At 42.3% G+C, this 65,488-nt stretch overlaps 4 protein-coding genes and 1 pseudogene across 7 annotated transcripts; 3 read left to right on the forward strand and 2 right to left on the reverse strand.

Moving 5' to 3' along the window:
* Window positions 1-845: 845 nt before the first annotated feature.
* Window positions 846-3,528, forward strand: tlx1 (T cell leukemia homeobox 1; the record flags this gene model as incomplete). Its single annotated transcript, XM_084153279.1, has 3 exons — window positions 846-1,290; window positions 1,850-2,087; window positions 3,318-3,528. 3 exons carry the CDS (start codon window positions 846-848, stop codon window positions 3,526-3,528), a joined length of 894 nt encoding a protein of 297 aa, XP_084009405.1.
* An 8,683-nt stretch (window positions 3,529-12,211) lies between these two features.
* Window positions 12,212-16,777, forward strand: sdhaf4 (succinate dehydrogenase complex assembly factor 4). The gene is made up of 3 exons (XM_084153432.1): window positions 12,212-12,365; window positions 16,118-16,231; window positions 16,322-16,777. The coding sequence occupies exons 1-3, from the start codon at window positions 12,287-12,289 to the stop codon at window positions 16,429-16,431; spliced, it is 303 nt and encodes a 100-aa protein (XP_084009558.1). The 5' UTR covers window positions 12,212-12,286; the 3' UTR covers window positions 16,432-16,777.
* Window positions 16,778-21,652: 4,875 nt separating this feature from the next.
* Window positions 21,653-31,904, forward strand: LOC311111034 (centrosomal protein of 68 kDa-like). 2 transcript variants are annotated; one of them, XM_084153730.1, is made up of 8 exons: window positions 21,715-21,805; window positions 26,200-26,585; window positions 26,799-28,173; window positions 28,273-28,487; window positions 28,773-28,895; window positions 29,168-29,264; window positions 30,073-30,277; window positions 30,387-31,904. In XM_084153730.1, the coding sequence occupies exons 2-7, from the start codon at window positions 26,247-26,249 to the stop codon at window positions 30,252-30,254; spliced, it is 2,331 nt and encodes a 776-aa protein (XP_084009856.1). In that variant the 5' UTR covers window positions 21,715-21,805; window positions 26,200-26,246; the 3' UTR covers window positions 30,255-30,277; window positions 30,387-31,904. The 2 variants fall into 2 exon arrangements, with proteins under 2 accessions (XP_084009855.1, XP_084009856.1); XM_084153729.1 differs by having other exon boundaries at window positions 21,653-21,805; window positions 30,073-31,904.
* A 732-nt stretch (window positions 31,905-32,636) lies between these two features.
* On the reverse strand, window positions 32,637-48,079 carry LOC311110825 (ras-related protein ORAB-1-like). 2 transcript variants are annotated; one of them, XM_084153405.1, is made up of 7 exons: window positions 47,986-48,079; window positions 47,651-47,718; window positions 38,450-38,522; window positions 37,965-38,060; window positions 34,055-34,150; window positions 33,747-33,878; window positions 32,637-33,476 (listed from the first exon to the last, which is right to left on the reverse strand). In XM_084153405.1, the coding sequence occupies exons 2-7, from the start codon at window positions 47,662-47,664 to the stop codon at window positions 33,279-33,281; spliced, it is 609 nt and encodes a 202-aa protein (XP_084009531.1). In that variant the 5' UTR covers window positions 47,665-47,718; window positions 47,986-48,079; the 3' UTR covers window positions 32,637-33,278. The 2 variants fall into 2 exon arrangements, with proteins under 2 accessions (XP_084009531.1, XP_084009530.1); XM_084153404.1 differs by having other exon boundaries at window positions 47,894-48,076.
* An 8,259-nt stretch (window positions 48,080-56,338) lies between these two features.
* LOC311110545 (N(4)-(Beta-N-acetylglucosaminyl)-L-asparaginase-like) lies at window positions 56,339-60,683 on the reverse strand (annotated as a pseudogene). Its single transcript has 4 exons — window positions 60,575-60,683; window positions 56,692-56,873; window positions 56,490-56,614; window positions 56,339-56,395 (listed from the first exon to the last, which is right to left on the reverse strand). The product of its transcript is annotated as a N(4)-(Beta-N-acetylglucosaminyl)-L-asparaginase-like (transcript).
* Between the last annotated feature and the right edge of the window lie 4,805 nt (window positions 60,684-65,488).

The following is a 65,488-nucleotide window of genomic DNA, read 5'->3' on the forward strand; positions in this document are numbered from 1 at the left end:
ACCAAAAATGACAATGAAATCCATTTTAATCCCACCTTGTAACACAACAAATATGAAAAAAGTCAAGGGGTATGAATACTTTCTGAAGGCACTGTAAATCCACTTTGATAAAGATAATTTGCTTGAGCATGGATGTAGATTTTTCTCCAGTTCCAAGAAGCACTGTCAAATGGAGACATTTAATTAGGCCTACCTGAAATAAGCTGAACACAGAGGCCTATGATGAATGGAATGAACGGAGCTCTAGAAGAAGACACTCTCCTCCAAATTTGTTTGGCCATTTTAAAACACTTCCACTGCTTCCACGGAGCTGACCACGCACCTATTGACGTTAGGTTATTGTGTGTTATGTAAAACAGTTTTTGTAATTGATGTTCTAAAAATGTGCCATGGGGTGAAATTAATAGGATACAGAATATAAACATTGCCTACTTTCACAAGACTCCGCCTGGTGTTTATGATGTTTGCCACGAGTCCGGAGGATCAGGCGGTCCTGCGCTTAGCTTCCACTGAATGAACTCGCGGTAGTGTCTTCAGTCAATTGAGTCTCGAGGCCTAAAAATGGGGCTTAATCTCGTGCTGCCTATTTGGCACTTTGATTGATGCTGCACTCCAGTCCGCAAGGCTGCCTGAGCCAAAAGGGAAGAAGAAAAAAACAGACAATCGCTTTTGGTATAGACTCACTCTCACACACTTACACTCTCACAAACACACACACGCACACACACCCACACACACACACATATTAGATAACGACTGGAGCGAGAGCTGAAGACCTTTTTAAAGGTCCACGATAAGGCGCGGCGTGGAGCACCTCTGTACCTCGCGGGGGGCTCGCAGGGGCCATGGATCATATTGGAGCGCATCTCCAGCACATTCACGCGGAGCCCATCAGCTTTGGGATCGACCAAATCCTCAACAATGTGGACCAGAGCTGCATGCTCGGCGGTCGGATGCCCGAGCCGGACTATGGCCTCGGCTGCGTCTTCAGCACTGCCTACAACACCATGACCGGTACCTTCACCGGCAACAACTCTGGATATAACGGCAACGAATGTGGGGTCGCCAATCTGAGCGGCACCTATAACACGAACATGGGAATGAACGTCAGTGGGAATAACGTTAACGCAGCTGGAGTCATCCGTGTGCCAGCGCACCGGCCTCTGAACAGTGGACACTCGTCCATCCCCGGCGGCATGTCAACTATGCCAGGCTCGATTAACAACCTGACGGGATTTACATTCCCCTGGATGGAGAGTAACAGAAGATACACCAAAGACAGGTTCACAGGTAAACCACCTCTATAATGCACATAAAATGTGTGTGTGTGTGTGTGTGTGTGTTGAGAATGAAAAGAGCAATATGCATGGTTATGCCATGCTTGTCATGAGAAAATCACGATCATGCAATTTGTTTCTGATGGAAAGGGCCATTGAATGCACTTAGGCCTAGTTCTTGTTTTCTGATGCACTCAGCTCTGAAAATAATCGATAATAAATCAGTCTACTGCTGTCTACTACGGCTTCTGCTTAACACGCTGTGTAATTTCATTATACAATTTTACTTGATAAACACCAATGGCTTTTACTTATTTTACTAGTCTATATATCTCACAAGAATCACCTACAATAAACATTGAGTTATAGATAATCAAAATATAGCCTAACACATCTGCATGTTATCGAAATAGTCTAAATGTAGCCCCCCCCACCTGTAATTTTCCCTGCGAGCTATAGCCTATCTCCCCTCTCTGTCTGACGTTGCTTGAACTTGCTTCGCTGCTCTGTTGCTGCTATTTAGCTGATTTTGCTGCTTGCTTTCGCCCCTATCTATCCGTCTCCCAATCCAGTGGCGCTCTCACCCCTCACTGTAACACGCCGTGTAGGTCACCCGTACCAGAACCGGACGCCCCCCAAGAAGAAAAAGCCCCGGACGTCTTTTACTCGCCTGCAGATCTGCGAGCTGGAGAAACGCTTTCACCGACAGAAGTACCTGGCTTCCGCAGAGAGAGCGGCTTTGGCCAAGGCCCTCAAGATGACTGACGCGCAAGTCAAAACATGGTTCCAGAACAGAAGAACAAAATGGAGGTGAGATTACTGATGATAATGTGTAGCCTACATTTCAGGTATAAGGTGTCCTCTCCAGCGCGGAATGTCATGATTTGTTTGTGTGTGTGTTTTAGCTAAGTTGATGCTTTTATGTATAGCATGGGCTATTTATTTACGCTCCAAGAAGGCTATGTAAACCCACCAAAAATAGCAATACAGGTTAGAGTGATATTTTACAAATATTAACTATATCTAGGCCTATTATATGCCACAAATTCATTTGGACATACTCGGTCTTGAATAGGGGATAAAATAATGGTGTGCATTTGATAAAACTATATAAAAAAATCCAATCGCCCCGTTTCTATGAACATTTTACAGGTCGTCAATTTTATTTTTTTATTGAAGTTTTCGATTGCAAACCTTTGCAATTCATGAATGAATATTGTCTTGCAACAGTCAAGGAAATTACAGTGATTCTTATAATGAGTGGTTTAAAATTAAAGTAAAATTCTGTGGCAACTTACTATATCCTATCCCACAAAAGGAGGATAATGTTTTCCCTTATATGTCCACTCTTGTTAAAGTAAAAATGTGTTTTAATCTTTGGAAATAATGTCATTTCAGACAAAAATAGTGTTTAAAAAGGTCTTTAAAGCTATTTTCAGATGAAACATACCGTGCATAAAAGTGGAAGGCCTATTTGGCCACATCTTTTACGCATTGAGATATAAGTTATTTTCCTTGGCCTATCTACTGAAGCAGTTAAATACATCTCTGGAGATTGGATTTTAGAAAATAAAAAAACAACAAAACAATCAACGAATATAAATATTATGTATATAGGCCTAAGTGTAAGTATGAAGTCAATGTGAGAACATAACAGAACAATCTAAGGAAACATTTCTGCCACATCAGAGGAAGACAAATTAATTGGCAAAACTTTATTTATTTTCACATAGGCTATTGTTGGCTGTGAAAAATGTCATACTATTTGTGGGAAATTTGCATTTGGATATCAGCTTTTCGCCTATTGGTTAATGATGTTTAGGTAAGCAATTTAGCCTACATTAGGCAAAAATTGTCTAGCAATTTGTTATAATCTATAATCATACTTGATTAAACGTGTTTAAATTAATCCAGAAGACATTCACTTTGTGTCAAAATTTGATGTACATAGGCCTGTTATGATCTATAATGACGCAGACTGTTATGGATAGAATTTCCCACTGATGCCTCGGTGTCTCTCTTGTGTCTCGGGTGTTCCAGGCGGCAGACAGCTGAAGAGAGAGAAGCAGAGCGACAGCAGGCCAACCGGATCCTCATGCAACTCCAACAGGAGGCTTTTCAGAAAACAATAAACCAACCGGCAAACCCGGACCCGCTCTGCTTGCATAACAGCTCCCTGTTCGCGCTTCAGAACCTCCAGCCATGGACTGAGAACACCGCCAAAATCAGCAGCGTGTCCGCCTGCGAATAACAAACTCTGACCACTTTTCTTTTCTCTTCTTTTTGAAAGTGATTGGAGTCATAGCGAACAACTTTTTAAGATCATGAACTTGAAAAATATGACTCAAGTGGACCTGGATTAATCTGACTGCCTCAAAAACGGTTTAGGTTGAAAGCATGAGTGAACAAGGCAGGACACGAGCTCATAGCCACCGGAAATAGGGGTGCTGAGGGTGCTGCAGCACCCCCTGATAAATCAGAATTTAAAAAACACATACATAAACATACATACATATATATGTATATATATAAAATCACCAAATCACCAATATATATAAAATCACCAAATTAGTACACTGGTCCTTAATGACTCCTGTAGAGTGGAGAAGAATAGTCATTAGTGCGGGGATAATAAAAAGCTCTCAGCACCCCCACACCGAAACATCTTCCTGCAGCCATGCACTAGTCCATTAGCAACATGCTTTTTGAGGACTGTGCAATATTGCATTTTATCTGCCTGTTTGAGGTAGCTTAGTGGTTAAGAGCGTTCTGCCAGTAACCGAAAGGTCGCTGGTTCTAATCCCCGATCCAACTAGGTGAAAAATCAGTCGATGTGCCCTTGAGCAAGGCACTTAACCCTAGTCGCTCTGGATAAGAGCGTCTGGTAAATGTTTTTAGGTGATAACATTTTTTGCAGTTTTTTTATTTTCATTTTTTAATAAAACATAATCCAGTTCTAATTATGAACTAATACTATAGCTAGATTGATTCAAATAAGTGAGCGCTTCTTTTAGCACTTTTCTCCTACAGGAAAACGTTTACATATTCATTCATACCTGGTCATTTGAGGAATAGGCCTAATTCAATAAAACTGTATCGGTTTCAAAAATATAAATTTAGTGGTATAGATTCACTAGCCTACCTGTGTCTCATAACAGTGATGTTATCAATAACTGTTTACATTGATAGCGATGGTTATAAATTGCTTTTAGCAGTTAGGCAACCCCTTTATTTCTGTGCAGGGAAGAATCAGTGACAATAGGTGAAAATGTACCACCTCATCAAGTTTCTCTGTTATATATTAATAATGATATTTTACCTCTTACCACCTTACACAAGCACTTACTAATTTGGATTATGCTTTATTGCACTCTGCTATTTACCTGGTATTTGCAGAAATAAGGTTATACTGTTGCTTGATAATTATCCAATATTATTTGTTGTCTTTGTCTTTCAAACAAGCACAATGGTAGCAATATTAATATTGCCTTGAATTTGTTAAAGTGTAAATGTATTGTTTTTTCGTTAAGTAGCCTATCCATTGTTACTACATAATATAATTTCTAAATAAATACCAGGTAAACAGCTGAATTATGACTGTAAAATAAGGTGTTATTTGTTCAATTTTCTTGTACTTTATAATCCTCTAATCATTTCAGTTATGTCGATCCATTTATACGTATACAGGCTAGAATTATAAGGCCATATGAAATATTTTTTAAAGAATTAATACAGCAGTGTTGTACTTTGTGTATTTGTCATATCTTGTTTTAAACCAATGATCATCCATCATGGAGTGCATGGAGTGAACTACATTGCTGTGTATGGGACAACTGATGGCCAGAGCCCTCTTTGACTATATGAACCATCCCTGATATACCTGCCCTCCATTAGTCTATACCAGACCTTTATAATGGGTTTCCAGCAAGTGATTGATACTGGTTGCATGATCATGATGAATGTGAGTCTACATTTTCGAGTATGCAGCTGTGTATTTTGTGTGTTAGTGTAACACTTATTGCAACTATAAAGTGTGTGTGTGTGTGTGTGTGCTGATCGTATCCAGCTGTAGGACAGTGTGTGTGTGAGTTAGTCCAGGGCCTCTCCCCATGGTCAAAAGGGAATGTAGGGTAGAATTTCATCATCTACTTGGAAATATCAGCACTGCAGCGTCACTTAAGTGGCTTTCCCTAAACTCCTGAAATTCCTAAACCGAGCAGGCATGATGGCTTTCAGTTTTTTCAAAGCCCTAAAGGGAAAAAGGTGGTAAAAATGGCTGGAAAATGGTGCAGTGAGCGGCAGATTAGATTGAGGGCTTGACATGTAAGCAAGCAAAACACCTTCCATTTCTTTCGTTGTCCTCAGTCTTTTCAGTTTTAGTTTGATCAGTATTCTTTATTTATTGTTTAATTAAATTACAATTATTTAGGCTTGTTTTATGTCATCAAATACAGTTCCTGCATGCATTTCATTACTGAAGTAATTTATTATTGCATTTCTACCAAGTGAGAGTTTACTGTTTGTTTTGTCTGCCACAATTCACTTGCAACTCCACAATCTAACAACATTCGTATATCTTGACACAGCCACATATATTGTTCAGTTCTTGTGTTACTGCTAATATTCCACACCCTCTTTTGTACCGTATAAGATATGGACATTTCCACAAACATGTCCTACGTTTGATCTCACTGCGCTTTGCTTCCTTATGATCTGTAATGTTGCAATGCATTCATCACTACACAAACTCCCAATGAGCATTAACCCGGACTTACAGCTTAGTATCCTGTTTATAGCACAGTAATGTATAACTCTGCCACAGTGAGTCACAGAAGCCCATGTATTTTTCATTCACCACCAGGGAAATAAAGCAGTATATTCTTAACATCATCAATAAGAAGTTGAAACATAATTATCAATAAACCGATATGTGTCATGTCCTTCATTGCTACAATTAATTTGCAATGAATCCTATTGATCTATGAATATGATTGTATGAGTCAAATTAGCTACAGTATAATTTCTTCTTGGCTTTAGACACAGATGAATCACTGTACCATTCAAAGCCATAAAGCCATTAAGCATTGTGAAGCCTATGTCTCTGAATTTGAAATGAATTAATGGAGCAAGGTTCTTTTTCATTTCGAACAGCATGCTAAATAAATTTTCTATTGCAGACTTTATCCTGCAATCATTGTTTAATCATTTTCTTGAACAGAATATGGCAACTTGTATGTTACAAATTCGTATTAAATGATTCATGATTTTGTATTTGATAAATATTTGGCTCTTCTAACCCATTAGTTCCCTTGTTTAACATATAGGATGAGACAACATAATGTCAATAAAAGGATACCAAAGCTGCTGTATCCCAATTTTTAACAAGGCTCTATTTTCTCATCTCCTCCTATAGGAACACTAATCGTGGATTGATTAGGTTATACCATACTTCTTTCACACTTCACCGTTTGTTTGTGATAAATGATCCAAGGAAAGGAGACTGAGATGAACCCACGATAAATATATTTTTGGACAATTTGTTTTGTTCTTTCAACCTGTGCATGTCACAAATGGTCATGCTAATCAAAATACACTTTTTCACACATGCATACACTTTTTGAGAAGAAGGATACATTGACATTTTAGTCGTTTAGCAGACGCTCTTATCCAGAGCGACTTACAGGAGTAATTAGGGTTAAGTGCCTCGCTCAAGGGCACATCGACAGACTTTTCACCTAGTCGGCTCGGGGATTAGAACCAGCGACCTTTCGGTTACAGGCACAACGCTCTTAAACACTAAGCTACCTGCCGCCCGGATAGACCCATGAACTTTCCCACAGACATTCATAACCATCCCTCCATGATGATGTTATCTCACGTTCTGCATGGGTCATTCTACAGATTCGGTGACATTTCAGTATTGTCAGTGTCCCAAGATGTACTAGTGTTATAACTTGTCAGAACATTTATCAAACTACACTTAAATTACAACATTTCAAAGTTTTACATGTTTTTAATATGGAGTAGAGAATATGATTTTAAACAGAGATGAATTTCAATACTTATATGTTTGCTTTTCTTAGGAGTATTAAGAATTTCGCCTGTCCCTATTGACCATCATGCAAATGGCGTGACTCATTTTGAGTACACAGTGTTAAATAATAATGCTTTTTTTTGTTAAATTAATTGTATATGCCCCCTTATTATGCATAATCCATTTTCTCAGCATAAGACATTTTATTTTCTGAGAAATTCAGGCTTTTACCCCTGTCCTTGTATTTCTTTCAACCCCGTAACGCAACAATACCCCCACTCACAATTAAATAATGGTTTGATCCTGTGGACATCATTTATGAGGAAGTGACATCATACAAGTCTTCAGAGAAGCCTGGTGTGACAAGTGGTAAGCTGCTCTCTCACTTTTTATAAATATTTCATGTTTTTCAAGCACATATGGGCTTTGTCAATCTCAGGTATTCAACTCTGTTGGGGGGGGGGGAATTCATAGTTAAGATTTTACCAATAATTGTTTTTATAGCTATGAAGTATAACAATGTCTTTGTTGAATAAGGCCATGTGGCACACTGCTAGCTGCTAGCATCCCGAATTAGCAACAGATTAGCACAAAATCTTCAACCCTGTCACATTCAACCCCATCACATTTTTCAATGTTACGGGGTTGAATGGCTGTTACAGGGTTGAATAGCTGTTAAATCTTAGCAATATTTAATGTATATTGCTTAATACCAATCATATTTTCTTGTTGAATGTTTGTTGTTTACGGTTTTACAGTATCAACTAAAAGTACGAGGAATTTTTGAAAATAATAACTTAAAAAAAGTGACAATTAATTTGTTCTCTCTCCTATATACATTGACATATTTAGGAGTATTATCTGCAAGTTCATGTTCATTTTACTACATAGTGATTAAAAGGATACAGTAATTAGTTTTGGAGAGTAAACTGGTCATTGACTTGACCTTGACCTACAATTTCAGATTCAACAATGGCAAAAACAGCAGCAGAAAGGCAAAGAGAGTACAGGGCAAGAAGAAATGCTGATCCAGAATGAAGGGAAAAGTACCTCAGAAGTGAACGCATGAGATGGACAAAATATGTTTTAGCAGGAAAGAAGAAAGGAATAGGAGATCTAGATAAGAGAGGTCAAAAGATGAGGAGAAAGGGATGGAGAAAAGCGAAGGAGCGGCAAAAGCAAAGGGAAATGGCTGTTAATACTATTGCCACCCCTCCACAAAGTCCTGATAGAGACGTGGTGATGTCACATGAGCCCACAAGGTTAGGAAAAAGATTGTGTGTGTGTGAGAGAGAGAGAGAGAGAGAGAGATAGAGAGAGAGAGAGAGAGAGAGAGAGAATAGGAGTGCAAAGGAGTGCATACAAATATGATTTCTGGTAACTTTGTACACTATTTCTTCAAAACTGCTTAGACATATTCACATTGTAATAGTATCCTTAACATTTATTTATACTGCTTATGAACTTACCTTGTTATGATTTGATACAATAAATAAAATTGAATTGAATTGTCTATTTGTTTGTTTTAGACAATCTGTGAAGGGGAAGAAAAAATCAAGAAAGACAAAAGACAAATTGAGAAAGCAGGTAGCTGATTTACAGAAATGTCTTGATGAAGAAAGGAGGGCCAAAGAAAAGTACAAAAAAAGGCTCCAGCGTTTAGAAAAGAAGACTTCGTCAAAATCCACAGCTGTACCAAGTGATGTCAGAAGATCTGCACTGCATCACACAGCACTCGTTGCTCAAATAAAGGAGCATTATAAAAATGCAAAAACTGAACGAGAGAAGCAAATTATATCCAGAGTAGTGGCAGGTAACATTATTAAGAAGTATAGACTGCAATCATTTTCAGAGTCTGCTTTGGGTTTTTCAAAGAAACGCTGGAAGCTCACAGGCAGTGTATCTACATTTCAAAGAAAGAAAATCTCAAACTTTGTGGACATCAAGAAGAGGGTGAGGGATTTCTTCACACGTGATGATATCAGTAGAATGACCACTGGCAAAAAGCAAACTAAAACAAAGAACAAACAGAAGATGCAGAAGAGGTTCCTCCTTGACACGTTGAAAAATCTGCATAGGAAGTTTCTTGCAGAGAACACAGAAGAAATTTCATACTCCATGTTCAGCCGCCTCCGGCCTTTCTGGGTGGTTTACCCTTCCCTTGCTGATCGGGACACTTGTATGTGTAAGCTTCACGAAAACCTGACCTTTGTCGCAGAGAAGCTCAAACAAATTAAGCTTATTGAATCGTCAGTGCTTGAAGATTTAGTTGAAAGTGTGTGTTGTAGTTCCTTGAATAAGCAGTGCATGTACGGTGAATGTGAACAATGCAAGAACCAAACAGTTCCAATGTCAAGCTTGTATGCTGCTGATGAAAATGTTGTCTTTCTCCAGTGGATGGTCAAAGAAAAGCAAAGAAAAAATGAGGAAGGTCAAACAGTAAAAGTCACTGTGAAGGATGAGGTAAACATGACGCAGGAACAACTAGTACAGTTGTTTCATACGCTCCTCTTCAGGTTTCGGAAACATCTTTTCAACATTAAACAGCAGTATGCTTACTGTCGCGAACTCAAGAAAAACATGTCTGCAGATGAGTGCCTTATCCATATTGATTTTTCAGAAAACTTCACCTGCAGATATGGGACAGAGATACAGTCTGTTCACTTTGGTTCATCTCATGAACAGGCCGTCCTCCACACAGGTGTCCTCTACGTTGGACAGAATCAGCAACCAACTTGCTTCACCACCATTTCTCCATCAAGGAATAAGGCTCCTCCTGCTATCTGGGCACACCTCAGTCCTGTGCTTGATGACCTGCAACATACCCACCCCAACATATCAACAGTACACTTCTTCAGCGATGGCCCTTGTACCCAGTACAGGCAAAAAGGCAATTTCTTTCTGTTCAGCACAGAACTGGCCAAGAGGGGCTTGAGGGCAGGGTCTTGGAATTTCTTTGAAGCAGGGCATGGGAAGGGAGCACCAGATGGTGTTGGTGCAACCCTAAAAAGAACCGCAGACAGGCTGATAAGTCAAGGATGTGACATCCCAAATGCTCATACTCTGTACAGGGTCTTAGAGGAGAACAACACTGCCATCAAGCTTTACTTCATTGAAGACGAGGCCATCGAGAAAGCCGTCCAAGGTATGCCAGCCAATTTGCCAGTAGTTCCATCCACAATGCGGATCCACCAAGTTGTTTGTGTGGCTGCAAGGCAAATTGCCTACCGTGATGTAAGCTGTATGTGCACAGTCCACAACAAGAAACTGGAATGCCAGTGTTTCAATACACAACATTTCACATTTACCCCTAAAGTTACATCAGTCGTGTCACAGAGGGAGGTTGATTGGGCAAATCCAGACATATGCGGGAAATGGTGCGTGGCCAAATATGATGACGATTTCTATCCCGGAATAATTCTAGCCACAGATGAATCCCATGTGCAGGTCAAATGCATGTGCTGTGCTGGACCAAATAGGTACTTCTGGCCACTTCTATCCTGTGGTATCCATTTGAGGACATCTTGGAACACATTGATCCCCCTAAACCGGTGACTTCTAGGCACATGGAAATACAGAAGGAAGTGTGGGCTAGGCTCTCTCAGTAAAAATGGTGAACAAACTGTAGGCTTACCTATAGGTTATTAATGTTAAGATGTTTGCTTAATGTTCAAACATTCAAACAACACAGACATTCCTGCCATTACTCTGGATATTTCTATGAAATCAATGAAATGTTGTAACTGTTGTTAGTTTATTAATGTGTTTTAATCTGTCTAGATTTCATCTTGATTGTTTAAACTTTAAAAGCTATGTTGACAGTAGTTTAAAATGTAAAAAAATGGCAACATGTGACCTATATAGGTTATCAATGTTAAGATGTTGGCTCAATGTTCAAACAGACTCCTGCCATTATCAGATGGATATTTTTATGAAATCAATGAAATGTTGTTACTGTTATTAGTTCATTAATGTGTTTTACTCTGTCTAGCTTTCATCTAGATTCTTTAGATTTTAAAAGCTATGTTGACAGTAGGTTTAAAAATGTTAAAAATGTTTAAAAAATGGCAACATGTTAGTGATCTCAAAAGATAAAACATATGACACGTGATGCTTTTCACTCAACCCTGTTACATGATTTTCAACCCTGTTGCGGTGCATTCATCCCTGTTACGAGATTATTTTTTTACATTTTTGTATTAAATACACAAAATATAACATCAATAGTGTTTTTATTGTGTGTATTAAATCAGGGTAAATAAGGCTATTTCAATTTTGTCAGGAATTACGCAGCATTCTTGCACATTTCTTGCGAAAATGTGGAGTTAGATTAGAAATTTCTTCATCGTAAACTGGAAAGGATGGTGCTGGTCAGTTTTTCTTGATTTTCTCTTTAATTACAATATGCCATTATTTACAAGGGACATCTAAACTGTGAGATTATGCCAGAAGCTGATCTCAAGCTTATTGGAAAAATGAATAGTTGAATAACAAAATGACTGTGACGGGGTTGAATTAAATTGGGACTTGTTTGAGAAAATAATACAGAATAATAACTTAATACTCTACATTGAGATGGGAAAAGGTATTTTCTATCAAGTACACACATTACTTTGTCACATCAAATAAAAAAAAGCTTAAGATTTTAATGTTCATTGTTTCATCCTCCTCAATCACAAAAGGCACCGAATCTGTAGAATGACCCGCATCCAGAAGACATGATGATGAAGGCATTTACACAGGGACATACCGGTGGTGGTAGTTTGTGTTGTGTAGGCTACTAGGCTGCATCTGATTGACCCACACCTTGTACTTTGGCTCGCCCTGGTGACCATACGTAGTTACTACAAGGTACATTTTGTCGCAAGATGATGACGTTCATACGTCATTAAAGCTTGCCAAAACACCAGAACGTTTTGTAAGTTACTGTTTGACCATCTTTCTAAACCAGCCAGTGTATCTAACGGCAATCAACATGTCTCTACTAAGCGTCTGTGCTTCTGCATCGAAACGTCTTGTAACCCATGCGTTATTCGTGGAATCTGCTTTTACAGGTGCGTGTCTTAACTCGAAGAAGAGTGTTGCTTCTCAAGGCTTAGCGTGCGCATGCTGGCTAGTTACCGTTAGCAAGGTAAACAACATCAAATCAACGTTTATTTGTCACGTGCACACAATACAGCAGGTGTAAACAGTACAGGGAAATGCTTACTTGCAAGCTGTTCCTCAACATTGCAGTGAATACACACGAGAAATAAGAAAAGTACACATGAGAATGAAAGAAATACGCACAAGGTCAATACCAATATCACTCAGGGATACTTGTGGTGACAGTTGAGGTAAAGCTATGTAAATGTACTCAAGGATGAGCGGGAGGTAGGCTAATGTGCCTAACCCTAAATAATGTAAGCAAATTCATTCCGTTGCATTTTCAGGTGGGAAATTAGGGCATTAGCTAGTCCAATAATGGACTAACGGAGCCTGACGTTACTCCCTTATAGTCTAAGGACCTTACGTTTACTGTTTAGAGGCGAATTGGCTCTGACAGCCAAATACTCCATCTAAACGTGAATCGATTCTCAATTGCGGAACTGTTCTCGAAACATAAAGCCCTCTACTTTCATATCACAAACATAATTTCACAAATGCTAAATATACACATACAAAACACTGTTTTAACACAGTTGCAGCCTACAGTATTTTTCAGTGACAAGTTCAACGTGTGTGTGGTGTCCATCTTCTGTTTACACACAGGTGTTAAGAGACGCAGATAGCTAATTAACATAGGGACACATCTATCTTCCGTAAACAAGCGCTGTAACATGGAAATATAGCAGTGTGGGCACCCTAACCCAATAAAGGTGTGTAGTAACTGAACCTTATATTTGAAAAATAATCATTTCTAGCTGATATGAAAGATGTGTTCCATATGTTTCCAAAACCGTACCGCAAGCGATGCGTTTTAAAGTACAGAATGAGCGTCGCGTCGGCCAGAATATACTATCGTCAATGGGCGCTAACCTAGCGTCTATGAATAGGTTAGGCAATCGCTAGCTACTGCAGTGGCATAACTTAAAGATGCACTCCGGGATCTTTAAGTTCAACAAATTCGTAACATATAGCACAAATTAGATTTGCAACACATCAATCAAATTGCAAAATGTGTTTAAAAAAACTGGCTGAAATTATACAATAGTTTGAGAGTGCATCTTTTAAAAAATTAACATTTTGAATATTGCCAAACCTAAACACTGATAGAGATAAACTCAACACATACTTTCTGAACAAATTAGACCACACTGTAAACATTCAGTATGATCCTCAAATGGTTCTCAAACCTACACACCTTCAGGCAACGCTCCCACCTGAACAGGTCTAAGGGGTACTTTTATACACTTTACATGTTCCCCACTAATTAGGGTCCCCTGGGAGTGGGACATTCTGAGAGGATTTGAACATGATAATGTCGGATGTACTACTGTTCAGCTTCCTACGAGCACATTAATCCCCCAATTATGCCTTGTTAAATCAAACTGTGTCTGGTAGTATATATATATTTTTTTGTATTTCTCTTTAACTGGTGTTTTATTATTTTATTTTATGATGTACCCTGGATTATCCCTGTGTTGAAATGTGTTGTTGTGTTATTATTGCTAATAAATACATAAATAAAAAAGGGTACCCTGGGAAACATGGACCAAAACTATGGTTCCTACACTGTCACATATACATAATTTGTTTACAAAGTCTACACCAACATATTGATACCCTTCTGTTACCTGTTAAACAATAATTTCTTGTTGATATGTCAAAATATCAACACAAATGAATCTTAATAGTCTTTCAATGTAATTTCAGCAAGCAATGACACCCACCAACTCAGATTGTTCTGAGATTGTTTCTGCAAATAGAAACAGATACGATTGGCATTCCTGAAACATTATTTTGTTGAACTTTAATTTAATCTTGGAGAAATTAAGCTAATTGATTGCACCCAAATTGGCCATTTGAATTTTATAGGATTCAGATCATATTCAATAAATATAGTACCCAACATCTTATTTGGACCAAACTTCTTCCTACTAATGAGTAAGACATGAGGAATCCAAAATTGTCAAAAGCAACCCACTGACCCCACCACATCCCATACCAATCCCACCCCAACAACTAGTATATAGTATCAGTACTTTAAGGTAAATAATGCAAGTGACATCAATGAATAATTTCTCTAAACAGGGGGAAAAAAACATCACCAGATTCACTGGGAATACATTCATAGTATGGAGAAGCAATACTCAAACCACAGCTTCATACTATACTGAACAAAAATATGAACACAACATGCAACAATTTCCAAGATCTTACTGAGTTACAGTTCATATAAGGAAATCAGTCAATTAAAATAAATTCATTAGGCCCTAATCTATGGATTTCACAGGACTGGGAATACAGATATGCATCCATTCAACCCCAGACACCTTTTAAAAAAGGTAGGGGCGTGGATCAGAAAACCAGTCAGTATCTGGTGTGACCACCATTTGCCACATGCAGCGTGACACATCTCTTTCGCATAGAGTTGATTGTGGCTGTTGATTGTGGCCTGTGGAATGTTGTCCCACTCCTGTTCAATGGCTGTGTGAAGTTGCTGGATATTGGTGGAAACTGGAACACGCTGTCGATCCAGAGCATCCCAAACATGCTCAATGGGTGACATGTCTGGTGAGTATGCAGGACATGGAAGAATTGGGACATTTTCAGCTTCCAGGAATTGTGTACAGATCCTTGCGACATGGGGCCGTGCATTATCATGCTGAAACATGAGATGATGGCGGCGGATGAATGGCACGACAATGGGCCTCAGGATCTCGTCACGGTATCTCTGTGCACTGAAATTGCCATTGGTAAAATCCAATTGTGCTCTTTGGCCGTAGTTTATGCTTGCCCATACCATAACCCCACCGCCACCATGGGGCACTCTGTTCACATCAGCAAACCGCTCGTCCACATGACGTCATACACGTACGTGGTCTGCAGTTGTGAGGCCGGTTGGACGTACTGCAAAATTCTCTAAAACAATGTTGGAGGTGGCTTATGGTAGAGAAATGAACATTCAATTCTCTGTCAGCAACAGCTCTGGTGGACATTCCTGCAGTCAGCATGTTAATTGCACGCTCCCTCAACTTGAGACATCTGTGGCATTGTGTTGTGACAAAACTGCACATTTTAGAGTAGCCATTTATTGTCCCCAGCACAAGGTGCACCTGTGTAATGATCATGCTGTGTAATCAGCTTCTTGATATGCCACACCTGTCAGGTGGATGGATTATCTTGGCAAAGGAGAAATGCTCATTAACAAGTATGTAAACACATTTGTGCACAACATTTGAGCGATAAGCTTTTTATGCATCTGGAAAATTTACATGTTGGGTTTATATTTTTGTCAAACATAGAACTGATACTGTATACTGGTTGTTGGTGTGGGAGGTCCGTGGTTGGCTTTTGACAATTTATTTGGGATTCCTCATGTCCTACTCATTGTTTGGAAGAAGTTTGGTGCAAATCGGATATTGGGTACTATATTTATTGAACATCTGAATCGTATACATTAAAATAGGCAATTTGAGTGTAATCAATTAGTTTAATTTCTCAGAGATCAAGTTATGTCATCAAAATAATGTTTTAGGAATCCTAATCGTATCTGTTACTAACTACATAAACGATTTCAGAACAATCCTGAGATGGTGGGTGTCAATCCTTTTTGAGGTGGAAAGACCTAATGCATCAGATGTGATGTCTCTCTTGTGTAAAGGATACTTGCGGACAGCCAGTGGAGCAGTGAAAGACAAGGAGCCACTGCGCAAGGCCAAAACCCCCCAGGGCCGCTTCGACATGAATGATGAGAAGACTAAGGATCCCCTTGAAAGTAGGACAAACTATAAGCTAAATGTTGCAGATACCTTCTAGGATGCTCCATTGCCTTTCACACTGTAATTATTCCCCATTGATTTTCCAGAGTTCCCTGATGATGTGAACCCAGCCACAAAGGAGCAGGGGGGTCCCCGGGGCCCAGAGCCCACGCGCTACGGGGACTGGGAGAGAAAGGGCCGCTGTGTCGACTTCTAGTTTCCATATCTGGTATATTACACATGCGATGTGGACATACCTTAGCTATAACTTATGTATCTATATCTAAGGACTGTTGTGTAAGAAATCAGGAATGGTCCACCATACTGAATCAGGCTGGACTATTTCCCCATGAACGACACAATCTGATAATGATTGTTTTTGAAATTCATACACATGGAGTCTCTTACTTGTTATGGTGCAATACTCACTTTTCACACTGATATTGTGTTCCTTTGTTGAAATGGATGATGATGACGTAGTGAATGATTGTCATGCAAGGTTATTGCTTCCTGTACAGAGATTTGAATGTTGTGAGTAAATAAAATAAAACGTTTCTGGAGAATACTGTGGCATGTTTTTACTTTTTGGTGCACGCTCACGATATTGAGGAGAGTCATCTACAATGCCTGATGCCTCTCTGATCGTCAGTATTCCTACATTAGCCCATATCACGTCACTCCACTCCCTTTGTCATACCTGGCTCTCGGTTGTTTATCGATTTGATTCTATGCGTACTGTACAGAACCACTCCTGCTCACCAATACTCAACAGGCAGAAACCTGACATCCTGACCTAACCGGTTCTTCTACGTCTTGTCTGGGACATCCTGTAACATACACTGAACAAAAATATAAACGCAACATGTAAAGAGTTGGTTTCATGAGCTGAAATAAAAAATCCCAGAAATTGTCCATATGAACAAAAAGCTTATTTCTCTAAAATGTTGTGCTCTAATTTGTTTACATCCCTGTTAGTGAGCATTTCTCCTTTGCCAAGATAATCCATCCACCTAACAGGTGTGGCATATCAAGAAGCTGATTAAACAGCATGATCATCACATAGGTGCACCTTGTGCTGGGGACAATAAAAGACTACTCTAAAATGTGCAGTTTTGTCACACAACACAATGCCACAGATGTCTCAAGTTTTGAGGGAGCGTGCAATTGCGGACTGCAGGAATGTCCACCAGAGCTGTTGCCAGATAATTGAATGTTCATTTCTCTACCATAAGCTGCCTTCAACGTCGTTTTAGAGAATTTGGCAGTACGTCCAAACGGCCTCAAACCACAGACCACGTTTATGGCGTTGTGTGGGCGACCGGTTTGCTGATATCAACGTTGTGAACAAAGTGTCCCATGATGGCGGTGGGGTTATGGTATGGGCAGGCATAAGCTACGGCCAACGAACACAATTGCATTTTATTAATAGCAATTTGAATGCACAGTGATGCCGTGATGAGATCCTGAGGCACATTGTTGTGCCATTCATCTGCTGCCATCACCTCACGTTTCAGCATGGTAATGCATGGAACCATGTCGCAAGGATAATTCCTGGAAGCTGAAGATGGCCTGCATACTCACCAGACATGTCACCCATTGAGCATGTTTGAGATGCTCTGGATCGACGGGTACACAGCGTGTTCCAGTTCCCAATATCCAGCAACTTCGCACAGCCATTGAAGAGGAGTGGGACAACATTCCACAGGCCACAATCAACAGCCTGATCAACTCTATGCGAAGGAGATGTGTTGCGCTGCATGAGGCAAATGGTGGTCACACCAGATACTGACTGGTTTTCTGATCCAAGCCCCTACCTTTTTTAAAAGGTATCTGTGACCAACAGGTGCATATCTGTATTCCCAGTTAGGGCCTAATGAATTTATTGAAATGTTGGGTATTTTATTAGGATCCCCATTAGCTGTTGCAAAAGCAGCAGCTACTCTTCCTGGGGTCCACACAAAACATGAAACATGACATAATACAGAACATTAATAGACAAGAACAGCTCAAGGACAGAACTACATCAATTTAAAAAAGGCACATGTAGCAGACATATCAATACATACACACAAACTATCTAGGTCAAATAGGGGAGAGGCGTTATGCCGTGAGGTGTTGCTTTATCTGTTTTTTGAAACCAGGTTTGCTGTTCATATGAGCAATATGAGATGGAACAGAGTTCCATGCAATAATGGCTCTATATAATACTGTACGCTTTCTTGAATTTGTTCTGGATTTGGGGACTTTGAAAAGACCCCTGGTGGCATGTCTGGTGGGGTAAGTGTGTGTGTCAGAGCTGTGTGTAAGGTGACTATGCAAACAATTTGGGATTTTCAACACATTCATGTTTCTTATAAGAAGAAGAAATGATGCAGTCTCTCCTCAACTCTTAGCGAAGAGAGAGTGGCATGCATAGTATTTATATTAGCCCTCTGATTACAATGAAGAGCAATACGTGCCGCTCTGTTCTGTTCCAGCTGCAGCTTAACTAGGTATTTCCTTACAGCACTCGACCACACGACTGGACAATAATCCTGCAGGACTTGCTTTTTTGTGTGTGGTGTCAAAAAACAGACCTCTTCACATCTTTACAACCATTGAATCTATATGTTTTGACCATGACAGTTTACAATCTAAGGTAACACCAAGTAATTTAGTCTCCTCAACTTGTTCAACAGCTACACCATTCATTACCAGATTCAGCTGAGCTCTTAGGCAATGATTTGTACCAAATACAATGCTCTTAGTTTTAGAGATTTTCAGGACCAGTTTATTACTGGCCACCCATTCCAAAACTGACTGTAACTCCTTGTTAAGGTTTTCAGTGACTTCATTAGCTGTGGTTGCTGATGCGTATATGTTTGAATCATCAGCATACAGGGACACGCATGCTTTGTTTAATGCCAGTGTCAGGTCATTGGTAAAAATAGAAAAGAGTAGAGAGCTGCCCTGCGGTACACCACACTTTACATGTTTGACATTAGAGAAGCTTCCATTAAAGAAAACCCTTTTAGTTCTATTAGATAGAGAGCTCTGAATCCACGATATGGCAGAGGTTGAAAAGCCATAACACATACGTTTTTTCAACATCAGGTTATGGTCAATAATTTCAAAGGCTGCACTGAAATCTAACAGTATAGCTCCCACAATCGTCTTATCAATTTCTTTCAACAATCATCAGTCATGTGTGTCAGTGCAGTACATATTGAGTGCCCTTCTCTTTAAGCATGCTGAAAGTCTGTTAATTTGTTAACAGAGAAATAGTATTGTATTTGGTCAAACACAATTTTTTCCAACAGTTTGCTAAGAACTGGCAGCAAGCTGATAGGTCTGCTGATAGAAACCAGTAAAGGCCGCTTTACCACTATTGGGTGGCGGAATTACTTTGGCTTCCCTCCAGGCCTGAGGACAAAGACTTTCCTCTAGGCTCAGATTAAAGATATGACAGATAGGAGTGGCTATAGTCAGCTACCATCCTCAGTAGCTAAGTTGTCAATGCCAGGAGGTTTGTCATTATTGATCAATAACAATAATTTCCACCTCTCCCACACTAACTTTGCAAAATTCTAACTTGCAATGCTTTTCTTTCATTATTTGTTTTTTTTTATGCATGAATACGATGGCTCACTGTTGTTGGCATTTCCTGCCTAAGTTTGCCCACTTTGCCAAGGAAGTAATCATTAAAATAATTGGCAACATCAAATGGTTTTGTGATGAATAAGCCATGTGATTTGATGAAAGATGGAGTTGAATTTGTCTTTCTGCCTATAATTTCATTGAAAGTACTGACGTTTTTTCCCATCATTCTTTATATCATTGATCTTGGCTTCATAATACCGTTTATTCTTCTTTTTGTTGAGTTTAGTCACATAATTTCTCAATTTGCAGTAAGTCAGCCAGTCAGATGTGCAGCCAGACTTATTAGCCACTCCTTTTGCCCCATCTCTTTCAACCAGGCAGTTTTTCAATTCCTCATCAATCCATGGAGCCTAAACAGTTCTAACAGTCAGTTTCTTAACAGGTGCATGTTTATCAATAATTGGAAGAAGCAATTTTATCACATCAGACCAACAAATATGTTTAACATTATCCACATAAGAGTCACAGCAAAATATTTTGTATGATCTCTTATACACTATTTTAGGCCCAGCTTTTGGAACTTTGGCTTTCCCGGATATAGCCACTATATTGTGATCACTGCATCCAATGGGTACGGATACAGCTTTAGAACAAAGTTCTACAGTATTAGTAAAAATGTGATCGATACATGTGGATGATCTTGTTCCTGTAGTGTTTTTAAACACCCTGGTAGGTTGATTAATAACCTGAACCAGATTACAGGCACTGGTTACAGTGAGAAGCTTCCTCTTGAGTGGACAGCTTGATGAAAACCAGTCAATATTCAGGTCCCCAAGAAAGTAGACCTCTCTGTTTACATGACATACACTATCAAGCATTTCACACATATTATTTAGATACTGACTGTTAGCACTTGGTGGCCTATAGCAACACCCCAAAAGATGTGCCAAGTGAACCTGCAACCACAACACTTCAATACCACTTGACATAAGATCTTCTCTAAGCATTAAAGGGATATGGATATGAATATATACAGCAACACCTCACCCATAAGCATCTATAGATGTTATATCTTCTATAGATTTTATATCCTTGTATTTCTACTGCTGTATCATCAAATGAATGATCTAAGTGAGTCTCAGAAATGGCTAATATGTGAATGTTATCTGATGTTAGCAAGTTATTGATTTAATGAACCTTATTTCTAAGGCTACATATATTAATATGGGCTATTTTCAGCCCTTTCCTGGGTAGCTTATCAGAGATAGACATAACATGGAAAAGCGCAAACAAAGCAAGATTAAAAAATATATACATTCAGCAGTCCATTATTCAATTGGTGTGTGTAAGTGTGAGTGTGTGTGCTGCAGGATTGAAGCTAGGAACAAAAGGCTTGGCTCTCTCATCCCTTCCAGGCTTCGATGAGCCTGTCATAGCGGATATAAGCAATGTCCTGACTGATTTCCTTATACGAACTGTAACTCAGTCAAATCTTTGAAATTGTTGCATGTTGCGTTTATATTTTTGTTCAGTATAGATGCAGTGGAGCCATCTGTAGCCGATGGTCTGATGCGTTGTGGCTGTATTAACGATTTTTTTAAAAAACAAACTGAGATAACATGAGTGTTCTAATACCAGCACACCAATATGACCTTCTTGACCAGTATTGAGTCCAGTTGTGATATTAAATTATGAAATATTGTGAACAATGTGAAAATAAAAACTAATGCGTAGAATAATTAAAATTAAGGAACTACAGTAATTGTTACAGATGTGGCCCCACTAGGGGGTAGTGTTAGCTACGGCCTGTGACTGGGAACTGTTTGCTAGATTAGCAGCAGCAGCCTCTTCCGTTTGCCACGCCTGTTTACAATTGAACTATTTCCTTTGCCGATGTATCTTTGTCACAAGAAGGGATGTGGTGAAACAAATGTTGCCGTAAGAATGAGTCCATTGCAACAAGTTTAGTTGGCATACATTCATCCAACAGACGCGCACGCTAAAGAAAGAAGGTATGTTCTGTTTGAGCCTCTCGTGGAGTGAAGACGTGTTAATATATGGCTAGGGCTGCTAATGTCATTTTAGGACTGGTTGAGGATAGCAATAGGCTATTTGAAGAAGGAAAAACAAGTAGCCTCGTTACACACTGTAGAGTAAAGCTATAGCTTACATTGAGAATTATTTTGAATGTGTTGTCACGGGTTTCTCTAGAGGTATATAGCTAGTGTAGCCTAACCAGCCGCTAGTGGGCGCTAGATCGCACTAGCGGCTGCCTAGGATAAACTAGGGCCTTTGTCTTACAGAATTTTGCCTGTGTGGATAGTTCATTTCAAATTTTCAACGTAGACGTCTAGTCAGTGGCCTAGACTCCTAGAGTGATAGTTTTCTAAGCATTATACTTGCCTGACGACGCAAACTGAATTCTTACGCAGTTTTATGTTCGCTACATACTTCAGTCAGAGACTGCCATCATTGAAGTCGTTTGTGTTGATGTCAAAAGGGGGGGGGTGTTGTACAAAACAAAGTCATCAGCAATGGGATCGTCTCTAACTAATCAGCATATCAAAGGCAATGACGAATTTTCAAAACGCTGCTTTGTACCCATCCGTTTCTGGAACCAATCAAAACGGCTAGAATGTGTTTGCCTTCTAGAAAATGTTGAGGTGGGACTCAAATTCAGACTCATTGCGGAGAATAAATGTTTGTGGGCATGGCGTTTGACCAGAGTGATGAGTTTCGGTAGCCAGCCAAGCATTCAACCCACAAGGACTCATTATCTTGGGCTGGACAAGGCGTACATGTTACTGTATGTTCAAGGGAAGGCCAGGACAGCTTGGCTCTAAATTGATGTTTGAAGTTTATGTATAAATACCCTGACTGATGGAAAATCATTGAGCAACACATTCAAACACACAGCTGCAGAGAGCTGCCCTAGGCTTTACGAATTCACAGAGCTAAAGTGTCCAAGATTATCCAGTAAAATAAATAAAATTATATCACCAAAGACATCTAGTCTTACCAGGCAAGAACTATATGGCTGAGTCTATAATAAGAAATGTATACAAGAAAACTAGTCTTGTTCCCAGAAAAGTATGGCAAGCAAGCTACAAGAAGACTCATTGGCTCTTGAACAACATTGTCAGTAATTCAATGAGCATACCTATGCCATCTGTGAGTAAAGGCAAACATGTTGTTGCTAGGGCAGTATCCACAACTGTTCTTCCTCAAATGAGAGTAACAAAGAAGTACAGCGGGCTAAAATAATTCGATCAGTGGCAGCTTCAAGAGAGAGGTAAGAAATTAACTTTGCTTACATTGATAAGTGTATTTTTCGTTGTATTCAGACAACACAGTAGGAGCTTTTTTCTGCACTGATATCATATCTTGTAGTATAGGCATAAAGGTAACAAAGAAGGTAATGGGGCAGACTGTGTGTTCTATGTCAGTCTTTGTTCTGTAGTTAAGCTTTGATTGACACTACCCTCATGATCAGTGTTCTAGAGAGACACTCTATAGTCGTTTGCCATAGGTCATTTCCATGAGCACCAACAGGTGAAGTTCACAGGAGCATATCAAATTGGGTGTCAAATGAAAGCTAAGTCTATATTTTTTGGAAATGAAGGTATAAATACATTTCCCAACCATTTTCCATCTTAAAATGTGGCTTTGATTTCTGGTCAAACAGATGGAAAAGGTGTCTTAGGAAACATCTAACATAAAAAGTCTTAAGTATTAGAAATACATCAAAACACAATGTTGAAGTAAAGACCCCTGCCAACTAATATCAACACTTTTATATTTAGTTTTGGAGAAATTATTTGCCTTCAGTAAGTTTAAGAAACATTGCCTTGTGCCTTGTAATTCCATTACCAAAAACCCACATCTTTAAGATATTATCTAGGATATTAAGATATTACCTAATTTCTCACCCTTTTGAGAGAGGATAATGAAGGTTCACAGAAGTAACAAGTAAAGGTAGACCTACCAATTAGTTAGTGTTTTTACTGATTAACATTTTTGTATATGAATTATTAAGTGATTAAAACTCGTAATTCTGTTACCAAATCGGTAACAGAATTGCAAAGAAATCCATTACGGAATTACTGCATTTGAATTGGCTACAATGCGAAATCATAGTAGTCACAAACCGCAGTTGGTTCACCTACTACTGTCCTCCCTTCCACTGGCATACTGTTATGTTCAGCTCATGCTTGTTTTCTTTCTTGTTCTGTCTTCTGGGTGGTCAAAGCAAGAATGTGAACAGTCTGGACAACACCTCCCTCTCTCGCTGCCTCTCTCCCTCTCTCTTCTCTCTGGCCTTTTCTCATTTGGGCAAAAGTCTGTCCTCTCTCCTCCGTGACCTGGAAACCGATAAGTGGTTGCGGAGTGTGTCAGTTCGTTAGTAGGCAAACGGAAGACGGTCCTCCCATCCTTGATAGCCTCCTTTTGACGAGGAAGAACAAGTGTATCCTACCACGGAAGAGTTTTATATCTGCCACACCCCCTTTGAATCAGATGTTGTATTGCTGGAGGAAAAAAGAATGCACACATTTAAAAACAATATTGTACTTATCCTTTTTATCTATACAATTCTTGCACAAATCACTTTACACATTTATTTTGGGATCCACCCCTGGAAATGTCATTTGCCTGATGGTACACGAGAAGGTGCTTCTCATTTCATAAAAGTCTACGTTCACTTTCCTCGCCGCCTCTCCTTGATTACCTTTGACCTTTTTTAAAAGGAGGTGAGAGAGGACGGAGGAGAGAGGACGCGGGAGTTTAGCAAATCTAATTGAGAAAAGGCCTCTCTCAGTTAATGTTACCTCTTCCGGCTCTTAATGACATCCATGAGCCATGAAAAATGTATGCACTCACTAACTGTAAGTCGCTCTGGATAAGAGCGTCTGCTAAATGACTAAAATGTAAAATGTAATGAGCCCCCTCTCTTTCCATTTACTGTAACCAGCATCCGCACCCACTGAGCACCGACTGTCACCGGACACCCATGGACATTGAAATATGTTCAGTCTGCCCTGGCCTTGATTTCAACGTCCATGGACGTTGATTTGGCCCAAACATAAACGTCCATGATTGGTGACTGGACCAAATCTGAACCAATCGTAGATGTCTATGTTTCACAAGTTTGGACAACACAGTAGAGTGAAGAAAAGTAGAGGATATTTCAGTACAGTAGAGCCCAGTAGAGTACGGTATATTGTACTGTACTCTACTGTCCTGTACTCTACTGGGCTGTACTGTGATGTCCAAACTTGTGAAATATAGATGTCTATGATTGGTTTAGATTAGGTCCGGACCAACCAAATTTGGTTTGGGGGCGGGGCTCATTAGAATAATAGCCAGTGTGTAGAATAATACCCATATATGCAAAGGATGAGATTGCCTATTTCTACCTTTGTGTACCTATTCAGGGTACATCACCATGAAGAAAGTGACATTCATATCCATAATTATGCATTTCTGTGTGGTACAGATCAGGGACCCATGATGTAATTCCGTTACCGTAATTTTGTTACCGGGTGTAAATCCACTTCACTTACTGTAGTTCAATAACCAAAATATATTTTTTTTAACTCAAGATGTCATGTCATAGCTGACACCCCATTCTTTCTGCAGACACCTTTGAATCTTAATTCGGAGCAGACATTTAAGAGTTTTTGGAAAACGTGGTCGCATAAAAACGGAGGGAGATTTTACCGTCATTCTGTTACCGTACTTTGCATCTGCAAAGTTCTTCCAATAAATGTGTTTTTGTTAAATTGTCTGTGTAAATTGTTCAAAGTAGCCCTTGTGCATAGAGTCGTATGGTTTGTTAAACTTGGTTTTGAAAACAATGGTTTTGGTTTGGTATACATTTTTTAAGGGAAAATTCTGAGTCAGCGTAATTTCGTTATCGTGAAATTGTCAACAAGACATACTCAAACCGGCAGGGAGGATGCTAGAGGGAGCGCAACACCCCAGACACACAAAGAGCATTGGCTGTCTGTTTGAAATTGTATTTACAATAATTTTGGTTCACAATGAGTCCAGGATGGAATCTCACTATCATTTAAATATAATCGAGCTTATGAGAGCTATTCAACTTCGTGACGAATACAGATAATATTATGGTTTACATATGTTATTTCAGCATTACTTGACTGACGGCTCTAGCTGGATGGATGCTAAATGTTTGTTTATATGGCTGGTCTGTTTGGTTGTAGCTATGCTAATATAAGGTATACTGCAGAAGTGGACAAAGGGCAGTGTTCTTCCTCCTCTTATCTGTGCTACCAACCCTGACCACACAACAGATAGTGGTACCAGTAGTAAAGCACAAGTGTCTTTGGTTTACATCTCAACAACTGTTTACAGACTGAAATGTATATTTTGCTGTCAATTTCAGCAGCCGCCTTGGACACATGATGCATCTCTGGGCCTCTCCCCGTAACCATGGCACTGGGAGTTGACAGGGCCTTCCCAGCATCCATCTGTTCGATGGAGTCCAAGGGCTGCAGTGGGCAATGGAAGACCCGGATTCCAGAGTCTATCAGGATTGGGACGGGGACAACCACAACGCAGCATTCCAAAGACAAAGACAAAGACAAAGACAGGGAGAGGGGGACAGGGGACAGGGACCGGGGTGGTCCCAGGAAGAGTGTTACCATGGCACCCACCTCCAGGTATATGAGTGACAGGAGGCAGTACTCTATGAGGAAACCGCTGGTCACCACTACAGAGCAGCAGACCTCCATCCTAAAGAAATCATACCTACAGGAGCACCCAGAAAAGGTGAGATGGGAGTGCGTAAGCTTTCTAACAAATGCATTGACTGCTACTATTGTATGACTTATGACAAGTATTACAACAACGTTAGATTTAGATTACCTTTGACTGCACATTTTAAACTAATTCTACTACTACTGTACAAATAACAGCAATGAACACCACATTGTATGTTAGCTCTACCTAATGTCCTATTCCTTCCCTATTCTTTCACCATAGGAGCGACAGTGGGAAGGTAGCAGTAATGAAGCACACCATCATAGCGAGTTCCAGACCAGATGGGCTGAACAGAAGTTCCCAGACAACCGCAACCCCTCTCAGGCCAACATCACACCCTGCTCAGCCTCCAGAGAGGACCTCAGCACCTCCCTGGGGGTGTCAGACCTCAGGACCTGGCTGTCACATGAAGAACCCACCTTCAGCTCATCGTACCTGGGCAGCAGGCCCGGCCGACGCAGCCTCTCCAGCCCACCCCTGGAGGGCCATACCATCTCTACTCCACTCAGCCCCAAGTGGACCTCCACTCTGCTATCCCCCCTCTCGCCCTCCTACATCCCCCCTTCGCGCCCGTCCAGACAGAGACGGACAGAGCTGAGAGTGGATGCAGGTGAAGTTTGTCAATCACGTGGAGGAGGAAGGGAAACGTATCTAAACGTAGGCCCTTCAGTGGGCTACTCCAAGGGACGCTCCAACCCTGCGCTCCACACCATGTCCCCCCACCAGGCCAACTACTGGGCCTGCGCCATTCCCAGCTCCCTACCCCCCTCCCCAGACCGACGCTCTTCGAGCTGGGACCCTGATAAGGAGTACCAAGCCCTCCTGGACTACACCTACCCCCTGAGGCCAGGTAGGGTGGTGGGTGGGTGGGATACATCAGATGCAGGGGGTGGGCCTCTCATCCAGACAGAACCAGGCCTCCAGGACTCGGGAATAGAACTGGACCGCCTCTGCAGCTCCACCAGCCTGTCAGCTTTGGACTTTTCCCTGAGGGGCACGGCGGGGACGGGTAGGGCCAGGGAGAGGGAGAGGGGGATGCTGGGTATAGGTCAGAGGTCATCTGAGTTGCATGGGCTCTCACACCCCAAGTCCTCTGATGGTCGACTCTCCAGTAGCCCCTTCTCCTCTGCGGACCCTCTTGGTCTATCCGTGGAGAGTCTGGACTGTAGTGGAGGTGGTGGTCTAAATCCTTTGCATCGTAGCTGGGAAGGTCGCTACCGCCAACACGGCATCTCCTCCTCCTCTTCCACCACGTTCATCCGCACCACCAGTATCCTTCCCCAGCCAGGGTGCCTCGGAGGGGGGGCTTGGGATGAGGAGTTCTGGCCTCTCCCGGAGCAGTTGGAGGAGCTCCAGGGTTTGTCCCGGCAGGTCAGGGAGGTAACGGCCCAACTCAACCAGCCTGTCACAGCCAGCTGGGAGTCCCTGGAGAGGGGGACCACCTCCGTCCAGTCCTCCATGACCCTGGCTGAGAAACAGGAGGCAGAGGAGGAGAGAAAAGAGCAGGAGCAGAATGAGGAGGAAGAAAGGGAGGATGATGAGGAGGAGAAGCAGAAAGAGGTGTCCATTTCTGAAGCACTTCAATACTTTAATAAAGGTATGTGTTGGTGGCAGCATTTCATTAGGCTTTTTAAAAATTGTATTGTATTTGTAATATTTCTCAACTTAGCATGTGTTTGACTTTAAACACTTTTAGTCTCTAAAGTGGTCCATAGTGGGGAGTCCTCCCAGGCAGCCAGAAGCTCTGGTTCTAGGATGGAGGCTGGGGTAGCAGGCAGGGGAGTGAGCAGGGCCAGTCTGAGAGAGGTGGAGGCCATGGTGGACCAGTTGAGTGGACTAACCCTGCCTGAGTTCCAGAGGGGGAGCCAGGGGGACCAGGAGCACAGGGAGTCCCTCATGCAGCACATCCAGGTAAGGACAGAGAGCTAAAGGTATTGCTTTATTATGTGCAATATAATGACGAGGGTGTGCCACTGCTACCAGTACAATGCAATATGATACAGTACCTCACAACACAATGAAATACAATACACATTACACAATCAATGCAATGTGTTGATAATGGTATATTGCATAATACATGCACAGTACATAGGTCTCATCTCTATTAAATATTATTACATCCAAATCCAGTAACAAACGGTTGTGGTGCAGTTTGATATTAATTCTGCGACTGGCAACCTGTTTACCCATCAGACCTTCTGTTCTAACCTGGAGGATCTCATCCAATGGCTGTACACTGTGGTGGAGAGGATGGAGGTGCTGGCTCCACCCACTGTGGACATCAAGAGTGTCAAGTCGTCACTGGCGGATTATAAGGTCAGTAGTGTACGCACAGAGATCCTATAAATCAATTCTAAATGTAAGTCTATGGTTGTACAATACACGTCCTTGTTCAAAGGTGATAACTCTTGGCATTGTATCTTGGGAGAATGGGAAGTGCCTTATAATTAATCACCCCCCTCTGCCCCTTTCTCTCTTTTGCTGTCTTTCTTTCTCTATTTGCCTCTTTCTCCCCACTCCCTCTGTTTTTCCCTTTGTCTCCTTCACCCCAATCCCTCTCTCTCGTTCCCCTGCCTCTCCCTCCACAGAGGTTTCAGAGAGAAGTAAACGCCCACCAGCCTCTGACCACCTCTGTTCTGCAGACTGGAGAGCTTCTCCTGGGTTGTATGACCTCCACTTCTCCCGGTGAGCTTTCCATCACTGACTAGTTTCTCTTTGCCTGCAGCTATTTCATTGGTACCTACTGTATGTCAGGTGTCACCCACCCTGATTATTAGGTCAGACAAATGAGGCTTCCTTCACACAGGAATGACCCCTCAAGCAGATCAGCCTGTCAGACCAGACTTCTTCATAGTAAAGGGTGTGGAAGTGTTTTACTGAAAGAAGACGATGAGGCCAACACCCCCCTGTACTCTATTTCCCTTTGTGAATACTGAAATATGCTTGTGCTCCTTTACTAAAGGAAGAGTAAAATTAATTGCGTGACACAGCAACATCTGAGATTCTTGATGTGGGCGTTGCCTGTGTTTTTAAAGGGCTCCAAATTCAAATTACATTACATGATTAGCTTACATGTTTGTGTGAATGCTACCTTGATCAAAGGGTAACATTTATTGTCTGCTAACAGTGGCGAGCTTGTCTATTTGTTTCAGGTCATACGGGTCAGTTCAACAGCTAACACTTGCATACTGTAGAGGTCTGGCAGTCAGGGGTAATTCTATACCAACAGTCCTCTCCTCTGACCGAAAGAGGAAACGCTGTGTGAGGAGAATGCGGCCATGCATCCATGACTAGAGAGAGCTGTGTTGGGGCTCTGTTTTTTTCCTCTCTCATTCCAAACTGTCACAGGCAAACAGGAAGGAATCTTAGTGGGTTGATTGTACAAATGTACCACTAAAGTTTCCCATTTCTCTTTTATTTCCTCTTCCTCTTTTTATTTATATCTCTATACTACTCTCCCCCCTCTCTCTCTTCCGCTTCTTATGTCACCCAGTTCTGAAAGAGACGCTTGGTCTTATTGAGAGGCAGTCAAGGGCGTTGGAGACCCACTCAGAGCACCTCTTCTCCTCTATCCTCTCGGCCATGGACAGCCTGACCCAGCCCAGGGAGCCCAGCGGGGCAGAGGAGACCGGAGCTGGGGACCCCGATAGGGTGGTCCAGGGGACAGCTCAGTGAATGCTCCATGCAAGATATGGATAGTATGTTTCTGTGGTTACGTAGAGATAGGGCTATGATTACTCTATAGCACCGTCTAGTTTCGGGCTATCAGTTTTATTATTTATCATAAGTAATTATTATCCTTTTCAGTGATGAAGAATGAGAGCGGATTGGTGGAGCAGGCATGAGGGGGAGGAGCTTCTTCACTGTAACATTCCTTAAAGGAAATGACCTGGTTGTGTTGAAAAGATAACCACTTGACTGTTGTCATGCTTTTGTTTCAATCTTTTTTTAAGTGCTTTTTAAATGTATGCATAATGTGTGCTGAAGAAGCTAAGTATTATTTGCCTTGTGATATATGCTCAGGCAGATGTCTAATTATTTCTTTGAGTTACAGTTATAACGACCCAGTGCACTCTTCTTGCAACTCACTCTGTTACATGCTACACACGTAACATTATTGTTAACCTATTTTGATATCACTCTGTATCATTTTAGTGTCTTCACTAAACGTGCTGTGGATTTAGTACACTGGGTAGAGCACTGCAATATTTTCTAGCAAGTCTTTTCAGGGAGAATTCATCAGCCAGTTGATCATGGTCTCAGGTTGTGTCATCACCTGTCTCTGGTACATAATGTTGAGTATTTTTCCTTGAGTGAAGGTCCAGAAGGGAAGGTCTGCACTTGTTGATGCTGTATATGTAGACTGGTAATATAGGATGATGAACCATTCAGTGCCATTAGAGTTGTATTTGAAAACATAGGCCTACATCTAAATTCCTTGATCAGATGGCAGCTATGTGCAAGATATGGTCACTGATAATCACCAGCCTGAGACAACAGCACAGTTTGGAGGTCCCATGTTTTTATGAGTTTGGTACTTTTTGTATGCATGGAAAACCTGGATGAAAAGTGCCTAAATTCAATCAGATCAAGCATTAACCGGCAATAGTCGACACCCGCATACCTGATGTTTTGGCGGTGTAACTGTGTTGAAGCTGTCAAATTGGTGAGCAGCTGCTCTTGATATAATAATATAATATGCCATTTAGCAGACGCTTTTATCCAAAGCGACTTAGTCATGCGTGCATACATTTTTGTGTATGGGTGGTCCCGGGGACCGAACCCACTACCCTGGCGTTACAAGCGCCGTGCTCTACCAGCTGAGCTACAGAGGACCACTGATCATTGTCACAAAGCCACACCCCTCCCACTCACGTTAGAAGTTCAGAATGAGAAAGTGTAGGCTATATAGAAATAATTATGCTCAAATTGAAAATCATTAAACTAAATAATGAGGATTTCTATCAGCCGAATCGGGTTGTAGATTGGATCTCAAATTCCAGTGTTCTAAAATGTAAACAAGGCTGCATGGGATTTCTCTTAATGAGACTCGGTGCAGCCAATGGCAATGTCCGCTTTAGGTATAATGCCGGGAGCCGCTTGTGGATTGGACAGCTCTAACGCAGTTCCACCTCCACTGCTGTCGGCTAAAGCGGATCTGATTGAATAGAGTGCTCAGACATAACTACAGCGTTTTTAATGTGCAACATGTTTTTAACTAGCGTCTTTGTTACTGTAGTAATCAATTGGGAATGTTAACTTTTAAACACCATGGAAAACTTTTTCAGACTTATCCTCATTCACAGAATAAACCTGGTGAAACTACACATTGCTCCTTCTGATTAAACAAACCTATTATATGGCTACTTCATTTTATGTATAATCAGTTGCAGTGTAGAGCTCAAGGATAATAATGAGTTTTTGCTCTAAAAGCAGAGTCATCTGAAATAGGCTGTCTACAGGCCCCAGATTCATGGGACAGTATTTCCTCAACTATAAAATTCTGCTGAGTTGGGTCTACTGGAAATCAGGTCACACTTCAGCTGCTTATGGAGCAGCTCAATGGAGGCCAGGTCAGTGAAAATACTGTAGTTACAAACCTTAAATGTGGCCTGGCATATTGTAAGAGCTAAGATCCAAGGAACTGTAAATCTCTGACCTTTTCCTTAGAAAGTGTCTGAAATGAGCAGTTGGTGTACTGGGGGTGGGGATGTGTGGGGGGGTCTCATGAGAATGTGATACATAGGCATTCTGTTCTGACCTTATACTATAAAACAAATCTACACACTTATCCATATAGCAAACACACCAAACTAGGTAAACAGTGCTAGAGAAATGGGAACAGAGTTCTTTTAAAACTGTATTCAGTTGCCTTTATTATGAAAAAAGAACCTAGTGTTTTATATATGCAATTCTGAACGGAAATATTCCACAGGTAATGGCCAATTTGCAAACCAATATTAAATTACTGGTGCAATATATTTGCCATAAATGTAGAACAAATAAAACAAATTTTCTACATATTCCACCAAGAATCACAGACAGATCTTTGTATCATACAGTCTGGAAGTACAATATTTATTATTTTTGTTTAAATCGGACATGTTGAGCAGCCACAAATTTAATTCAGAGATTAAGTAATGAAGTCTAAAGAACTAGCAAATCAGATCATACATACACATTTTTCAGTACTTTTTCGTGAGACAGTGAGACTTGTGCAGTTGGCTGACACGCATATTGGCGAATAAACACCTTAAAGAGAGACATGCTGATACAAACAGCAAAACAACCAACAGGAAACAAAAGCGAAGAAAAAAAAAAAGAGGGGGACAGAAGAACAAAAAATAGAATTGAATTTGACCACAGACCAACCCTGAAGTAGGAATGCAGTGAGATACACAGACACATTATTCTCATAAACCTGCACACAACGGGGGGGCGTTAACTGCGGGGGCAAACGAAATCAGTTGTCTCTGAGGAGGTCCGGGGAAGGGTGTGGGGTAAAGCCTCTCCAGGAGGGGGCCAGTGAGGGGCTGTCCATCTGACACACAATCTCTATCGGACTCTCCCTCTCTCGGTTACTGTTAGGCTAGGTAGGTGGGGCATGGTGAAGAATGGGGCCAGGTGGAGGGGGCTGACAGGCCAGAGTGGGGTGCTTGAGGTGGGGGTAGAGGTGTTGGTGGGTGGTGGGGTTCTCGCTCAGCAGCAGGACCCCGAGTCAGGTTTGACAGGCGTACTCTGGATCTTGACATTGGACTTCTCGTTGCCTCCGTTCGTGGCCCCGGGGCCCATCCTCTTCTTGATCTCAGCAGCCATGGTCATGAAGGCCTGCTCCACATTGGTGGCGCTCTTGGCACTCGTTTCTAAGAACGGGATGCCCAGGGAGTCTGCAAACTCCTGCAGAGAAAGGAATGGCGAGAGAGGGTTAGGGGAGCTGCTGCTGCATTCATGACAGGACTGTAAACTATTACTACTACTATTTTACTACTGGGTTGCAGAGACCCGATTGTGTCCAAAACCATTTTGAATGTTTGGGGGCCTCAACAAAATCTCAATTTGAAAGTTTGGTAACCACAGCTCTACACCATTTTTTCAAAGAGTTAATTGGAAAAAATGCATTACTCCTGCTCCATCTGATAACCCATTGTCTTGGTTGGAAGCCCTTACCTTTGCTGTTGTGTAATCCACCACTTTCTTTGTGGTCAGGTCACACTTGTTCCCCACCAATAGCTTGTTGACATTTTCACTGGCGTAGCGGTCGATTTCCTGTAGCCACTGCTTTACATTGTTGAAGGACTCCTAGAAGAAGAAAGATAATCAAAACCAACATGTCAGAGTAGGCAAGATATTTGTGAAGTAAGTCTTTCAAAGTACTAATTCACCTGCACTCCTGACTTTCAATTCTGGAAAAGAAGCCAGAAAACCCAAACACAGTGAAAAGGTAAAGATTGACTGTGCTAAAGAGACAGACTGACCTGGTCTGTGACGTCGTAGACTACGATGATGCCGTGGGCTCCTCTGTAGTAGCTGGATGTGATCGTGCGAAACCTCTCCTGTCCCGCCGTGTCCCACTGTCAGCGTCAATACACAGCAGAGATATTCAGTCACTGTCATAAATACGAGACGGCCAAACACACGCATGCCCTTTCTCTTTCTGCCAAATAGATGCTGCTACACACACACTCCGCCAAATACAGGGTACCTGCAGGTTCCATCAAGTTGAGGGCAATGCAAATAGTGGGGTGGGGCAATGCAAATAGTCTGGGTAGCCATTTCATTACATGTTCAGGAGTCTTAGGGCTTGGGGGTGTAAGCTGTTTAGAAGCCTCTTGGACCTAGACTTGACGCTCCGGTACAGCTTGCCGTACGGTAGCAGAGAGAACAGTCTATGACTAAGGTGGCTGGAGTCTCTGACAATTATTAGAGCCTTCCTCTGACACCGCCTGGTATAGAGGTCCTGGATGGCAGGAAGCTTGGCCCCAGTGATGTACTGGGCCGTACGCACTACCCCCTGTAGTGCCTTGCGGTCGGAGGCCGAGCAGTTGCCATACCAGGCAGTGATGCAACCAGTCAGGATGCTCTCGATGGTGCAGCTGTAGAACCTTTTGAGGATCTGAGGACCCATGCCAAATCTTTTCAGTCTCCTTAGGGGGAATAGGTTTTGTCGTGCCCTCTTCACGACTGTCTTGGTGTGCTTGGACTATGTTAGTTTGTTGGTGATGTGGACACCAAGGAACTTGAAGCTCTCAACCTGCTCCACTACAGCCCAGTTGATGAGAATGGGGTGTGCTCAGTCCTCCTCTTTTTCCTGTAGTCCACAATCATCTCCTTTGTCTTGATCACGTTGAGGGAGAGGTTGTTGTCCTGGCACCACATGGCCAGGTCTCTGACCACCTCCCCATAGGCTGTCTCGTCGTTGTCGGTGATCAGGCCCACCACCGCTGTGTCATCGGCAAACTCAATAATGCCGTTGGAGTCGTGCCTGGCCATGCAGTCAGTAAACAGGGAGTACAGGAGGGGACTGAGCACGCACCCCTGAGGGGCCCCCTTGTTGAGGATCAGCGTGGCGGATGTGTTGTTACCTACCCTTACCACATGGGGGCGGCCCGTCAGGAAGACCAGGATCCAGTTGCAGAGGGAAGTGTTTAGTCCCAGGGTCCTTAGCTTAGTGATGAGCATTGAGGGCACTATGGTGTTGAACGCTGAGCTGTAGTCAATGAATAGCATTCTCACATAGGTGTTCCTTCTGTCCAGGTGTGAAAGGGCAGTGTGGAGCGCAATAGAGATTGCATCATTTGTGGATCTGTTGGGGCGGTATGCAAATTGGAGTGGGTCTAGGGTTTCTGGGATAATGGTGTTGATGTGAGCCATGACCAGCCTTTCAAAGCACTTCATGGCTACATATGTGAGTGCTACGGGTCGGAAGTCATTTAGGCAGGTTACCTTAGTGTTCTTGGGCACAGGGACTATGGTGGTCTGCTTGAAACATGTTGGTATTACAGACTCAGACAGGGAGAGGTTGAAAATGTCAGTGAAGACACTTGCCAGTTGGTCAGCGCATGCTCGGAGTACACGTCCTGGTAATCCGTCTGGCCCTGCGGCCTTGTGAATGTTGACCTGTTTAAAGATCTTACTCACATCGGCTATGGAGAGCGTGATCACACAGTGGTCCGGAACAGCTGATGCTTTCATGCATGTTTCAGTGTTACTTGCCTTGAAGCGAGCATAGAAGTAATTTAGCTTGTCTGGTAGGCTAACAGACTAATATATTTGGTGCAATTCACCAGCTGGGTAAGTGCAAACTCAAAACACATTAGCTAGATCACTACCTCTAAATATAATTGTTACTGGAAGTAGCCATGTTTTAATTGAACAGTAAAGTAATTATTGTCCTAACAAAAACGTTGCGGTCATAGCCTAATGCCCAATGCGCTCGCAATGGCCAATGCTCATTTCGCGCGCTCCGTATCTCAAATCCATATTAATATCTCAGTTGTAAAACAGACAGCTGAGAAAAAAAATATATACCTGCACAAAGCTGAGAACATCCTCTCTTCAACTGTTCAATTGTGACAAGTATTACCAGGGCCTAAAACTAACTTTTCTGTATACCAGCCGCTGTGGCAGGTAGATTAAATAAATCTACCAGCCACCACAATTTTTTCCAGACCACATTTTTTGTTGTTGCCAACACAAAACAAACAGATGGGCATGCTTAGTTATGTTTCTAAAACAAGAAATGTATTACTAGTAAGAAGTAATGTGGTATACTGCTCGATTTAATGTCATATTCTGTGACCTGAGTATTTTAACAAAAATATCAGACAAAAATATTTAGCTGCCCCTTTAAGGTTACTTTGGTAACATGGCCACTTGAGTCATGTGTGCCTGTTAGAATGTCACTAGTTCAGGCCAACAATGTCTCTTTTTGCTAGCAGTGGGAGTTAACTAAAAAATTGAAAAGCAACCTAGCTTGTGAACAAAACAATGTAAATGGCTAAGAAACATGAGGACAATGTCTCACTTTAGTAGACTTCCGAGATATTAGACCAAGTTTGATGTCTGTGCCCATTGCTTCTAAAAACTAATCTTTCAGCACTCACAGTGGTCACAGCCCCCCAGACAGGTAATGTTTCTGCGCAAGGTGGGATAGCTATAATGTTATGATTCAGATTTCTTTGTGCATTACCAGATATGAAACAAAACGGCAGAAATACTTTGAAAACAGCTACTGCAGCAAATATTTCGCTATAAAATCAAAACTAGCACTGGTGGCCATACTTTACTATTTTTATTAAATGCTCACACTGTAGAGCCCTGAGTGTTACCATGCAGCAACGTGGCTGGTGAATTAGACATTCTTACCCAACAATGCCAAAATCTACCCACGTTTGGCAGGTGGTGGGTCTTAATTTTAGGCCCTGAGTATTACACAGGATAGCCGTTTTTTCCTTACAGCTAGAATCAGATTACTATTTTTTTTTTCTACAGGAGTGCAGTGGGAAAGGCAGTAAAACGTGCCTCGCTCATTATCACTGCAACAGGCCACAGAGAAACAGGCACATGGGCAGGGCAGACACTTTCATTGCAGGTTTTATGAAGAGAATTAACTTTACTGTTTGACCAAATCATATATCTGAATAGTTAACTAGCTAGCTAACGAGTGAGCTAACTAGCCAAGCTGCAAGCAATCTATTTTGTAGCCTACCTTACTCGCTGCGCTCGCTCATCTAGCCACTGCCAACTTGTAGTGGCACACGCGCATACAGAGTCGTAGGCTACATTTGGAGCTCTCTAGCATCTTGAAAATGCGCCTCGGTAGGAGTAGGCTATAATTGGATCTACATTTTTTTCATCCGATTTTGCCGTGGTGGCAACAATTAAGCAGCTGCACAACATAGTAGAAACACTGTAGTCATCTCTGGTCGCATTTATTAAGACCATTGAAAACTGAATTTAAGAACATTTAAGACATTTTAAAGCCTTTAATTTAGATAAATTAATTAAATATTTTAAGACTAAGGACCCGCGGACAACCCTGCAAATTGATGCTGCTTCATCGCACATTCACCAACTGTGACAAATAAGACCAACACACGCAAGCACCTCAAACAGATGAGAGAAGGGAATTTCTAATCGATAATTCACAATGTTATAGTCAACCATGAGTCTTAATAATGTAGGAGGCCTCTGCCTTGGGATATTTGATGAACAATCTTAGAGTTAGGTTCTGTTTAGGAATGCCTACAATGGCATTTTTCCAGAAATTCCATGGTACAAATGTGGCCAGATGCAGAAAGGCATACTTGTTAGGTCCTTGTCAGTATAGCTTGGCGTATCCCTTTCCATTTTAGAAAAACAAAGATGTGGCGGGGAAGCACTTACGATTTGAAGTTTAATGGTCTTTCCATCTAATTCTATAGTTCGTATTTTGAAGTCCACTCCGATTGTGCTTATGTAGCTTTCTGTGTATGTGTCATCCTGGGGAGAGAGGGGAGAGGAGTCGGTGAGGGAACAAGCACTCACATCCTGCTCAAAGTACAAATCCTTTCATACATTCTCAGTCAAGAGAAAAAACGAATCAAAAGTATGATCATTCACCGCAATAGGAGAGTAAACAAGATAAGTAAAATTAACATACATAAGTATTAATATAGAATTTGAATACTATTCCTATGATTGATTGAAACTGGTTCGCATTACAGGGCATCCAGTTCTTACATGCTGAATTTACTCCAAGCAGTGCACTAATATGACATTATTAATATGACTAGTTCAGCCTATGAACAGCTAATGAGTGATTAGTGCGAGCAATTTATGAATGGCTATGAGACACTTATGGGACATGGACAAATCAACAGGACACTTACTGCGAATCGGAGTAGAAGACATGACTTTCCGACACCAGAGTCACCGATCAGGAGCAGCTTGAATAAATAGTCACTGTGAAGAGAGGAGTAAAGTGTTTTAAAACAACAGGATTCCAGATTTCCCACAGTTTCAACAAAAGCATAGCCTTGTCAAACTTGGGACTCTAAACTCGGAAGACAGCATTAGCTTTAGGGCTGACCCCATTTAGTCGACTGGTCAATTGTTTGGTCGATAGGCTGTTGGTTGACAGATTTTTTTAGATGAGCGGTCGCAAATATATTTTATTTCATGGCACACGAGACACAGGTCTGATTCGCGCCCGTCTCAGTGGACGAATCCATTGCGGAGGCAGGAGGGATGGCACAGGCCATCACTCTTAAACAGGCATTTGCAACATAAGGCACGCGTGCCGTGAGGGTATTTGCCTTGGCACACCAAGCAATTTGATAAAATTGATCAAATAAGTTAAATTTAATTAATTTCGAAATTGCATTGGTTTTCCATAAATGGCTACTGCTTTGACCTGACACCGTTTGAGAGTATTCCTTAGGACTACAGTATGTTTGAAGATAATGCATCCTGGGTATAATTTAAAACACTTATTTCCATGACTGATCAAAACGTGTTTTCTCATGGCTCTCTCTTGTCCCTCTGACATATGATAAGCAATATGTTTGGAACATTGAATCACAAAATCACAGTATCGAATCGCAATACATATCGTTACGGCACCAAAGTATTGTGATATCGTATTGTGAGGTCCCTGGCAATTCCCTGCCCTAATCACCAGTAGTACATTTACCATTAATGCCTATCGTTTGTTCAGTAACAGTAATTTACATTCTCATTGTCGGAGTGGACACATTGTGACACAACCTATGTGACACTTGAGAAACAAGTTTTGGTTCATTTCATTCCATTTACAAGTTGTCAATTTATTCGCTGGCTTTTGTTTGGAGCGCTGCTCCTGTCATTGTTGAATAAGGATGCGCACCTGATTACACATAGAAGTAAGCCTAGGCTACCTGGTCTGCACGTAAATGTATAAATGTTCCCATTTGGGGATGTCTGATAGTATTTCTGATTGTCTTAACTACACTAATGAGCAGTGGAGCTTCTCAAAGTAATTTTTTCTTCACCTCAAACAGCAAGTAAACAGTCTGTTTTTACATCCATTGAGAGTGACATTAGTTTCTCAATGTATTTAAAATCTTCCCAGCTCTCTTCCTTTCGATAACCACCAAGCCTCGGCGTGAAAGAGAAAAACGTCATGTTCTGATTAGTGTTGCACGGTATACTGAAACTTCTGTACCTTTTCGATACTAGAACATGAAAAACGGTTTGATACTCAAACCTTTTTTTGTTACTTTTGGTACTTCTGTCAAAATGTGTCTCACAGATCAACTCTATCAGAGAAAATCTGCCTACCGTGTATAGAGAGACCAGTGGTCCCGGTTGTTGTCAGCTCGAATGCAGTCATTAAAATTGATTGGTTGACAAGATGAACGATGCTCACTGGTGAACCATGTGTGGTGGCCGCTCATGACTTCAAATTTCATCTTTTGGCGCTCACGGGCACCACGAACAGCACCGCTTGCAAAACTGCTTGCGTTCTTCCACCCGCCACCCTACTCCCATCGCCACTTATCTAGGCCCGTCTGTGAGTGCGAGACACGTACCGTGCCTGCTCCACTTACTCATTGCTAGCCTGAACTGGGAGTCTGGGCTGCACTCATGCTGCACAGACGTTAACACACTTAAATAATGCTACACATGTAAAAATGTTGAAACTTAACAAAACAATGTCAATATAGGTTAGAACACTTTACAATGCTAGAACATAACGGTAACTTCTAGCTTTGTAGGCTAACTTTCCTTCCTAGCTTACAGCGAACATCAATTCACTACCCTAGTACTTTGTTTGTGATACCATAACACAAAATATGCTGATTTCAAAGCTGATTGCCACCAAAACTTTATTAATTCACTTAATCCAGGGGTATTCATCCGGGGGTCCGCAGACCCCGAGGTACTACAAGGTGACCCCTTGCAAAACAGTGACATTTGTATCTTTTTTATTTCTATGAATATCGCTAGCAACATAATTAAATAACGTTGAATTACATACCTACAGTAGAAGAGAGGAGAATATCTTTCTAATGATTTTATTTCTCAACTCCTAATATTGAGCCACTTACACTCACTGGAGTATCTGTCATAGGCTTTGAAAAAGCGCCCGCGAATAGGCTGTCTTTCTAGCTAATAGACTCTTCCAATTATAATGTGGGGATGTCAAGATAATACAAAAATGTTGATTACTTCTCCTTGCCATTATAATTCCCCTGATGATAAGACATGATGAGGGTCCCTGGGTCCCCAGTTTGCCTGTGAGGGGGTCCCTGGGCAAGAAATGGTTGAAGACCCCTGAAGTAATCTGTCTCTCATTACGTCTCTCCATTAGCCAAAGATGATCTATTGACTCAGCAAACAGTCAGTGTGTGTGTGTGTGTGTGTGTGTGTGTGAGAGAGAGAGAGAGAGAGAGAGAATAGGGCTCCTAGGGGCTGCACCCTTCTTGCCTCTTGAATGATATCATTACTGGTTAAAATAAGCTACTTTATGCAAATGTTGATCAGTACAATAAAATAAGTCCCAAATGGAAGATTATCTGTTGCCCTATGAAATCAGACAAAACAAGCTTAAAGAATCAGACAAGCTCAGTGCATATAGTTTGTCTATATATTGAAAAATACACGTTGACCAATTGATTGGTCGAAAGAACAGAAGACTCCTGGTCGACCAATATTTTAATTTTTTTCGGGGACAGACCTAATTAGCTTTGATTGCTTCCTCAGACAGAACAGTTTCTTCACACTTCACCGTCTCACCAGAAGAGATCTAATTGTGATCATGCTTCAGACAATTCCAAGATGCCATTGCTGTTAGGCCTATTGCTTTCAGTGCGTTGGGCAAGATGCTGCGTTGGGCAAATGCTTAGGATAACTATTTTTGTCTCACCACCACACAATCAGCAGCGAGGATGTGTCTGATGTCTTATGACGCTTGCATAATACCTAAAAAGCTCTTTCACACCAACCCATTTATAGACAATAACACACAAGTTGAAACCAGGCCAATTCAAGTCCAAACACACAGCAACACAAACTTCCATACTTATTGGTACAGAAAAGTAGTGATTTCAGCAGCTTATGTGGTTTTACAAGCAAATGAAATTAAACCTCACAATACTGAGCTGTGCATGATCAGCAAAATCACATAAAGGTCAGTTGGGGAGGTCAATGTTTCAGTTCTCATGTGATACACACTCACAAGGACATTTTAAGAGGTAAAGACTGCACTGTGACTGACAACAGCGTAGTATGTTAAACGGAATACACTACCAACTTAGTAGGCCTGTGCCTGACTTCACCAAGAAGCCTACTTTAATTGAGCTCAGACAATTAATGTTGTTGTTCAGAGTTTGCCAAAGCTCCCTGTAGTTCATCAGCTCAGATTTCAGAGTGCTGCTAACCTTGATCAGTTATGAGATACACAAAACGCGTAGACACACACTCACACAAACATGACTAACTGGTCCTCATGTCGAATAGGCTTTTAACCCTGTACTAAAACAGCATAGCAACCGCATGAGCTTGCCAAACACTAATCTTGCAAAAAGAAACAATAGGCCTAACTTCTAAAACACCATTCCTTGCTCCACTGATGCTTACTTAAATACACCAATTCATGCTATGCTCATTTATATGAGAAGAAACACCATTAGGATCGATGCATGAGGACAACAAAATGCTGAGCATCCTGTCCCACTCTCAACCGTGTGAATTAGGCTATACTAATGCTTCCCTATCAAAATAGGTCAGACCAGCAAAATAAATCTCTCGCAAACTATAGGCTACAGCTATTGTCCACTCATGTTCAGCTCTGACCGAGGCACACTCACACACAGAGAGCTCTCCCTCTCTCTCTCAACCCCCTCCACTCTGTATGCAGTGTTGTTTATTTAACATAGACGTGCTGTGCCATACAACTAGGCTACACAGAAAAAGATATGGAAACTCCTGTAAGCTGATTAAGCATTCCACAGTAGAGGGGAATGCAGCTGGACTTCAGCTCGGACCCTCCTCCAGTCTCTCCAGTAGTACAGTCAAAGGAAGGAAGGTAGGCTTGGAAGAACCTGACCCAGCCCCAAGGCTAAGAAGCTCTGAGGCAGGCCTGTTTCCTGCCTCCCTGTCCCTTTCCTTTCCCATTGTAATGAAATCCAGTCATGCCCTCTTCATTAAGCAGATGGTTGAGGACAATAATGACAGTCCCTATGAAAGGCTAGTAGTACCGCTGACTGGTCATGCAAGAGAGAGGGAGAATAGCCTACAGCAAAAAACTGTCCATCCCACTCCTCTATCACAGTCATTGTTTATGTTTTAAGTTGGATTGAATTATACTTTGTATGCTGCAAACACACAGACACACCAAACACATGATACTGCCCATCATTATGACTTTCACATGACATTTGACTTTAAAACTCCTTTAAAAAAACACCCACACCTCTAACACATGCAAACACACTCCATGGCATTCAATCACAAAATTCTACAAATGCCACAGAATCAAATACTGCAATTTTAGCATTCCTGTCTCGGTCTCTCTTCAGGGACGGCAGTCTAATAAGACAAGAGGTGTCGAGGAAAAGCAGGGTTTAGATCAGACCTGAGGTTCCCTTTCCTCATTACTACAGAGGTCAATGAGGGTCAATGCGAGTCAGTGTGTCAGCCAGGCCCTAACAGTCTGTGGATCAGCAGCTCAGCTCCAGCAGATGCGATAAACTAGAGCTTGGGTTAGGCAAAGGATAGGCCTAAAGCAAGTGCTCTGCAAAAACACAAATGTAGCCTATGTTTTCTGCAGGCTAGCAACTGGGACCGCAAAGAAATCTTTAGGCTAGTAACTGGGAACTCAGAAGCCCAAAGACAGTTTGCCGGGTTCACCAGGTGCATTTGAGTCCATGGAAGCAGTGTGGGGATGGATAGATAAGTACCCTACCTCTTGAGAGGACTGAAGGATGTGTAAGGGCTGGGGGCAATAGTGTGAGAGTGGATATGACCTCTGCTAGGCAATGATCTCTCTCTGGTAGTTAGTTATTGTCATACCAAAGCAAAAGTGCTTGGGTGGGCTGGGGTAATTGTTGATGGATTAGCCAAGACAATACATAAGATAGGCCTATGCGATGTCCATTGTCCAGGTGTAAGTTAATGAGTGGAACTTCAAACATAGCATGCCAACAAGGGTGAATATGGCGCTGACAGACATGGCAGCTCGGCTTCTAGCTCCTAAGCAACTTTGCAGAATTGTGTTTTTTTGTGTGTTATTTCTTACATTATTAGCCCAGATTCCATACAGCCGGAAATAACTTTTGGATATCAGAGCCGTGGTAACTCACCAGCATTACGACCAGAAATACGACTTTCCCGAATTGGATCCTTTGTTCGTACCCCCCAGGGTAATTGGGCTTAGCCCAGAGGCTGCTCCAAGACACTGCCGGCGGAGTGGACTTCTAGTCCGACTCAGGGGGAGTGCACACCATCCACCGCTACAGAGTATTTTACTCTCTAATGTTCAGTCCCTGGACAATAAAGTAGACGGCTCAGGGAGAGGATCTCCTTCCAGAGAGACATCAGGGCCTGTAACATACTGTTTCGCGGAATCATGGCTCTCTCCAGATATACTGTCCCCATCCATACAGCTAGGTTCCCAGTACATCGCGCAGACAGGAACATACAACTGTAGCCTAGTTGTATATTTCATGATTAGGTACTCATGGTGTGATTGTGATAATGTACAGGAACTAAAGTCCTTTGTTCACTCGACCTAGAAAATCTCAATCAAATGTCGACCGTATTACCTCCCAAGAGAATTCTCTTTGGTTATAGTCACAGCCGTGTATATTCCCCCTCAAGCCGATACCACAACGGCCCTCAAGGAACTACACTGGACTTTGTACAAACTGGAAACCACATATGCTCGCAACCGCAGGGCTCTCCAGAGTCTGCCCAAAGTATCACCGGGGGCACACTGCCTGCCCTCCAGGACACCTACAGTACCCGAAGTCACAGGAAGGCTAAAAATATCATCAAGAACATCAACCACCCGAGCCACGGCCTGTTCACCCCGCTATCATCCAGAAGGCGAGGTCAGTACAGGTGCATCAAAGCTGGGACTGAGGGACTGAAAAACAGCTTCTATCTCAAGGCCATCAGACTGTTAAATAGCCATTATAGCCGGCTACCACCTGGTTACTCAACCATGCACCTTAGAGGCTGCTGCCCTATGTACATTTTTATTTTATTTATTTAACCTTTATTTAACCAGGTATGCCAGTTGAGAACAAGTTCTCATTTACAACTGTGACCTGGCCAAGATAAAGCAAAGCAGTGCGATAAAAACAACAGAAATACATATGGAATAAACAAAACGTACAGTCAATAACACAATAGAAAATCTGTATACAGTGTGTGCAAATGTAGTAAGTTATGGAGGTAAGGCAATAAATAGGTCATAGTGCAAAATAATTACAATTTAGTATTAACACTGGAGTGATAGATGTGCAGAAGATGATGTGCAAATAGAGATACTGGGGTGCAAATGAGCAAAATAAATAACAATGTAAATAACAATATGGAGATGAGGTAGTTGGGTGGGCTAATTACAGATGGGCTGTGTACAGGTGCAGTGATCGGTAAGCTGCTCTGACAACTGATGCTTAAAGTTAGTGAGGGAGATAAGTGTCTCCAGCTTCAGAGATTTTTGCAGTTCGTTCCAGTCATTTGCAGCAGAGAACTGGAAGGAATGGCGGCCAAAGGAGGTGTTGGCTTTGGGGATGACCAGTGAGATATACCTGCTGGAATGCATACTACGGGTGGGTGTTCCTATGGTGACCAATGATCTAAGATAAGGCGGGGATTTGCCTAGAAGTGATTTATAGATAACCTGGAGCCAGTGGGTTTGGCGACGAATATGTAGTGAGGGCCAGTCAACGAGAGCGTACAGGTCACAATGGTGGGTAGTATATGGGGCTTTGGTGACAAAACGGATGGCACTGTGATAGCAAATTGGATGTAGTCTAAGTAGAGTGTTGGAAGCTATTTTGTAAATGACATCGCCAAAGTCAGGGATCGGTAGGATAGTCCGTTTTACGAGGGCATGTTTAGCAGCATGAGTGAAGGAGGCTTTGTTGCGAAATAGGAAGCCGATTCTAGATTTAACTTTGGATTGGAGATGCTTAATGTGAGTCTGGAAGGAGAGTTCACAGTCTAACCACACACCTAGGTATTTGTAGTTGTCCACATATTCTAAGTCAGACCCGCCGAGAGTAGTGATTCTAGTCAGGCGGGCGGGTGCAAGCAGCGTTCGATTGAAAAGCATGCATTTAGTTTTACTAGCGTTTAAGAGCAGTTGGAGGCCACGGAAGGAGTGTTGTATGGCATTGAAGCTCGTTTGGAGGTTTGTTAACACAGTGTCCAGTGAAGGGCCAGATGTATACAAAATGGTGTCGTCTGCGTAGAGGTGGATCTGAGAGTCACCAGCAGCAAGAGCGACATCATTGATATACACAGAGAATACTACTGCACTGTTGGAGCTAGGAACACAAGCATTTTGCTACATCCGCAACAACACCTGCTAAATGTGTATGTGACCAATAAAATTGTATTTGATGCTACACACATCATACTCAGTTTAAGAGTTCAAGAACAACTGAGTTACAATTAATAACATACCCCTTGAGGTTTCAAATAAATAACTGAAATGGAAACTGATTTTATACTGACTATAAAAATGGAGGCAATATTATAGTGTGCCTGTCTAAAAAAGGAAGGAAAGGGCTACCCTTGCAATGCAGTCATATGCACTATATTGTGTAATCAGAATTTAATCTTGTGAAGACATTTACATTTTAAGTCATTTAGCAGACGCTCTTATCCAGAGCGACTTACAGGAGCAATTAGGGTTAAGAGCCTTGCTCAAGGGCACATCAACAGATTTTCCACCTAGTCGGCTCGGGGATTAGAACCAGCGACCTTTCGGTTAATGGCACAACGCTCTTAACCACTAAGCTACCCGCCGCCCATTTCAAATCAGATGTTCAGTCATGCCAGTGGGACTGTTGAATAGATGAGAAATCAATAATTTAAACTGAGCTAAAATACAAAAGATGTATCACAAAAACGAAACCTATAGGCCTAATCTACAGTAATCAGGTACTTGCCAACCTGAATGGAGGGATGGTAGTAGTAGACACAAACCATGAATTGCCCAACAACCCAATGAATGTGTTGAGAGGCATGGCATATGGCAGGCATGCTCGTGACCTACACATGACTGACTCAAGATGTAGAGCGGGGGTGGCACTGACTGTCCTCTTGCTTAGTTGTTTTCCACTTGAGGGCCAAATTCACTGAATGTCATGGAAAAGGCAAGGTAGTTACATTAATTATTGACCACAAGCGCACAAAGGCTGCAGTAAGGTTACACACTCCCATCATGACTTGCATGGCTAACGTTACTTAGCTATCTAGCTAACGATAATCATAACATATAATAATAATATAATATGCCATTTAGCAGACGCTTTTATACAAAGCGACTTACAGTCATGCGTGCATACATTTTTTTTTGTGTATGGGTGGTCCCGGGAATCGAACCCACTACCTTGGCGTTACAAGCGCTCTACCAGCTGAGCTACAGAGGACCACATATCTCATGACATGTAACGTTAGCAGACGTGCGTTGTATTGTCAGACTACTAGCTTGAATATGTTAAGTAAAAAGGTAAGTAGTAGTTACCAACCAAAATACTCTCCCCTTTGACAACAGCAGTTATCGTTCACTGATTAACGTTGTTAGTTAACGTTACGTAGGCTGGCTTGCTAGGTAACGTTTCCTAGCTAATATTTTTGAAGAATAGTTAGCTATGGTAAAGACTACTTAGCAACTTGCTAGCAAACTCACAACTACTAACTGGCTGTAAACAACAAACATGTAATGACATTGATTAACCTGTGTGAAACGTTAATATGCCCTCAATAAACAACACGGTGACAATGGTAGTTAGCTAGCTTGCACGTATTTGACAGTTGGTCAGCTAACGTTAGCTGGCTAGCTAGCAGAACAGCTAACGTTAGCTACTTACTATTCGGGATTCATCGTGGACTCGTCACAGAAATCCCCTCTTCTTATTAAACGACACCCCCTTTCGCTCTGAAAAATTGAAATAAATACTTAGCTAGCTAATTCCTTTGATAAAAAAGTAGCTAGCTAAGTTAACTAACTAGCTGGCAAGGTACTCCTCCAAAACCAGGTTAGTTGTCTGAACCCCAAAATGGCTGCTAGTACCGACCAAGAAATAGCAACTCCACAAACAGAGAAGCCTTACAGCGAGTTTAGCGATTTTCGGAATCGTAGTTTGTTCCTAAAGGATCGTCGAAAATTGAGTATGTTCTGCCGTGAATAATATGACTACAGTACCCTACTGACAATGTAGGCAACTAGGTTGGTCTACGTTTGAACAGCTCGTTGCCCCTTCTGCTTGTTGTCAAAGCTAAGGAAAGATTACGTCATTAGTGAAACGTGGCAAAATGTTGGCGTGAATTTCAGTCTGCACTGGGGAAATCAATTGCTCTCCATATGGCTTAATCATACCTAATCACATCTAAATTAAGCCTGTCATATTTTATTAAATTAATTATGAGATCAGTAAAAGAAAAAAAAAATCCTCTATGTCATTACTTTCTCAAAATGTAAGACCATGATCGTGTTTTGGATGAGTAAATGAATGACCACAACAACCACCACCACCACCACTGGTGGATAGAACGTAACGATGGCTTAATGAACTGAAGGCACAGTCTACTTCTTCTTCTTCAGTGGGGTTTATCGGCGGTTGGCATCCAACGTTATGGTGCATTACCGCCACCTACTGTACTGGAGTGTGGGCCAGAGACAGGGAGAAACTACATCCTACCTGCCAGCCCCGTTGCGCTTAAAAAAGATAACAAAATATTTGAGACTATATATAATGACGTTCTACTCAATATACTCTTTAAATTAATTTCCTGTATCCCCTTCTCCCTCATACTAGATCTCATCCTCTCTGTTTCCCTCTGATATTGCCCACACTGTAGCAATACATGCTCCACGGTCTCTGTTTCCTGACAATAATCACACTTTCCTGTTGGATGCTTTCCTATCACATTTAATGTCTTATTCAACTGGCTGTATCCCACCCTTAATCTCGTAAAAATAGCCTCCTCTCTTCTGTCCCTTCCTGCAGTCCTCCCCTCCCCGACTTTCCTCTGTACTTGAAATAAATGCCTTCCCTTATTATATCTATTCCACTGCTCCTGCCATCTCTGCACCATCACTGTATATATCAGTCTTTTTGCCTCTGCCTTGCTCATTGATTCTTCAACATCAACATCCCCACTACTAAGTGCTTGTTTAGCCTGTTCATCTACTGCCTCGTTCCCCTCCACCCCCACATGGGCTGGGACCCAAGTAAATCTTATCTGTATACCCATCTGTTTAATCCTGCCATGGGTTTGTAGCACCTGATAAAGTAGGTATTGTCTGCTACGTGAGCTAAAGGATTGGAGACTCATTAACACTGCACATGAATCAGAGCAAATAACTACTCTGTCTTGTTTGACTTCCTCCACCCACTGCAAGGCCAACTGTATGGCCATCAGCTCTGCCGTATATACAGCCAGATGATCTGTAATACGTTTCCTGACTTCCACCCCACATTCCTGCACTACAAATGCTGACCCAGTACGTCCTGTCCTTGGACCTTTTGAACCATCTGTGTAAATGGCCACAAAATCCTGATACACAGTTTCCGGACGTCTCTCAAAGAAATCAGATGGATCAACACCCTCCCTATCTTTCTGTAGTCTCTCCATCACTTCTAGATCAACTACTGGAGGTGGGAGTAGCCATGGTGGATTTACAGGAATAAGTACCGTTGGACTAAACTCCCTTCCATACAGTCCCATCTCCTTCGCCTGGGGACAAGCCACATCAGATCATATGATATCATCAAAGGTTAGCTCCTCGACTCCTTCTCAAAAGCCATTGGAGGAGAGATCTGGCTTTCTCATCCAATGGGTTTTGAGAAGGAGGCAAGGAGAGATGAGCGAGGACGCGAGTATGAAATTATGATTGTGCCAGTTACAGTTAGTCAATAACATAAACCATGCATGTGAAAGGAGTTCAACATTTCAACACAAGTAGGCTAAAGCTAGAAACTTCCATACCATAGATTGGGGAGGAAAAAGGTGTCTGCTACATACCATTATAACGTCATTTTCATACCTGTGTGTAGGCCTACTTCAAAATATATTTTCAGACAGCACTATTAGACCCTTATATATAGTAAGCATACAATAGTTTAATTATCTTTTACTGATACTATCAATACAATTCAAGGCATCACTGATAACAATGACAACCTTTCTTTCACTGTACATGTGTGTCACATTTTTCTGTGCCCTCTGTTACTGTGGAATGTGGAAGCTGAGTACTTGTTTCCAAAGAATAATTCCCCTGGTTCCAGAATGTTTAGGGAAACTCCACTGAAAGGACAGAGGACAGGTTTCAATCTAGTGTTAGGGAGTCGAGGAGACAGAAAGACCCAAGCTGGCTTGTTTGCCACTTAATGTAAAGCTCTTAGTGCATTCGGAAAGTATTCAGACCCCTTGACTTTTCCACATTTTGTTACGTTACAGCCTTATTATAAAATTGATTAAATTAACATTTTCCCTCATCAATCTACACACAATACCTCATAATGACAAAACAGAAATACCTTATTTACATAAGTATTCAGACCCTTTGCTATGAGACTCGAAATTGAGCTCAGGTGCATCCTTTTTCCATTGATCATCCTTGAGACGTTTCTACAACTTGATTGGAGTCCACCTGTGGTAAATTCAATTGATTGGACATGATTTGGAAAGGCCCACACGTGTCTACATAAGGTCCCACAGTTGACAGTGCATGTCAGGACATGGTCAGGAAGGGAAATGGCAGCGAGGAGTGTGGATGAAATGGAGAAAAAGTTGGTGAAGCAACAGCTGTGCTGGAATGAGAACAATATGGGTGCTACTTCGAGAACACAAACTCTTGCATCTTTTACAGCAAAGAGCGAGGGAGTCCGGGGGATGGCTGGAGGAGCAACGGCGGAAGCGGAAGTATTGTGTGATTCTCTTGGCGCGATTACAGTTGGTGAGAATGAGTGGACGATGGTGAAGAAGAGTGGCGTGAAAAGGACTAAAGTTGGAAATGAACAGCAGTTTATGGTTGGAGTGCGATCCACGAGCAAGGATGTTTTTTTGGGTGACCCGTTTGCGGTCTCAAAGATGGTGAAGGACAAATTGGGTAAAGTGGAATCGGTTTGAGTGACCAGGAGCAGTATGATGCTGATTTTGTGTGTGTCAACAGTGCAAAGGGAAATAGCTCTGTGGCTCAACAAGATCTCGACGTATGATGTGGAAAGCTATGATTTTCAGAGTAATGGTGTTTTGTTGGACATAGAGGCTGTGTGGTTTAGGGATAACATTCCAGGAGTGGTAGACGCACGTCGATTGAATCAAATGATAGACGGAAGGAAGGAGCAAAGCCTATCGGTTTTACTGTCGTTTGGTGAAGTGGTTCTCCCAACTTATGCAAAACTTGGGTATGTGAGATATGCGGTGAGACCGTATGTAAAGAAGCCGTTGCAGTGTTACAATTGTTAAGTTTTGACACGTGTCAAGTGTTTGTCGAAGAAATACATTTATAGTTGTTGAAGTGTCAGATGAAGCATGTTGTTGTAATTGTGATTGGAATCACGTTCCCGGAGTGCCCTGTACGGATGAAGGAGATCGCAGTGGCTAGGATCAGGGCCATCCAGCAGGTCTCCTATGTGGAGGTAGTGAAAATAACTGAAGGAGTAAGTAGAGAGGAGATGGTAGTGGATGTCCCACAGTCTGTAGTGAATGCCATGCAGGAGAAGGATCCCGACATACTAATAGTGAAGAAGGTGGACTTTGTTGTGTTTATAGCGCAAGTGATAAATTGGACTAGTCAAAATAATAAAAAATCTAAGAAGCTAGACATCATTGTGAAGGCGGCAAATAGATTTCTGGATCTCCAGGACTCAACAGACGAAATGAGTGCTGAATGAAGCGGTTCCCCCCTCCGAGATTCCTGAGCCTGTGTAGGGATCTGAATAGTACCGATTTTGTTTTAAATTCAGGATAGTAGCGTAAATTTGGTTCATGTTTATTTACTTTTAGGTAATTAGCATGATTTGTTCATCCCCAAAACATTTTTACTGTCCTGTACAGTAGGTGGCGGCAATACACCTTATGATTGTAGTCTGCCAATAAACCTCTGAGAAGAAGAAGAAGAAGAAGAAGAAGAAGAAGAAGAAGAAGAAGAAGAAGAAGAAGAAGAAGAAGAAGAAGAAGAAGAAGTGCATGTCAAAGGAATTGTCCCTAGAGCTCCGAGACAGGATTGTGTCGAGGCACAGATCGGGGGAAGCATACCAAAAAATGTCTGCAGCATTGAAGATCCCCAAGAACACAGTGGCTTCCATAATTCTTAAATGGAAGAAGTTTGGAACCACCAAGACACTTCCTAGAGCTGTCCGCCCAGCCAAACTGAGCAATCGGGGAAGAAGGTCCTTGGTCAGGGAGGTGACCAAGAAACCGATGGACACTCTGACAGAGCTCCAGAGTTCCTCTGTGGAGATGGGAGAACCTTCCAGAAGGACAACCATCTCTGCAGCACTCCACCAATCAGGCCTTTATGGTAGAGTGGCCACACGGAAGCCACTCCTCAGTAAAAGGCACATGACAGCCCGCTTGGAGTTTGCCAAAAGGCACCTAAAGGACTCTCAGATCTTGAGAAACAAGATTCTCTGGTCTGATGAAACCAAGATTGAACTCTTTGGCCTGAATGCCAAGCATCACGTCTGGAGTAAACCTGGCACCATCCCTACGGTGAAGCATGGTGGTGGCAGCATCATGCTGTGGGGATGTTTTTCAGCGGCAGGGACTGGGAGACTAGTCAGGATTGAGGGAAAGATGAACGGAGCAAAGTACAGAGAGATCCTTGATGAAAACCTGCTCCAGAGCGCTCAGGACCTCAGACTGGGGCGAAGGTTCACCTTCCAACAGGACAACGACCCTAAGCACACAGCCAGGACAACGCAGGAGTGGCTTCATGACAAGTCTCTGAATGTCCTTGAGTGGTCCAGCCAGAGCCCGGACTTGAACCTGATCGAACATTTCTGGAGAGACCTGAAAATAGCTGTGCAGCGACGCTCCCCATTCAACCTGACAGAGCTTGAGAGGATCTGCAGAGAAGAATGGTAGAAACTCCCCAAATACAGGTGTGCCAAACTTGTAGCGTCATACCCAAGAAGACTCGAGGCTATAATCGCTGCCAAAGGTCCTTCAACAAAGTACTGAGTAAAGGGTCTGAATACTTATATAAATGTGATATTTCCATTTTTAAGTTTTAATACATTTGCAAAAATGTCAAAAAATCAGTTTTTGCTTTGTCATTATGGGGTATTGTGTGTAGATTGATGATGGAAAAAAACGATTTAATCCATTTTAGAATTAGGCTGCAACGTAACAAAATGTGGAAAAAGTTAAGGGGTCTGAATACTTCCTGACTGCACTGTATATAGCAATGACCACTCAATTTCTATAATATAAGAGTAGAAAAGACACCATCGCGTTCAGGGCGATGAGTCCAATCTCAAAGCACCTGTCTGGGGCAGTCCTCCTGATGATGTCATCCAGGACAGCGTGACAGGCCTCGTTGGATGATGACTCCTGAGGGAGAGACAGGGAGTCAATTGAGGTAAGGGGGAGGTCAAGTTCCAGGCAGGCTAATGCTGTGTGAATTATAGCTGGATAGATTTCAAGGGACAGTGTGGCTGCTCAAACATCTTAACCACAGGGCACATCAAACCTACACCGGACTCAGTATAAGGTTGACAACGTAAAATGATTTATGGCTTGATAATCTGATAACACTGCCTGTTTCATCAGTTGAACTGCATGAAAGCTTTGGCAATGACACATTATTTTATCACCATTACCTGTGGCTGATAAGAGAAGAATCCTTATGAAAGTATAATGTCAAGCATATTTGAGCATGCAACAACAACAACAACAAAAAATATATATATATAGTTCACATACTGTACCTTCAGTGGCCCCCACCTGAAAAACAACAAGTCTGATTTAATATTCACATCTCTTTCAATTCAACATTCGTTTCCTTTGCTCTAGTGTTTTCTTATTGATCATAAGATGCTAAACTGTGGTGTGTGGTGAATTGTCTATGAATAAGATTCCCTCAAGCGTACTGGTACAGAGACATGGGTGTGTAAAAAAAAAAAAAAAAAAGTGTAAAGATTATTTCCTCCACTCCCAGGCGATAGTATCCAGGTCAAAGAGAGACTGTTTCTAGGTTTTTGGAATAAGGCCAAAACATTTGTGTGTGTGTGTGTGTGTCCAACAATTCTACATTCACTTTACTTGCCCCACTTGTCCATTGAATATTGTACTGGTTTAAATAGACTGTTTACATTAACATTACAATAATGTATTCAAACTTTACATAAACCTTCATTCAGTCTTTGTAGGATCAACAAACATGCAGTAACATGAATTAATTATGTAGTATGTCACATAACACAACTATCCAGAAAAGACTACTAAAACACTGAGGGGAAAAAGTTTATCAGTGTGTGCAGTTCTTTGACTGAGTTCATTTTGGTAGCTGTAAACTTGCCATGTGTTCAGTGTATAGGCCACAGCCCGACAGGGGCGAGTCTCCCACCCTCCCTGGTGATTTTAAGGGGGCACCTGAAGCAAAAACTCCTGAAAAATAGGACATGAGCAAATCAGCTGAATGATAATATTACAACCTGACCTCATACTGTAGCTACTGTGGAAGTATCTCTAGATTTGGAAAATTAATAGTCAATGAATGTCTTTTAGGGTGTTTTCACCACAGGAGGTTCATAGCACCTTAATTGGGGAGGATGGGCTCGTGGTAATGGCTGGAGCGGAATGAGTGGAATGGCATTCCATTAACTCCGTTCCAGCCATTATTATGAGTCGTCCTCCCCTCAACAGCCTCCACTGGTTTTCACACTTGGTCCCTTTCAGCCAATTTTTATGAACTCAATGCTGTTCGCTTAATTTTTTGTGCAGAGTGAACACTCCAAAGGAACTCAGACCACTCAAAAGAGCCCCCGAAGCGAAGCGAACTGAGACAATCTCCAGAGGTGGTCTGAGTTCGGTTCGCTTGAATTCCGTGATCCGGTTCCCTTTTTTAGGACAATGTGAACGCAAAGCTCCCCAGGTTCGCTTGTCATTATTCCCGCACCACACACTAGACTACTGCAACAGCGTTTCCCCTTCCATAAACCCTCACATTGGTGCCACAAAAGAGAGAAGATGACGATGTGCAGGTTCGCAGAAATAAATGTGTGCTGTTTTTGTATATTGATTAGCGATTGTCAAGGACGCACAGAAATTCCCAAATGTGTGGAGTTTTTAGTTCAGATTATTTGTTTGCAATATGTGATCTATAGGCTAAGAGAGCTTCAAGAGGCACTAACCTACCTTGGGTGTGCAATTTTCAATTACAGCATTATTTATTCTGCAGTTATTCTATTGCTATTTATTCTGTTACCAAACAAATCTACATATTAATAGTATCTTCTGATTACAATTATTATGTGTCATATTTTAACTAAATGCAATCTATTAGTTTCCAAAATGTAAGTAGGTATATCTACCTCTCCGATTACACATTCTGATTGAATGGCTTGTCCTGCACTTTGTAATAACCCAGAGTGCATGTTGGAAAAAGATCTTGGTTCCTTTCTAAACATAGCAATGTGAATGCAAAGAGGACTCAGTCCACAAAGTAGTTGAAGTGAACTGGCAAAAGAGTTGAGTCCTCATTCAAAGGCAAAGAGGTCTCAGTCCACAAAGTAGTTGAAGTGAACTGGCAAAATAGTTGAGTCCTCATTCAAAGGCAAGGGCAGTGTGAATACAAAGAGAACTGGGTTCATTAGCTATTTTTTTTACCCCAGAGTTCACTTTAAAGAGGACTGATATCGGTTCCTTTAAAGAGGACTATATGTGAAAACACCCTTGCATAATAAGGAAGAAAGAGCAAAAAACTAAAACAAACAGAAGACACCAATTTCCTCACGAACAGTTATGTTCCCCATGTTGTCTAACTTTCACTATAAGTCCTGTTGAGATAGGGAAGATGAGAAGGTGTTAGATGTGCTAATAAATATGTAACCTGCACTTTTAGACCTGGGTCCACAGATGTATTGTACCAACTTGCCTTGCAGGAATGGTCAGTAATCAAAATTATGGAAAAAAGGGAAAGTGGAGTTATTTAATCGAGATGAGAAACATTCATATTGGAGATGGGGGAATCAAGACTATTATAAGGAGATTCCAGATCAAAACAGGTGATGTCGGAACAGGACCAATAAATTATGTAATAGACAACCCAGACTAATTTGATTATATGGATTAGGACTCCCCCTAGAGGACCAAACAATTTACTGCACAAGTATCAGTCATACATTATCAGTTGTTTTCAGTTATGTTACAATAAAGGAAAGGGAAAGGGGGATACTTAGTCAGTTGTACAACTGAATGCATTCAACTGAAATGTGTCTTCCGCATTCAACCCAACCCCTCTGATAGCTACGTGTTCTACTGTCACTCAATGTTCTACAATGAGCAGGAAAACATGATAAATACAAATGTTTAAAAAGCATGTTTCAGTTCTCACCAAGTGTGTCATGTCCACTGACACTTTGCTTCTGTTCCAGAAAGTCCTGCAACTATGAGTTAAAATTTTAGTTTACCAATATCTGTCATTTATATTTAAAATAGTTATCCATGCCATTTTCCCCCATGGAGTATTGGTACCTAGTAAGCCTTGACTGACTGTGCACTCAGCATGTTGTCATTGGGCTCTATAGTAAAGCCTTGCTCCCTGGCGAAAGCTGCTGCTCCATCCCCAACCAGCAGTCTGTGGGGGTTTCTGTCCAACCCTGGAAATCATAGTTTTATACCGTACAGACAGTACATTTATCAATGGGTTTCCCTATGAGTATTTATTTTCACAGACATCTCTTTCCCATGGCAGTGGTTTCAGCAGGTGGTTCTCTCACCATCGTAGTGCTGCGATTGCCCCGAACCTGCCGGCGATGCCCTCCATGATGGCAGCATCACACTCCACCACTCCCCCACTGTTAGGGAATCCTCCCCTCTCCACAATGTGATGCCCAGTCTCTGGGTCATCTTCAACCTCTGGAAGAAACACAAGAGTATCATAATGCTTCATTCTATAGCTAGAGTACTCCAGATTTTTTTACTTAATCTGTTGTTGTCTAGTACTGTCTTTTTGCTAGCTAGGACCATCTACTTTAAAATGCTGGCTGTCTTCCCAGTAGCCTACTTGGTGTGTTTATTTATTTATCTATTTGACCTTTATTTAACTAGGCAAGTCAGTTAAGAACAAATTCTTATTTACAATGACGGCCTACACCGGCCAAACCCGGAAGACGCTGGGCCAATTGTGCGCCGCCCTATGGGACTCCCAATCACGGCCGGTTGTGATACAGCCTGGAATCGAACCAGGGGGTCTGTAGTGACGCCTCAAGCACTGAGATGCAGTGCCTTAGACCACTGCTGACTGCTCATAACTTGCAGATGATTGTTGACACATCAGGATTAAGGGGCAGGGCAATTTGTGACTGTTGTGGTTTTGTGTCAGCGGTGGTCTTGTTATCAAAACTAAGACCGTTGCCGAAACAAAGATGGTTCTGCTGAGTTATTCGAGGAAGGAAAGAGTAAAGTTCCACACCACTCTCTCACTTTAGTATCTTACTTAGTTATTTTCAGATGATCTCATTTTGCTATTTTTTAGCTTTGGCAACTATATGTGTGTTTTCTATCCCAGTTCACCCCTCTCCCTGTTGGCTTTACAGGCGCTCCCCACCACTTGGCTGCAACCCTTTAGTGTACCCTGCCAACACCAGCAGCGCTTGGAACTGCCGATCTGCGGTCAAGAACGCTGAGTTCATCTCAGCCTATGCTGCCCTTCAGTCCTTAGACTTTCTGGCCCTGACAGAGACATGTATCACCCCAGAGAACGCTGCTACTCCAACTGCTCTGTCTTTATCTGACAACCTTTTTTTCTCATAGTCCGAGAGCACCTGGTCTTTGCGGTGGTGGCACAGGGCTGCTCATTTCCCTGAAGTGGAGATTTTCTATTTTCTCCCTCACTCACCTGTCCATCTCCTCATTTGAATTCCATGCTGTCACTGTCACTTGTCCAGTCAAGCTTAACATTGTTTTAATCTATCGCCCACCATAGAGAGTTCCTCAATGAGTTTGACACCTTGATAAGCTAATTTCCTGACGATGGCTCACCGCTATTCGTACTGGGTGACTTCAACCTCCCGACGTCCGACTTTGATTAATTTATTTCCAACTCTTTCTTCCCTTCCTTGCCTCTTTTGACCTCACCCTTTCCCAGTCCCCTCACACTCACAAGGCAGGCAATATGCTTGACCTCATCTTTATTAGAGGCTGTTTGCCCCTACCCAGATAGTCATGCGCCGTCGCAATCTTCGCTCTCTCTCTCCCGCTACTCTCTCCTCTTCTATCCTATCATCTCTTCCTTCTTCTAAATCCTTCTCCCTCCTGTCTCCTGATTCTGCCTCTTCAACCCTACTATCCTCCCTTTCCGCATCCTATGACTCGCACTGTCCACTTTCTTCCTGGCCGGCTCCATCCTCCCCTTCTGCTCTGTGGCTGAGTGACTTATTGCGAGCTTACAGAGCAGGGCTGCGGGCGGCTGAGTGAAAATAAGGGAGAGCTAAACTTCCGGAGGACCTATCATCCTTTCACTCCCTCCTCTCTACCTTCTCTTCCTCTGTATCTGCTGCTAAAGCCACTCTCTATCACTCTACATTTCAAGCTTCTGCCTCCCTAGGAAAATATTTTCCATCTTCTCCTCCCTCCTTAATCCTCCACCCCTCTCTTCTCCCTCTCTACAGATTACTTTGTCAACCACTTTGAAAAGAAGGTTGACGACATCCACTCCTCATTCATTCAGCCTATTGAATCCACTGGTCCCACTCACACAGAACTACCCTACGCCTTGACCTCTTTCTCCCCTCTCTCTCCACATGAAATGCTGCAACTAGTGAGGTCCGGCCGCTCAACAACCTGCCCGCTCGACCCCATCCCCTCCTCCCTTTCCAGACCATCTCTGGAGACCTTCTCCCATTCCTCACTTCCCTCATCAACTCATCCCTGACCACTGGCTGCATCCCCTCTGACTTCAAAATGGCCCGAGTCGCTCCCCTTCTCAAGAAACCAACACTCGACCCTGCTGATGTCAAAAACTACAAAAACTCCCTTCTTTATTTTCTTTACAAAGCACTTGAGCGTGCTGTCTCTGACCAACTCTCTCGCTATCTCTCTCAGAATTATCTTCTTGACCCTAACCAGTCAGGCTTCAAGACGGGTCACTCAACTGAGACTGCTCTTTGTGTCACAGAGGCTCTCTGCACTGCCAAAGCTGACTCTCTCTCCTCTGTTCTCATCCTCCTAGATCTATCCGCTGCCTTCGACACCATGAACCATCAGATCCTTCTCTCCACCCTCTCAGGGCTGGGTGTCTCAGGCTCTGCACAGTTTAGGATTGCATCCTACCTGGCAGGCCTCTCCTACCAGATGACGTGGAGAGGATCTGTCTCTGCACCACATACTCTCATGACTGGTGTCCCCCAGGGCTCAGTTCTAGGCCCTCTCCTCTTCTCTCTATACACCAAGTCACTGGCTCTGTCATATCCTCACATGGTCTCTCCTATCATTGCTATGCGGATGACAACTCAACTACTTTTCTCCTTCCCCCCTTCTAACACCCAGGTGGGGACATGCATCTCTGTGTGCCTGGTAGATATCTGGAGCTTGGATGTCGGCCCACCACCTCAAGCTCAACCTCGACAAGACGGAGCTGCTCTTCCTCCCGAAGAAGGCCCGCCTGCTCCAAGACCTCTCCATCACGGTTGATAACTCCACAGTGTCCCCCTCCCAGAGTGCAAATAACCTTGGCGTGACCCTGGACAACACTCTGTCGCTCTCTGCAAACATAAAAGCAGTGACTCGCTCCTGCAGGTTCCTGTTCTACAACACCCGTAGAGTACGACACTACCTCACCCTGGAAGCGGCGCAGGTCCAAATCCAGGCACTTGTCAACTTCCGTCTGGACTACTGCAACTCGCTGTTGGCTGGGCAACACTTGTGCCATCAAACCCCTGCAAATTATCCAGAATGCTGCAGCCCGCCTGGTGTTCAACCTTCCCAAATTCTCCCATGTCACCTCAATCCTCCGCACTGGCTCCAGTCGAAGTTCGCATCCACTACAAGACCATGGCACTTGCCTACGGAGCAGCAAGAAGAACTGCGCCTCCCTACCTTCAGGCTCTGCTCAAACCCTACACCCAAACCAGAGTACTGCGTTCTACCACCTCTGGTCTCTTGGCCCTCCCACCCCAGCTCCCGCTCAGCCCAGTCCAAGCTCTTCTCTGTCCAGGCACCCCAATAGTGGAACCAGCTTCCCCCTGAAGCTAGAACATCAGAGTCCCTGCCCATCTTCCAAAAACATCTGAAACCCTACCTCTTCAAAGAGTATCTTAAATAATCCCACAACCCCCCCCCCCCCCCCCTTTCATGAACTAACACTCACACTTGACTCTTTTCCCTCTTACTACCTCTGACTTTGCTGATAGCTACTTTGTTGAGGAAAAATGTACTTACTATGACTGTGATATGTGGTTGTCCCACCTAGCTATCTTAAGTTGAATGCACTAACTGTAAGTCGCTCAGGATAAGAGTGTCTGATAAATGACTAAAATGTTAAAAGATAATAATAATAAATAGAGATGCTGCTTTGCTTAACTGTAGTCGGTGGGTCACCCATGCCAACTCATGCCAACCTGCAATGGCGTCCTCTACAGCGTCCGTAGCATGTCGTCCAGCGGTAATCAGGGACCGTATTCTCTCCGCAGCAGGCTGAGAGAAACCCCATGTCCTGACAGCTGCCATGGATCCACTGTCTGAAGAACTACTGGCTCTAGGAGGACAAAACACAGGGTAGCTACTGTATAGTCCCAATCCATGTGCAAATTAAAGTCCCCACATCCAAGGTCTGGGTTAAACAAACTAGTAAATAAACAAACTAGTAGATGAACAATGCACTAGCACTTTCCTTTCATCATCTTCTTTCTTTCCTGAGTCATCACCATTGGAAAAGCTGGACTGGGGAAAGCAAGAGATCCCTATCTATGCTTCTAGTGGGCAGAAATGAGAAATGAAAAGAGGTGGTTGTAGAATACGGACATGACCCAGGATTAACCCCCCTAACTTCACCACAACCAGTATAGAAATCAGAGGAGGCTGGTGGGAGGAGCTATAGGAGGACGGACTCATTATAATGGCTGGAATGGAATTAATGGAACGGAATCAAACACATCAAACAAATGGAAACCATATGTTTGACTCTGTTCCATTCATTCCATTCCCGCCATTACAATGAGCCCGTCTTCCTATAGCTCCTCCCACCAGCCTCTTCTGGTATCACTCTATATGGACCCTCTTTGCTGGAGCCACTGCAGAGTGGTGTCTACCACTTCCCGATCGATGACGACTTGCAGCACTAGCCAATGAAAGTGATCCTCTTCCTCTTCCTCTTCTTCTTCCTTTCAGTTTCTTGCAGACTACATCAGTATATCCCTAATCAGCTCATCACAGCAAACCCACAGTGCCCCAAACTCATCCTGGTCCACATGACCTAATCCTTTCTCTGCTACCCCACGTACCCCCTCACACCCCTTGCAGATCCCTGAATGGCAAAATAGTGTTGTCCCGTTTTCACCTGCTCTCACTCTATCTGCCGCTTCCATCAGACCCACTAACTGCATATAGACCAATCTGTTAAAAAAAAGATGAAAATCATAACAGCTGTACTTCTTCTAATAGGAAGCATATGGAGCGGGAGGACATTAGGAAACAGGGAGAGACAACAGACCACATGAGACTGTAATCCCAACCCCAATCAGCAGAGGGAGTGATATGCACAACAACATTCCATAATGCCTGCCCTCTGCCAGGCTCAAGTCAGTGATCTGAGCAATGGGGACAGCTGCTGAACACAACACCCAAAGGAGAAGCTATCATTGGTAACACAAACACAGCACTGTTGATAAAAACAGCATTGAATGGATAGGGGCTACTGTGGGGATAAAAATAATTGAATCCCCATCAAAAGGACTTAAAGGCTTTTCATTGCCACAGAGATCTACTTTACACTAGATTAGGTATTAGGTAAAGACCTCTGCCTCGTTATGCTATATGAATATACCTGCAGCACATTGTTCTGATTAATGTATTATGGTCAAGGGTGTGAATGGGGCGTGTGTGAAGCATAAAGCTTATCATACAGGTTTGTGATCATGACACAAAATAATATAGCTGTGGTCCACTAGCTATAATCCTGCACACTGTGTGTCTGGAGAAACTGTTTAACTTTGTCTGCTCTTAGTTTGGTTCAGTTTTCCTTTGGGACAGGGTATCTTCGATGTCTGTGAGGGCTTGTGGGCTGAGAGCCAGGATCCTGTCAAGGCTGGCCTTACCATCCCAGTTCCTCTGCTAAGAGTGGTTATTTGTAAGAATGCAGCGTCAGATTCTCAGCTGTGCTAGAACAGCAAGGTAAAAGATTGCGAATTAAATCTAAAATTAAATCCAAAGTGGCTCCTCCATCATGTACAATGTAATATACAGTACCAGTCAAAAGTTTGGACACACCTACTCATTTAAGGGTTTTTCTTTATTTTTTCTATTTTCTACATTGTAGAATAATAGTGAAGACATCAAAACTATGTAATAACACATATGGAATCATGTAGTAACCAAAAAAGTGTTAAACAAATCAAAATATATTTTATATTTGAGATTCTTCAAAGTAGCCACCCTTTGCCTTGATGATGGCTTTGCACACTCTTGGCATTCTCTCAACCAGCTTCATGAGGTAGTCACCTGGAATGCATTTCAATTAACAGGTGTGCCTTCTTAAAAGTTAATTTGTGGAATTTTTTCCTTCTTAATGCGTTTGAGCCAATCAGTAGCTGTCGTGTTGTGACAGGGTAGGGGGGGTAAACAGAAGATAGCCCTATTTGGTAAAAGACCAAGTCCATATTGTGGCAAGAACAGCTCAAATAAGCAAAGAGAAACGACAGTCCATCATTACTTTAAGACATCAAGGTCAGTCAATACGGAAAATGTCGAGAACTTTGAAAGTTTCTTCAAGTGCAGTCACAAAAACCATCAAGCGCAATGATGAAACTGGCTCTCATGAGGAACGCCACAGGAAAGGAAGACCCAGAGTTACCTCTGCTGCAGAGGATAAGTTCATTAGAGTTACCAGCCTCAGAAATTGCAGCCCAAATAAATGCTTCACAGTGTTCAAGTAACAGACACATCTCAACATCAACTGTTCAGAGGAGACTGTGTGAATCAGGCCTTCATGGTTGAATTGCTGCAAAGAAACCCCTACTAAAGGACACCGAGTGGCGCTAGAGATCCTGGTTCGAATCCAGGCTCTGTCGTAGCCGGCTGCGACCGGGAGACCCATGGGGCGGTGCACAATTGGCCCAGGGTAGGGGAGGGAATGGCCGGCAGGGATGTAGCTCAGTTGGTAGAGCCTGGCGTTTGCAACGCCAGGGTTGTGGGTTCGATTCCCACGGGGGGCCAGTATGAAAATTTAAAAAAATTATGTATGCACTCACTAACTGTAAGTCGCTCTGGATAAGTGTGTCTGCTAAATGACTAAAAATGTAAATGCAATAAGAAGAAGAGACTTGCTTGGGCCAAGAAACACGAGCAATGGACATTAGACCGGTGGAAATGTGTCCGTTGGTCTGGAGTCCAAATTTGAGATTTTTGGTTCCAACCGCTGTGTCTTTGTGAGACGCGGTGTGGGTGAACGGATGATCTCTGCGTGTGTATTTCCCACCGTAAAGCATGGAGGAGGAGGTGTTATGGTGTGTGGGTGCTTTGCAGGTGACTCTATCTGTGATTTATTTAGAATTCAAGGCACACTTAACCAGCATGGCTACCACAGCATTCTGCAGCGATACGCCATTCCATCTGGTTTGGACTATCATTTGTTTTTCAACCGGACAATGACCCAACACACCTCCAGGCTGTATAAGGGCTGTATTTTACCAAGAAGGAGAGTGATGGAGTGCTGCATCAGATGACCTGGCCTCCACCATCCCCCGACCTCAACCAAATTGAGATGGTTTGGGATGAGTCGGACCGCAGAGTGAATGAAAAGCAGCCAACAAGTGCTCAGCACTTCAAGACTGTTGGAAAAGCATTCCAGGTAAAGCTGGTTGAGAGAATGCCAAGAGTGTGCAAAGCTGTCATCAAGGCAAAGGGTGGCTATTTGAAGAATCTCAAACATAAAATATATTTTGATTTGTTGAACACTTTTTTTGGTTACTACATGATTCCATATGTGTTATTTCATAGTTTTGATGTCTTCACTATTATTCTACAATGTAGAAAATAGTAAATATATATATTTTTTAAATTACCGGTAGTTTATGTTGAGCACTTGTTGGCTGCTTCAGCTTCCCTCTGCTGTCCAACTCATCCCAAACCATCTCAATTGGGTTGAGGTCTGGTGATTGTGGAGGCCAGGTCATCTGATGCAGCACTCCATCCACCTGATTCACACAGTCTCCTCTGAACAGTTGATGTTGAGATGTGTCTGTTACTTGAACTCTATGAAGCATTTATTTGGGCTGCAATTTCTGAAGCTGGTAACTCTAATGAACTTATCCTCTGCAGCAGAGGTAACTCTGGGTCTTCCTTTCCTGTGGCGGTCCTCATGAGAGCCAGTTTCATCATAGCGCTTGATGGTTTTTGCAACTGCACTTTGGTCTTTTACCAAATAGGGCTATCTTCTGTATACCAACCCTTCCTGGTCACAACACAACTGATTGGCTCAAATGCCAATCAGTTGTGGAAGGAAAATAATTTCACAAATTAACTTTTAGGATGGCACACCTGTTAGTTGAAATGCATTCCAGGTGACTACCTCATGAAGCTGGTTGAGAGAATGCCAAGAGTGTGCAAAGCTGTCATCAAGGCAAAGGGTGGCTACTTTGAAGAATCTCAAATATAAAATATATTTTGATTTGTTTAACACTTTTTTGGTTACTGCATGATTCCAAATGTGTTATTTCATAGTTTTGATGTCTTCACTATTATTCTACAATGTGGAAAATAGTAAAAATAAAGAAAAACCCTTGAATGAGTAGGTGTATCCAAACTTTTGACTGGTACTGTATGTCCACCTCTTGCTATGATACTTAGGAAAATAAACATGAGGAAAGTAATCTGACCCCCAGGGAAAGTGTCACAATAACAAGTACTGAATTGTCAGTGGTTGAGTTTTTGTGATCCAAAAAGTCAACCAGATGTACAACTCTTGCTGAAACTGAGGCTGTCCTAATATGGACCCTGAACAGATCACAGTTTCTATCCAGGACCTAAGCACAAATACCTTGTGACTAATGATTTCACAAAAAGTGCTATAATCAAATGTGTGATTGACTGATTGATTAAGTCACGACCTCAAAGGAATCAGCCATGACCCACTACAAAAGTGGATCCCACCCACCATTTGGGAACATAGATATAAATCATTTAGATACTCCAGATTCCAGTCCTACACAGGTTTAGAGGTGCATGGACAACACACTGGAGGTAGGGGCTTATTTTTGGAGTGGCTATCAACAACCCCTTGACAACTCCGCTGTCTGATTGACAGGACAAGTGTGCAA

This window comes from Coregonus lavaretus (genome assembly GCF_964263955.1).
Source record: "Coregonus lavaretus genome assembly, chromosome: 36".
Taxonomy (NCBI): Eukaryota; Metazoa; Chordata; class Actinopteri; order Salmoniformes; family Salmonidae; genus Coregonus; species Coregonus lavaretus.

Bases quoted from the DNA above. Each gene is read 5' to 3' on its own strand.
- LOC311110825 (XM_084153405.1), bottom strand. The intron at 33,879-34,054 runs GTCAGTCTGTCT...TTCTTCTTCTAG, and splicing joins TCTACGACGTCACAGACCAG to GAGTCCTTCAACAATGTAAA. The intron at 33,477-33,746 runs GTAAGGGCTTCC...CTTTCTCTGCAG, and splicing joins TGGATTACACAACAGCAAAG to GAGTTTGCAGACTCCCTGGG.
- LOC311111034 (XM_084153729.1), top strand. From the start codon at position 26,247: ATGGCACTGGGAGTTGACAGGGCCTTCCCAGCATCCATCTGTTCGATG. The intron at 28,488-28,772 runs GTAAGGACAGAG...TTTACCCATCAG, and splicing joins CCCTCATGCAGCACATCCAG to ACCTTCTGTTCTAACCTGGA. The intron at 28,896-29,167 runs GTCAGTAGTGTA...CTCCCTCCACAG, and splicing joins CGTCACTGGCGGATTATAAG to AGGTTTCAGAGAGAAGTAAA.
- sdhaf4 (XM_084153432.1), top strand. From the start codon at position 12,287: ATGTCTCTACTAAGCGTCTGTGCTTCTGCATCGAAACGTCTTGTAACC. The intron at 12,366-16,117 runs GTGCGTGTCTTA...TCTTGTGTAAAG, and splicing joins CGTGGAATCTGCTTTTACAG to GATACTTGCGGACAGCCAGT. The intron at 16,232-16,321 runs GTAGGACAAACT...TTGATTTTCCAG, and splicing joins GACTAAGGATCCCCTTGAAA to AGTTCCCTGATGATGTGAAC.